Here is a 72,089-nt window from a genome sequence, read left to right on the forward strand (position 1 = left end):
TAGTTTTCCCACCCTTGTTCTAGACTACGGTTTAAGTGTTAAGTGTTTATTTAAGTGTGTGATATTTGTAGCCAAAAGTATTCTTAACTGATATACACACTTGATAAAAAATAAAGGTCTCTCAGACTAACTTCAATATACTCCTCACTTGTGTTAGACAGAGCTACTATTCATATTACATGGGCTCTCTACACTATTCTCTCTTCTGTTTGGTATCATTCAGTCTTCTCCTCAATCTCTGCATCCTACCCGCACTGTGAATAAATGGTCTTGTACTACATACATAAGCTTGGGACCATATAACAAGAACACCCAAATATACTCCCATCTCTTCACCAGCCTGCTAGTATTTGTGTGTGTGTGCGTGTGTGTAAACTGAAAGGCTCACTCTTTGTACAACTAGAAATGTTTACTTTTTCCAGATTACTGAGTTTCCTTTGAGATCACAATTACTTCCTCTTCCATCTCTGCACCCCCTATCTTTGTCCTTATTCCTTTTCACTTCTCTACTATATTTGATGATATCCTTCATATCTCAAAACCTACTCCCCTTCCATTCTTCCCTTTATTCTGGCTCTTCTATCTCCCTGATTCCTTCATATTTTATGCTCCCATCTATGCTTTCTTTGGGTGTGCTTCTCAAGGGTCAGGCCTTGGGCTTGGCAATTCTCTCTACATTCTTCTTGTTTCTGTTATTAGCACTCTTCCCCTAAATAAAGAGCTGACACCTTGATCTCCAGGTATGAATCTCCAGGTACCCATAAACCATACTCAATGCATGCTCCTATTATTTCAAATATACCTTCAAAACAAATTTTACTGCTCGTCCTAAATATGCTCCTTCTTTCTCTGAGCTCCATTTCTCAAGGGTGCCGAGACATTATTTCCAATCTCCACTTTCTTTTACCTCATATATACATTCAGTTGAAACTTTATTCCCAAACATTACATCCATCATGGCCTTTTTCTCTTTTAAAAACTTTCAACTGGCTGTCATCTGTATCCAAGATAAATTACAAATTACCCAGCTGGGCCATTAACGCTTCCTTTGACAATACAGACCATCATGTAATTTGGTCTTGTTTTCTTCTTTTTTCCAGCACAACTCCTTTATTTCTGCTGGTTGAATTTCTCAATGTTCTTCATGTTGGATATTGACTACTCTCATTTCTTAGCCTCTGATTGTATTACTCAGCTTGTTGGAAATACACTTAGTTAAAATTTGGTTCATTTATAATTAACCAAAAACTCAAAATAAGTGACAACTGTGGACCATACAAAAGTGTAGTTAGGTGATGAGGGCTTCTATGGCATTCCAAAGTGTCAGGGACCCAGATTATTCAATCTTGTTGGTCCATATGAGATCATAACCCAAGATGGCTAGACAGGTAAAGAAGGGCACAAATCAGTCATTTCTTAGGGAAGTTTCCCAGTTTTTTACGTATCCCAGAATCAACTGTTTTTTGAACTGTGGAAACCAATCAAAAGCTTAAGCAGCCAGCAGAATGGTTAATCAAGAAAAACCAGTTAGATCTCAGTAAGGACAGAGAGCTTTGTAGTGTTAACTTACCCTGGTCCTATTCCCTGCTCCCCAGATTGATGATGGTCTTGAACATAACATTCCCAGTAGAAAGGCACCGGTAGAGGAGGGAGCAGAATGGGTCTCTTGCAGCTTACAGTGCTATTGGAAGAAGCTGGGACCACAGGGCCTTAAGAGGAAGAGGAAACCTAAACCCTTGCAGACGTTGGCAGTCATCTTCCTCCAGCATGAGGCAACAGACTTCGGTGAAAGACATAACTTATGCTTTATGGCCTGGTAACTATAAGCTTCTACCCCAAATAAGTACCCTTTATAAAAGCCAACAGATTTCTGGTATTTTGCATTAGCACCCCTTTGGCTGACTAATACAGGGCAGTATTACTCTAACACCAAAGTCAGACAAAAGAAATCACACAAAAAAAGAAAATTAAAATCCAATATCCCTTATAAATAGAGATGCAAAAAAAATCTCAATAAATGGTAGCAAATTGAACCCAGCAACATATTAAAAGGATTATACATTGTGACAAGTAGGATTTGACCCAGGAATGCAAGGTAATTCAACATAAAGTCAATAAAGTAATATGCTATATTAATAGAATGAAGAAAAAACACGTGATCATTTTAATAGAAGCTGAAAAAGCATTTGACAAAATACTACACACTTTCATGACAAAATACAACACTCACTAAGCTAGGAAAACAAAAGAACTTCCTCAATTATAAAGGATATCTATGAAAAACCCAAGCTAACATCATACATAATGGTGGAAGACTGAAATCTCTCCCCCAACATCAGGAATAAGACAAGGATGTGCACTCTTGCCACATCTACTTAATATTGTACTAGAAGCTCTAGCCAGGGCAATTTGGCAAGAAAACGGCATTCAAATCAGAGACGGACAAGTAAAAGCATCTCTATTCACAATGGCATGAACTTATATGTAGCAAATGTAGAAAACATTATAGACTCTACAAAAACAACAACAACACAATTAGACCTAATAAACAAGTCAGCAATGTTGCAGGATAAAAGGTAAATATACAAAAACCAATTGTGTGTTTGTACACTAGCAATGAATAAGCTGAAAATGTTAGGAAAACAATTCCACTTGACAAGGGTGCCAACGTCCAATCAATTGGGTAAAGAACAGTCTCTTCAACAAATGATTCTGGGAAACTGAATATCTATATGCAAAAGAATGAAAGTGAACCCCTACCTCATGCTGTATACATAAAAATTAACATAAAGTGGATCAATTACCCAAATAAAGGAGCTAACACTATAAAACTCTTAGAAAACTTAGAGGAACATTTTCAGGACCTTGCATCAGGCAAAGAATTGTTAGAGATGACATCCAAAGTATGAGCAAAAAAAGAAAAAATATATAAGTTGAACATCATCAAAGTAAAAAAAAATGTTTGTACATTAAAAGACATTATTGGATGGAGTGGATGTGGCTCAAGTGATAAGGCCTCTGCCTGCCATATGGGAGGACCTGGGTTCAATCCCTAGGGCCTTCTGGTGAAGAAGAAGAGAAAGCATGCCTGCATGGCAAGCCAGTGCCCACACGGAGACCGAGAGCCCACGAAAGTGTCCATGTGGTGAGCCAGTGCCTGCGCAAGTTAGTCACGCTGCAAGATGATGAGGCAACAAAAGAGAGAAGAAGGGGAGAGTCAAGGTGAAAGGCAGCAGAAACCAGGAACTTCTCTCCACATCAGTGGTTGCCAGGATTGAATCCCAGTGAATCCTCAGAAGAGAAGACAAAAAGAGAAACAGATACAGAATATCACGCAGTAAATGGATACAGAGAGCAAAAACAGCAGGGTGGGGGAGAGGAGAGGAAAAAAAAAAAGACACCATTGGGAGCAGATATGGCTCAAGCAGTTGATCCCCTGCTTCCCACATGAGAGGTCCTGTGGTTCCCTGTGCCTCTTAGGAAAAAAACAGAAAACAGGGGAGCCAATGTGGCTCAGTGGTTGAGTGCCATCTTCCTATATATGAGCTCCCAGGACCTCAAAAACAAACGCAGGGGGAGACATTATTAATGGGAGCTAATGTAGGGGTCAATCCCTGGTTCCTCCTAAAAATAAATAAATAAAAAGACATTATCAAAAAAGTAAAAAGACAACATATAGGAGAAAATATTTGGAAATAATATATCTGATAAGGGTTTAATAACCAAAATATATAAAGTCCTGATACATGCTATACATGATCTTGAGAACATTATGTTAAGTGAACAAAGCCACCCACAAAAGGCACATATATTATGTGGTTCATTTATAAGTAATGTCTAGAACAGCAAATCCACTTAGATAGAAAGTAGAATAGTCTTTGCTGGGGCTGGGAGAAAGGAGGATTTGGGGAGTGAGTGCTCAGAGCATACAGTTTCTTTTTGGGTTGATGAAAATGTTCTGGAATAAAATAGCAGTGATTGTTGCAGACAATTGTGAATGTATTAAAACTACTGAATGAACCCTTTAATAGTTAAAATGGTGAATTTTATGCAATATGAATTTTATTTCAATATAGAGACTTAATCCACACATATACCTGCATACAAATGTTTATGTACATAATTGCCAAAAAAAAAATGTAAGCAGTTGAGATGCACTGTACTTTTGGATACATGACACTACACTTTTCAAAACCCACAGAACTTTACAGCACAAAGAAATAATCTTAATACATGAAAAAAAATTTCAACCAGGAGGTCAGGGGATCCCAGGATAGAATGCATACTGTGAAAAAGGATACATGACATAAGCTCACTAAAGGAGGTGGGGAATAAAGGAGCTGGCCCAAGGAGAAACTCCAGAAATGACTTGAAATGGTTAAAACTAAAGACAAAAGGAACTATATATGAGCACTGTATACTCTAGTTGGAAAATTTATTTCTTATGGGAGTATGGTTAACAATTGTGAAGGGAGAGTTCTTATATACTGGGGCTCAACAAATAAATGGATGGTGGCTTGTGGAAGCTGGGTTTTTCACCATTGGAAAGTGAAGTTACACACAAGCAAAGAGGAAAGCTAGAACAATCCTGTGGTACTGGATTAGTCAGGCATTAGTATGAATCCATGTTTAGCTATATAGATAAATAAGATAAATAATTATGGATATGTGTATATATATGGATTCATATATAAATATATATTCTAGCACTGAGAGGGCCTAGAAGCAATGACAACCAGGAGCAATGAGCACACCGACAGCCCAGATCTTGGTTTTTAATGCCATTCTACAGTAAAATGGCATTAGGAATCAGAGTTAACTTGGAGAAACAGCTGACTTTAGGGCTAGGGCAGAGAAAATACAAAATGAGGCTGGTATATCTGTTTCTACATGGCCTTCTCATAAGGACACCAGACATTGGATTTAGGGCCCACTCTAATCCAGCATGACTCATCTTAAATAATTACATTTGCAAAGACTTTATTTCCAAACAGTCACATTCTGAGGTTCCAGATTGACATGAATTTTAGGGGGTGACACTATTCAACCCAGTACATATAGTAAAAATAATTTAAAATAGTAATATGAATCTGTCTTAGATTCTTCCCCTATGCCTCATATATATTTTATTTAACATGGCCCTAAATATTTTTTAAATTTTTTAATGGTTTATATTATGGTTAAATATTTTCTTCTATACCCACTCCCCTGACTCTAACCCTACAAGAATACAAGGGGAAAAACAAATTTTCTGATTTCCTTAAATAAAATGATAAAATATGATGCACACACAAATACATGATATATGATCTGGAGAACCAAGAGGACTCTGAAGACCTGGATTAGTTCCATCCTGCCTCTATAACTTCAGGTTATCTCTCTGAAATAAAGATGTCTCAATTTCCTTATATATCTACCTCTCAAAACACCTATGAGGACAAAAATATATAACAGCTAATGGCAGAGAGGTGGTGGTTGTTGAAGATGTACCTTAATAGGTGATTGGTGTAAAGTAGCTCACTGTACAAAGCTCCACACTTTTGTGTTTGAAACTTTTCAGAAAAAATAATTTAAATTTAGATGAGTATAATTCCTTCCTCGTGAGAAGACATATTATAAAAAAGAAAAAGAAAGATAATCCTAAAAATTGCATACTACTATTCCCAACTCTCTTCTCATGAACTGTTTTCCTCCTCCCGGTTTGGAGGCTGAATGACACAGAAAAGTAAAAGAGAAATAGGGTGTGATACATTCTTAGTATAACAAGGTGACGTTATCACCGTCCAGAGCGCGGCCGTACCGCAACCTCGCGACCCACAAAGGTCATTTCCCATGGAAAGCTGGCTTTTCCTCAGAGAAACCAGGACTCCGGAGAACACTACACTTCGCGCCCTTTAGCTAAGGCAGGCAGGCTGGACCGACTGCCAGCCCGCGACGGGAAGTGACGCAGCCGCGCCTCCCGGAAGCGTCGCGCGCCTCGCTGGCTGGGAAAGTCTGCGGCGCGAGGCGGGCCGTCTCCATGGCGACAGTCAGCTTCTAAGTTCATCTCCGGGTCGCTTTGCTCTCAGCGGTCTGTGAGTGCGCCCGCCTTCCTCTCGGCGGTGGGATCTGTCCCGCCGAGGATCACTGCCGCGTTAGACCGACTAAGCTCGGATTCCAAGTACGTTGTTTGGAAAAATAATTTGGGCAAACTCACCAAGACACAGATACGAGAAAATTATTTTCAGTAATAATTCTAAAATAACTGGATACTAATAATCAACAGAAATGAAATGCAGACAGTGAAATATTTTTTATTGAATTTCATGTACATACAATTATGCCAATAATTTTTTAAAATGTTTGCTTTGAAAAATTTTTAAAGTTTTAAAAGTGGATTTTATTTTATAATTTAAAATTATTTAAATTATTTTAGTGTATTTTTGGAAAAAGATTTTTAAAAGACCTACATATATGTCTGGCGCAGTAATAAACAGTGACATTATAGTTTGTTTTCGAGTCTTCTACAAATTTTTTAATGACTTTAAGGAAATCAATCCTCTTCACATTTTCATCTTTCTTAGTATGGCTGTATTTATCACTACTCATAGTTGACTGAAGAATGTTTTATTATATTAAGCTTAATTTCAAAATATTTCTTTTACATGAATAAACAGATACACAAATAGAAAATATCTTAGATAATTTTAGCAGAGATACATAAAAATTTCTTTCCACAGATACTGTCTCTGCAGTTCAAAAATTCTAAACAAGTGAAATACCAAGAGGAGAAATAGAATGATGGAGTTTAAGCACCATGTGTGGCATCCTTCCTGCCTTTACATTAAAACAAGCTTTTTCCAATCCCTCTTCTTCCAACCACTAACTCTCCTTTTGAAGCAGGCTAGTAGGAGGGAATCAATAGATGGATCTGGAACCTGGCAGAGAGTCCACGTGGAAATCAGAAACCCCAAGGTGGCTGCTGGAGGACCCCCACTCCCAAGATGCTGCCATTCAGAACAAAGACCTCTGGAAGCCAGGAGAAGCCCCGGATATTCCCCAAGGACTTTATCATTGGGTCCTCATGGGGGATTGATAGGTGGGGTAATCAATCAACACAGCAAACAGCTGGAAACCCTCCCCTGCCATTATCAAGCCAAACAGAATGGCTTCCCTATCGGTCCCCTGAGAGCTAATAGGTGAGGATCAAAGGGCAACCCATCAGAATGGCAAATAGCTGGGGCCCCTCCCCGCGGGAGGAAAGGGGAGGAGGGAAGAAAGGTTTTAATAAAGACAACCCCTGAATCCAGGCGCCAACTCTTTGCCTGGAGGTCACCAGTATCTATGTATAGGGTGTGTACTTTCTTCCTCTCCTTTCTCAATAAACTCTTACTGGCATAATTAAACTGGCATGTTCTTAAATTCATTTAGATAACATAGCCAAGAACCTAGAAGACGCAGTGTGTTCTGACAGCACTACCAGCTATTAAAATGATCTGAAGTCGGGAAAAGGACTTTGGCCCAGCGGTTAGGGCGTCCGTCTACCATATGGGAGGTCCGCGTTTCAAACCCCAGGCCTCCTTGACCCGTGTGGAGCTGGCCATGCGCAGTGCTGATGCGCGCAAGGAGTGCCGTGCCACGCAAGGGTGTCCCCCGCGTGGGGGAGCCCCACGCGCAAGGAGTGCGCCCCTGAGGAAAGCCGCCCAGCGTGAAAAGAAAGAGCAGCCTGCCCAGGAATGGCGTTGCCCACACTTCCCGTGCCGCTGACAACAACAGAAGCGGACAAAGAAACAAGACGCAGCAAAAAGAGACACAGAGAACAGACAACCAGGGGAGGGGGGGAATTAAATAAATAAATAAATCTTTAAAAAATAAAAAGATCTGAAGTGTATTTTTAAAATGTAAATTAGGGTAGGATCCTGATTTTAATCATCTTTATGTCCCACGGAATTTGAGACGGGCCTACCTTAAATTTTATTTATGCACCCAGACTATGGAAAGAAGCCTCTGTTATTCCAGAGATGTTCTGGGGACTCCCTGCATCAGGGATGCCCGTCAAAAACGCAGCGTTCCTGCCTGGAAAACTAATTTAATAAGCTCCCCAGGTGATTTGTTTGTGGAAACTATTTACAATTATAAACCACTGGCCGAGTTGTAGTTTGCAGAGCGGATTAGGGGCTTCAGGCACTCTTGCAGATCCCCTTTCTCAGGCCTCTAGCACCTCTCACTCCAGGAATGGGATTTTGCAAAGCCCTCCAGGAAAGCGAGTCGCAGCCCAGCTGGGAGGCCCTGGCCCTGGGGCGCAGGCGCAGAGCGGCGCCCGTGGTTCCTCGCGCCCTAGTCCCTGTGTTCTGCACCTGGGCAGCAGCGCTGGGAGGACCGGGTGCCGCCGCCCGCTCAGGCATTGGCTAGGAGGGACGCGGAGCCGGGGTGCTCAGGAGCCTGAATAAAACCGGGCCAGGTCCTGGGAAGCCTGGCGGGCGTTAGAGCGCCGCCCGGTCGCCCCTGGGTTTCCCTCTAATCCTTCCGGCCTCCCCACGGCTCACAAACTGTGGTTCCGCCCCCGCCGCGGGTCCGGCCCGGGCTGTGTCTGGGCGCTTGGCCCGAGGTGGCGGGTGAGTGGGGCGCGCCAGGACCCCGAGGTCGGGGCGGGGGGTTGTGCACGCTCTGGGGAGGGTCGTGCAGAGGCACCGGCTCCTCAAGACGGGTCGGGGAAAGGGGCGCGAGAGGGCCGGGCCTCAGGGCCGGCGGGGAAGCTCCTCCTGGCGGGCACGCGGCAGCGGGGACGGGGTCGGCCCGGCCCCTCTGCGGCAGTGACCGCGGGTGGCGTTCCCTGGACGCCCTTGGGAAGTGGAAAAGGAGGTTGCATTCCGCGCCCCTCCAGCTGGGCGCCGGAGGGCTTCTGTACCCGGGGTGCGATGGGCGTTCCCCAGGTGTTCACCGAGTGCCGAGCTTTGCTCCAAGAAATTTTACTACGTCCAGGAACTCACTTAAAGCTCGCAACCACCCCGTGATATAATGTGCTGTTGTTATCCCCATGTTGCTGATAAGGACATTGAGGCATAAGGAGAGGAAGTATCTTGCTTGGAGTTACAGTGCTAGTGAGCGATAGCCTTTATTTTATGGTTATGATGAATATAAGTGTTATTTGTTACGTATTGACAAACTATGCATCCTTGAGCATGCACTTGGTTGTAAGTTCGAGCCAGTTTTCGTGAGCACTGTTGCCTGATAACCACCTTTTGGAAGGACTGGCAACTCTAGGCTTCTCAGTTCTAGGCTGCCAGACACTCCTGCTGATTCCTTTGTGCAAATGTCTCAGGGGCAATCATCCCGAGACCACAAAACAAAGCTTGAGGGAAGTGCTATTCCAGAACCTTTAGAAGCTGCCTCTTTCAGAATGAGATCATTTCTTGAGATTCAAGTGGGTAGAAAATAAGGGAGAATTCTTCTTGGGTCACGAAATTGATTATAAGAGGAAGTAGCACCATCAGAAGAATTTCGGATGACTAGGGTAATAGAAGGTAGCCAAGGCTGTCAACTGGCATCTTAGTGTCACATAAAGGAGCAGATCCGGTCTGCCTGTGCTGCGACGCTCTGCGACCACTTTACTTGACTGGGTAATGATTTGCTGGGGACCAGGTATCCGTAGAGCAGTAAGGAAGTGATGACCCAAATGACCCAAATAACTAAAATAAGAGAAGGAAAGGAGGGTCAATTTTCTACATTGTGGTGGAGGAACCATGGAATCCCTGACCTTGTGGAATAGTGGTATCCTGGTCTCTCTGAAATATATTTGAGGACTCTCCCTGACACTTTTGCCACATCTACCAGACCTCCTTTCCCCATTTCACGTGCACCCTCCAAAGCCAAGAAAAACAACACATCTGCCCAAACTTTAGAGCAGCAGCAGCTGAAGGGAACCTAACAAATCTGCTGAGAGGATCCTTCCTTAAATGTATACCATTAAAATTTTCAAATTAATTTATTTGAGGTGAGCTTAGCCATTGTATAAACTCCTTATGGTGCCTATGATGTTCCTTATTATAAATGCTTTGCCATCTTTTAACTTGTAGCATTCACAAAATCTTTGTAAGAAAAAACAAGCAAGGACAGTAATGCCATTTTACTGAGTGGTCCCACTCTATCTGTTGTTTCACTTAATTGTGCCAAGGAGCTGCTTGCACTGAGGTGACACTTCAGTGGGGCTGGAGAATTTAATCCTTATGTCACATCATTACAGCTTTGAATGTGTTTGGGACTTCCTGCAGCCTCTCAGGGACTACCTTGCGGGGTAGTCATTCTCTGGGCCACCGTGTTCATGCTGGTATCCCTGTGGGATCAGTAGAGTAGTTTCCTGACCATTTAGGGACCACAGAAATGGATAGTGTGACTTAGCTGTGCTTTCCCTTCCTGTTTGAGAGGCAGTAAGTACTGCTGAGTGGAGTGAGTGTGAGTCCAAGATTTATCACTTGGCCTTGGGCCAAATTTTCGTAACCTCTCAAGTCCTTCCTTTATATTGTGAAAATAATAAAAATAGTACCTCTCTCACAGAGTTGTTGTGAGGAATAAACAAGTTACTATTCATAAAATGCTTAGTACAAGCTGGCCAAAAGAGGGATCTTTTCCAGAGACCTCACCTCCAAGTTTCACATTAGATCCTTTTTTTTTTTTTTAAGTGGATGGAAACCTTCCCCAATGGGATTTCTATGTGTCTATATTTTAGACACATATATATATTATATATGTGTGTCACATGTACACACACATAATACATAATACAGCTATACATAGATGAGCTTATTTGAAATGTGAAAACAACTATATTTTGGGACCTGTGCAGTAAGTTGAATAATAGATATATCAAATTGGCCCAGTTTAACAACCATCTAGGCATTAAAAAACATGAACTCTCTAGGTTTCAAATTGGCTACGTCCTTTGAACTCTGCCCTAGTTCTTTCTCTCTTCAGGATATCCTGCCTACTTTCAGTATCCTGTGTTTCAGTGAAATGTGAAACGTTTTAGAGACCTTCAAATTTCAGGTCTCCCTGGCTTCCCTTCGCATGTAAAAACTTAAATACTTTTCTAACAATATCTCTTCTCCAGAATGGAATATAATTTGTTATAATATTCTGCTATATGTAAAATTTCCATCAGTTACAACATGGCCTTTATTATTTTTTTTAAAGATTTTTATTTTTTATTTATTTCTCTCCCCCTCCCCCCCCTCCCCTTTGGAAGCAGCATGGCTCTTCAAACATTTCTGAGGGCTTCTGTTGGGTACAAATACTTTGACTTTAGGGGCTTTGTAATTTACTAGCTAAGAGAGGCACTGTTGATCTATTGCATAACTTTTCAATTGTCACTTCCGTTGCACCAGAGCAGTAGTTCTCCATCCTTCAATCCACTATTCCCCTTACTATCCTGAAAGGAAATTCGTAGATTATATTAGCTACCTATAGACAATTTCCAAAATATCAATATACAGTCAATAATTGTAATATAAAGGAGAAAGAAAAGTAATTTATAAATAGAATAATATGCATTCTGTTGCATATTATGTAACTGTAAATGATTGGATGAAATAAATGTTTGTACCTATATGTAGAATCACTATGAATACAACACCTACAAATGCAGACTAATATATGAAAATTGTATTTATGAATGTAATACCATGTGTGGTTTGGTTTTACTGAAATGAGATACAATTCCTAATACAATTCAAATAAAACAAAGCTATTTCTTTGATTTTCCAGCATATAAAAAAGGTGTAAAAAATACTTTGTATTTACATGTGATGTGGTGTTAGGTTCCAGCTCAGCTTCTCTGAAAGTTGGGCAGGACACGAGATAATTCTTTGTTTTGCTGGAACATCTATTATCCCACCCCCCACTAAATTCCAATAGCATCCTCCAATCATTGGGACAATCACAACCAAAAACCCTCACAAATTTCCAAAATGCTTCCTAGAGGTAGTACTGCTGCCTTGAGAATTACTGTACTAAGAGAAGTAATGGTGAACTGCCAACAAAATAACAATGGAGTAGTTTAAGAAGCTGGGCTATAAGAATTTCAAAGCAGTAATTTAGGAATGTTGACACCATAAAGTATGCAGCTAAGTCTTACTGGAAGATTCTGCAAAAAGTTAGAAATTTGACTCCCAGAGCAACCCAGTGGTAGGGTTTTTCTGTTCCCTGTTTCCAGCTGAAAGGCGTTTGCTTAGCAAAGCTGGGCACGGGCAGCATCATTGCATTGTTCTGAAGGCTCTTTGTGCATGGCTTCTTGGTGGAGATCCTCCAAAGTTCACCTCCACATCTATGAGAGAGGAAAGCCTTGTGAAACTCTATCTACTCCCTAACCCAGTGGATCTCAAATTTTACTGTGCAGCAGAAACACTGGAGAACTGTCTACAAGGTGGATCCTTGCTCCTTGCTCCCTATCATGCATCAGGGTTCCAGGTAAATTCACAAGTGAGTTAAAGAACAAGCTTTAATGGGGAAACTAAAAGTCTAGAGATGGGCAAGAAGAGAAGATACAGGTTTTTAGATCCTCCCGCTTCCCCCCACAGAAAGGCTTGCTGGGCCGGGACGCGCTGCTGAATACTCAGCGTAGGTCTCTGTTCCAGGAGAGGGCCTTGCACCCACCTCCTTCCCTTCTTATAAGGCCAGTGTAAGACCAAAGTGTCGGTGGGTAGATCAGCTGACTGCTTGGTGCCAGGCCGAACACTGAATGTGAGATGCCAGTTTTTAAACAGGTGCTAGCTAGCTGCCAAGCACCTGGAAATTTGGGGTCGTTGGGAAGTTTGGGCCCCTCTGGCAGGGAGAGGAAGCCACCACTCCAGTGGGAGCTGAGTTTGTCTTTAGACCCTCCTCCTGGGAGAAAGGTGGAGAGAAGGTTGGTCCCAGCTAGCACATTTGCCAGATAATAGAGTATTTCTAAGGCTGTTTTTGGACAATTTAACTTGCCAAATCACACCAGCTTATTAAAACTCAAATGCCTGGGCCCCATCAGATTTACCAGGTCTGAGGCCAGGCCCGGGTATCTGGAGTAACAAGTACCATAGATGATTCTGATGTGTGTGTGTGTGTGTTTATTTGTACATGTATAACTTGTCTCGGAACCCAATTTTAGCAGCTTTCAGCTGCCCGTTTTTTCCAGCCCTTTCTCACCTGCTGTGCAAGTTTACTTTACCTTTTTTAAAGATCAGATCTTGGAGACTGAGCTCTGAATAGCTCTGTGTCTCTAGCACCAACGGCCTTGTGTTAAATCTCTTACAATCAGCAGGAATCCCGGCGTGAGAATTGGACATGATCACTCAGTTGGAGGGAGAACAACTGTGGATGCTGGATCTTCAGGGACCTGAGGAGGGACGTGCTCAGACAGGCCTTCCTAGGTGAGTGGTATCAGAAATACCACCAATTTGCTATTTAGGAGACTCGGAGCTTTAGTCTCAGCTCTTGCAATTAGCTGTGTGACCTAAGCAAATTATTCCGTTTTTCCCATCTGTCAGTTGCGAGGGTTGGCCTAGATCAGATGAGCTCTAAGTTCTGTTAATCCTCTAACAGTCGTTGGTTGTAGACTTATTTAGAAGAATACCTAAACTAGTCAGAAGGGTTGGAGGGCACATGGGAATTGCAATGTGGTAATTAGCGTTTCTGAAATTTTGTCTTTTCTCAGCCATGCATTCAAGCTCGATAAAGACATCCTTCCTTTTTGCTCTTTTAGGGGTTATCTTTTCTGTCCTTGGGAGCCTTTACTCTACTTTTCCCTCTTTGCTCTCTCATTTCCCATGACTAATTGGCTACAATAACTATTAGCTCATTTTACCTTCTAGTCCCCTAATTTTGCTCAGCTAGTATATCTGCTTATTTCTATTTTTTGGCTTACCATATTACCCCATCATCTTTTTCATATTTCTTGATTTCTCAGTGCTCACTGTGCCCACTGCAGAAACTCTGCCTCTTATCTCTTCTGGCTTTGTTCACTTTTGTACCACTGTCCCTTTTTTTGGTCTTTCCATAAAGTTGCTAGTGTGCATGAATTGCAAATTCGTTGTCTTTTTTCTGCTAGTTTACTTTCTTTGCTCTCAACACTAGACACAGGTGACATTTGCACTTTAAATGTCTTTCAGATAGGGAGATTTGAACAGAAACCAAAGCTTCAACACCAATCAGGCTATTTCTGAAGAACTAGAATTTTCAGGGTCAGCAATGGAAAGTCTCAGAGAGAATATTGCCCTGGGACCTACGAATGAAGACACTTCTAAAAGTAAGGGCTGGTTATCGAGGCACACAAAATATTCTGCACAGAAGAGATCCTGTTTTGAGAAAAAAGAAATTTAAAAAGTGTCAGTGACTCTCAAGAAAGTTTCTGCTGGGAAGGAAGATCCTGAATCCAGTGAATTTAGTCTGAGCTCAGACCTTCACACTCAACAGAAAATTACAATGGAGGATAGATCTCACACATCTAGGAGAAAGTCCAGAGACAGTTCAGACTTAATTAAACACCGGAATCTCTTCCCACAAAGGAAACACTGTAAATGTAATGAATGTGGGAAAGCCTTTAGTTACCCATCAGAACTGACTGAACACAGTAGAATTCATGGTGGAGAAAAGCCTTTCGGATGCCATGAATGTGGGAAAACTTTTAGCCGAAGCACACATTTTATAGAACATCAAAGAACTCACACTGGAGAGAAACCTTATGAATGCAGTGAATGTGGAAAAGCTTTTAGCCGGAGTACACATCTTAGTCTGCATCAGAGAATCCACACTGGAGAAAAACCATATGAGTGTAGTGAATGTGGAAAAGCCTTCAGCCGAAGCACTAATCTGAGCCAACATCAGCGAACTCACACTCAAGAAAAACCTTACACGTGTAACGAATGTGGCAAAGCCTTCAGCGACCGTTCATCCGTCATTCAGCATCAGAGAATACACACTGGAGAGAACCCCTACGGATGCAGCGAATGCGGAAGGGCTTTCAGCTGGATCTCTTCGCTTGTTGAACACCAGAGAACGCACACGGGGGAGAACCCCTATGAGTGCAGTGACTGCGGGAAAGTGTTCAGTCGAAGCTCATCCCTCATCGAACATCAGAGAATCCACACTGGAGAAAAGCCCCATGAGTGCAGAGTGTGTGGGAAGGGCTTCGCCCGGAGCTCCTCTCTCATCATTCACCAGAGAACTCACACCGGAGAGAAGCCTTACAAATGCAGCGACTGTGGGAAAGCCTTCAGTCAGAGTTCAACCCTCATCAGGCACCAGCAACTTCACACTAAAAAGTAATACGCGAGCTTTTAAAAATTAGACTTGGCACACGAGCACATAGGCATAAACTCCCACAACTGGAAAGAAAACTATGTACATGTTTGAATTTTCTTTCTAGCTATAAGCTAGTTTCAAACTTTTCTCCCTCTCCTATCCTTGCTTCCTCCCTCCCTCCCTACTTGCTTCCTACCTTCTTCCCACAAAATGCTCAAATGAGTGATAAATGCATCGAGGGGACACTTTTAAAAAAAAAAAGATTTATTTCTCTCTCCCCCCCGCCCAGTTGTCTGCTCTCTGTGTCTATTTCCTGCGTGTTCTTCTTTGTCCACTTCTGTTGTCAGCGGCACGGGAATCTGTTTCTTTTTGTTGCGTCATCTCTCCGTGTGTGCGGCGCCATTCCTGGGCAGGCTGCACTTTCTTTGTGCTGGGCGGCTCTCCTTACGGGGTGCACTCCTTGCGCGTGGGGCTCCCCTATGCGGGGGACACCTCTGCATGGCACGGCACTCCTTGCACGCATCAGCACTGCGCATGGGCCAGCTCTACACGTGTCAAGGAGGCCCAGGGTTTGAACCACGGACCTCCCATGTGGTAGACGGATGCCCTATCCGCTGGGCCAAGTCCGCTTCCCAAGGGGACACTTTTTAAAACCTAGAATATTCAGTCCAATATTCTGGGGCTCCAACTTTTGAGTATACGGCTATCCGACAGGTACCTTGCTGTTCCCCACCTTGTCTCTGAATAACCTCTTTTTTTCCAACCACCCCGGCCCCTTCACATAAAGAGGAAATCCCGTGTGTGTGTTCATACTTGCTGGCCCCAGTTCCGGAAGAGAGGCAGCTGGCTTCAAAGCAGGACTAAACATTTCCCACCAGTTGGAGGATAATAGTATCGAGGAAAGTTCAGTCTCTGGACTTGTAAGGACAGATTTTTCTCTTCTTCCCTCCCTCCCTTTCTTTTTTGCTGTAACATATTTTCTTCAAGCATAACTCACAGTTCTGCTATTGTGCTTCACTAATCCTAGTGTTATTTGATCACATCTTCACCAAGAATGTCCTAAAAATCCTGGAGATGTTTAGTTCCTATATTATCTTGAAGAAAAAAAAATGCTTCCAATTCCTGCACTGTTTTTTTAGCCTTTTTTTTGTTTACAGACTTCGTGGAACTCACACGCTCTTGCTTTGACTGTCACCAGCCTTATAAAGTTGACCTCTCAAGGACAAGCCTAGTGCCTATTTCTCAGCTGTCTTTCTGCTTGACATTTGCAGGTTTGGCACGCTTGACCACTCATGCCTTAAAACCTGAGCTTCTGGGATCCATGATTCTGTGCTGATTCATACTTTTCCTACCTCCAGCACTTTTCTGATTAACAGTGATCAGCTTTGTGACTTGGGTTGGGCCAGAATAATATCATTTTATCAGGTATTTAACTAGACTGTAAGCTCCTTAGGCAGAAATCTTGTTTTAGAGTCCTATGAAGCATCACAAAGTATTGAGTAGGCCCTAAATGCCCTATTATTACTGTTTACTGCTTCCTCTTTTATCCCTTATAATGAGTCTGCTTTCCTTTATTTGAAGTGGCTTAATAATCGATTCCTTTTTCTCTCTTCCTGTTGCCACTGCCAAGTCCTCAGTACTGTGGGCCTAGATTACTAGAGTAAATGCATCAGTGCTCTCTTTATCTCCCTATTATCTAGCTGCCTGACTAAACTACCACTTTATTAGAAAAACTAGTCCTTAGATGTCCAGGGCCCTCGGAAAAAGTCCAGACTTGAATCAAGGCCTTCCATGGGTGGATCCATTTACCTTTATTTTTCGTGATTCTGCACATGGACGGCACCTCGTCCCTACTCCACTCTCGCTCACACGTGGCCTCTTTTAAAACTATTCTATCACACCCTTTTATTGAATTACTTTCTTCTTTGTACCTTCATAAATCCTATTCACTCCCTATTTTAAGGCTCTGCTCAAACCCTGCCTCCTCTGTTACTTCCAGTCCCCCACCTTCTTAGAAATCCTTTGCAGTGAGGCTTTGCATATTCTCCTTCCTTAGACATTTTCTTATTGTGTTCTCTGGTTCTTTCACAGGCACTTTTTTCCATAACTTATTTTGAAGGTGGAAATTGTCTTAAATCTCATAAGCCTCATATACACTACAATGCAGACATGGATTCTAGTTTCAGTCTAAACCAGGAGGTTTTAATTTAACTGTGCAGGTTCTTCTGTCTCTTGAATTGTGAAATAATCTCAAATATTTCGAATCCTTTCGTCCTCCTTGAATTATGTACACTACTAACTTGGGACTGACTCTCCTTTTGAATTTCTGGGATGCTGGCTACTTCATAAGGTTGTTGTAAGGAATAAATGAGTTTATTCATGTACAGTGATAAAAATAGTATCCGACATATAGTAAGTGCTTAATAAATATTAGTTGCTATGATTCTACTGCTTCAAACCTACCTATAGCCTTTTATTTCATCCCCTGCAGAGTTTGTAGCTCCATTACCAAAAATGGAAAACTAGGATCATAAATGAGTTAGAAGGTATTTCTTCTAACTGCCGTAACAGGCAACCATTTTCTGTTTTATTTATCAAGAAATCTTTTATGAAAATTATTCAAAACAGCTTATATGATACAATAAAATAGACAACCAAAAACACATGCAAATCAGCATTAAAGAAAGCAGAAAATGCCTAGATGATCAAGATTAGGGTAAGATGTGGTATCTCATGGAGTTATCCAGTTAGGGATATAAAGTGAGCATGCTGGTAACTAAAATGAGATGGTCAATTGTTTATGTAGTATTTGAAAAACAAAAAGTGGTGCATTTCTCAAGGAGAGCAAAGCTTTTTCTGATACTTAGATCTAAGATACCAGAAGACAAGCTCTTTGCACATATTTGGGTCATTTAACTCATTACGTATGGCATGAAGCTTACAGATGTTAAATAACTTATCCACGGGCCGTGACTTGACTCTAATTCTCCTCACTGTACTGGACCTCTTCAACTGGACCCTAGCAGCTGGGCAATGTCCAGAAAAGAAAGAGAGCTATTTGGGTAAAGCCATGGGGGGGGGGGGGGATTCTATGATAGTAAATGAAGCTACTTTTATTTTGCTGTAAATTTGCCAGAATTAGCTAACTTTGATTCTCTCTTCAAAAACTTTGGATCTACAAACTATCTTTGCGGCTGGGATATGCTGTGGAAACAACTGATCATGCTTGAATAAAATTTTTAATTAGGTTTTAATATTTTGAAAAAAATAATGAAGGGACAGTCAAGTTTTTATAATATTAACAAATACTTCTAATAACTATTTTTATAGCCATTTATTTCATCTTTATGATGGAGGTGACTCAAGCCGTTGGGCCCCTCTCTCCCACATGGGAGGTTCCAGGTTTGGGTCTAGTGCCTCCTTAAAAAAGATGAGTACACAAGAGCAGACAGCCAGTGCAAATGGTGGGGAGAGAACTAAATAAGTCTTTTAAAAATGTTTATCTATATTGGGTATGTTTAATAATATTCAGAATATATTCTTTTGCTGAGACTTTTTAAATAAGATTTATTTATTTTATTTATTTATATCTCCCCCCTCATTGCTGGTGCTCACTGTCTACTCTCTGTTCGTTGTGTGCTTGTCTTCTCTTTGGGAGGCACCATAACCGAACCCGGGACCTCCCATGTGAGAGGGAGCCAACCCCACTCCCGCTTGTTGTGTCTTTCGTTGTGTTTCCTTGTTGTGTTTCCTTGTGGCGTCGTCTCATGTAATCTCACTGTGTCAGCCTGTCGTCAGCTTGCTGTCTTGCTCAGCTGCTTTAGGAGCCACCAGGAACTGAACTGAGGCCCTGCCCTGTGGTCGGTGGGTGGCCATCTGCTTGAGCCACATCTGCTTCCCTGAGACATTTTAAATGAAACCAAGATGTCATGTCATTTCATCCTCAGTTATTTCATTATGAATTTCTAAAAACCATGGAAAAGATCTCACATAACCACAATGCTACCGTCATACCTAACAAAATTAACAGTAATTCCTTGGAGACCTTCATTTTATAGATGAAACAAAATCTGAGCCACGTCTTCTGTTTTGGAAAATCCGGGAGAAACTATAGTAGCCCTGGGATGTGAATTCACACTAAGTTTAGGGATTGAGACAGAACCTTTCTTCCATGTGACACTCACCTTTTGTTGCATCCCACCTTCCAGGACCCTGGAGAAGAACATTCACCAAGCGGTGGGGTCCTTCAGAGCACTGGCTTCCTGCTGGAGAGCCAGAGATTTGAGTCCCTGAGAACCAGGTCCAGCTAAAGAAATAACAACTTTTGAGTCAGATGGTAGCTGTTCCATGGAACCCACAGGTCCCAGAGATACAATTAGAACAATCCAGTCTGGTGCTTAAGGATGCTGTTAAGAAGCAGAATTCTCTCCTAGGAGGAGGCACACCTGGCCTGGATACCCAGAAGCTGCTAATCCTGGCAAGGCCCTGAAACAGCTCACAAGCTCTCCCATCAATGGCTGCAGCCAGAGCTTCACACCAAGAAACAGATCCTGGAGCTGCTGGTGCTAGAGCAGCTCCTGACCAGCCTGCCCAGGGAGAGCAGGGCTTGGGCTGCATCCAGAGAATAGTGAGGTTATTGTAGCTGTGGTGAAGAATTTGCCCCAATGTTTGAGGGAAAAGGTGAGGATCATCCACATTTTCCTAGGGGGAGAAGTGAATCCATTTTTCTTACAATGAGGATGGATACAACCTCCCTCAGGGACTCTTAGATAAGGAACAAGGAAAAAAATTTCTTGAAGTTAGGGAATGCTATTCCTTGAGTAGTAATGTCTGGATTTGCCATATTTCTAATATACATACTATGTGACAGATTCTGTAGAAGGTAGACTATGAAGTAGCAGGTAAATACTGTATATCCCATCCCCACTTCAGATTAGACTAAGTTGTTGATTTCTTTAGGCCAGGATACAGAAACTTAGGAAAGGAGACTTTGGGAGAGAGCAGGTGTGAGGAAACATGGCCGGGCAGCACTTCCTCGTACCCCGGCTGGACGGCGTTTCGCGGGAGCACTTTATACAGCACCTTTACCCGCAGAACTTTACCTTTTGACAAATTGGTCCAGAGGGCAGCTGAAGAAAAGCATAAAGAATTCTTTATTTCAGAGGATGTGGCAGATATTAGAAAACAGTTTCCATTATTGGAAGGCGATATTAAGTTTCCAGAATTCTTCAAAGAAGAACAGTTCTTTTCCAGTGTTTTTCGAATTAGCTCACCAGGATTACAGCTTTGGACCCACTATGATGTTATGGATAACTTCTTAATACAAGTGACAGGAAAAAAGCGTGTTGTACTATTCAGTCCTCGAGATGCTGAGTATTTATATTTATCAGGTACTAAATCCGAAGTGCTAGATATAGATAATCCAGACTTCACTAAATATCCACTCTTTTTCAAGGCTAGAAGGTATGAATGCTTCCTTGAAGCTGGAGAAGTGTTATTCATTCCTGCTTTATGGTTCCATAATGTAATTTCTGAAGAGTTTGGAGTGGGAGTGAATGTCTTTTGGAAGCACCTTCCTTCCGAATGCTATGATAAGACAGATACTTATGGAAACAAAGATCCTACAGCAGCATCAAGAGCTGCACAAATTTTGGACAGAGCCCTGAAAACACTGGCTGAATTACCAGAGGAATACAGGGACTTCTATGCACGGCGAATGGTCTTACACATTCAAGACAAAGCCTACAGCAAGAACTTTGAATAAATAATTTAGCACAATGAATATAAATTTTTTAATAAGATTCAGCTCAAATACTGGAAAAATATAAAAATATATAAATCGTTTAAAAATGATCCATTCTTTGTTAAGATAGGGAAGATAAAGCAATCTCAAATTTATAGATTAAAAAAGTAAAAAGGAAAAAAAAAAAAAGAAACTTAGGAAAGTGATGAGAATATACAGAATGAGAATAGATGTTTCACCTCTCCGTGTAGCTTTCCTTGGCCCTCAGAGTTGCAAATAGTGTGTCAACAGCTATCACCCTGTCACCTTCCCGTCCCACCCACCCCTGCCTCTCAAGGTGAAAGCTTTCCAAGTCTGAGAAGCTCACTTCTTGCTATGCCACAGCCTCTTTATACAGCGCTTGTCTCACCGTTCAGGGAGAACTTACACCAGCAGTTAAGTCCTGGGTTCCTCCTGGTTCTCAAACCAAGCTCATCCTTATCTGGGGAGAAAAATAGTTTTGCCAACTGTCCCTAAATAATCTCTGCCAGAAAGCTTCTTATCTGGGTGTGCTGGTGCTGCATTGGTTTGGAGGACCATGGTCACAAATCCTTATCACCAAAGGAGCCAAGAAGGACTGAGGGTAAATGAGGAGGCATGACCTCTGTCTATTAGGTTAGTGCAAAGGTAATTGTGGTTTCAGGCCATGAATTTTAAATCATAACTAGGCCCAAACACATCTTTATTAATCAAAATAGGAACCATTACAATCAACACATTTTTGCCAATGAGAAATAAGTTTATTCCTGTTGCATAAAAATCTGTGCTTCAGGATTTAACGAACCCTTGGAAAGTATTTTCTGCATTCTGCTGGTTGTAGAAGCGTTTTCCCTGCAAAAAGCTGTCAAGGTGCTTGAAGAAGTGGTAGTCAGTTGGTGAGAGATCAGGTGAATATGGCGTATGAGGCAAAACTTCGTAGTTCAATTCGTTCAACTTTTGAAGTGTTGGTTGTGTGACGTGCAGGTGTTGTCGTAGGGAAGAATTGGCCCCTTTCTGTTGACCAATGCTGGCTGCAGGCATTGCAGTTTTCGGTGCCTCTCATCGATTTGCTGAGCATACTTCGCAGATGTAATGGTTTTGCTGGGACTCAAAGCTGTAGTGGATCAGACCGGCAGCAGGCCACCAGTGACCCTGACCTTTTTTTTTTGGTGCCAGTTTGGCTTTGGGAAATGCTTTGGAGCTTCTTCTTGGTCCAACCACTGAGCTGGTCATTGCCGGTTGTTGTAGAAAATCCACTTTTCATCACACATCACAATCCAATCAAGAAATGGTTCATTGTTGTTACATAGACTAAGAGAAGACGACACTTCAAAATGACAATTTTGAAATGCCAAATGACCATAGAATGGTCGACGTTGAGTTCTTGGGCAGCCTCTCGTGTAGTGGTAAAAGGATCAGCTTTGATGATTGCTGTCAATTGGCCATTGTCAACGTCCAGTGGCTGGTCACTATGCTCCTCAACTTCAAGACTCATCTCTATTGCAAAACTTTGTGAACCACCACTGCACTGTACCTTCATTAGCAATTCCTGGCCAAATGCCTTGTTGATGTTGCGAGTTGTCTCCACTGCTTTACAACCCATTTCGAACTCAAATAAGAAAATTGCTCAAATTGCTTTTTGTCTAACATCATTTCCATAGTCTAAAATAAATATAAAATAAATTGCGAGCAATAAGTCATTAGCAAAAAAAAGACAAAGTGAGAAATGCATATAAAAATGATGCATAACATAGCCACATTTATTTAGGAATGTATGCCAACATCAAACAGCAAATTTCAACAACGCAAAAACCGCAGTTACTTTACACCAACCTCATAACAAGGCAGAGGGCAATATAAAGTGCCTGGTGAATGTATCTTTGCTGAGCACATTACAAGTCCAGACGAAAGGTACCTCTCAAAGGTTAAAAGAAGAGTCAGTTCCATGGCAGAGAAAATCAAGCTAGGGCTTGCAAAATTTTAGGCAGGAACCAGATGGGCAGAGATGGGGAGAGGACATTCTAGAATGTGAGCATAGCCATTTATTTTCCAAATACTTATTGAATACCTGCTATGTACCAGACACTGCAGTTATACAAACACAGTGAAACTCTCTGCCTTCATGGCACTTAGCATCTAGAGGGGAGGATATAAACATTACATTCACATTAATTATGTAATTACAGTGGAGATAAATGCTATGCAGGAAAAGTACAGAGTCCAAGAAAAGCATAACAGAATGACGTAATCTAAACTGGAGGGGACGTTGGCCAGAGATCTTCCTAAGTCACTGGAGGAAGACTGTGTTCAGAGAAAAACAAAAGGCCACTTTGGCTGGAGTTTGGGAACAAAGGGGGTAATAGAAAAGAATGATTGTGGTCAGACTGTAGAGGAATTTGAAATGGCTTTATCCCTTAGGCTATGATGGACACAGGATGGCAGGTATACTGCCAGAAGGCTGATCTAACTAGAATGTATCTAATTACATTGAATAAAATTAAAACAAGAAAAGACCAGAGATAGGAAATAGGTTATGATAATATGATACGTACTTGGACGTGAACTTTGGTTGTGGTAGGTGGAAATGGAACTGAATGGAATAACATGGGATTTTATAACATCAGTCAGTAGCCTGGCAGTCCTTTTCTTCCATTTCCACATCAGCAACAACAAATGTTCTAAGAGTTTTCTTGGGCAGCTCCTTGGAAATTTTTTTTTTTTGACAAAGAATTGGAGTGATAGAGCTCAGTAGTCCTACTCTGCCCTTCCCTTCTAGATCAGCTTAGGCAGGTTACCTGTCTTTCAACCTACTTTTCCTTCTGTGAAATGATAAAATTCCATTGTAGGATTGAGAGATATTTGTATTTGAGGTAATAGATTGGCCAGGTCTGTAGCTAACAAATTAAAAGAAAAAAATGAATGTGAACTGACCATTATTTAGTATATGAAGCCTTAGCATTTCTGAGTACTAGGCTGCTTGGATTTCATCCTTTAGGTAATAGGGGAATGGGGTCGCTGTTAGGATCACGGTGGGAGGACCTCTGCCAACTTCCTAAAAGCAACTTCCTGCCCTAGAATTATTTCTGTGTCGTAGGTCATTCTTTCTTCCATGTGACCTTATTCCTCTCTAATTAGCAAGGGGCCATTTTTCTTCATTCCTCACTTACCAAATCGAGCTGGTGGCATGGTGATTCATACAGAAGTCTGGGATTACTATGTGCAGTAAGTCAAAGGTTGTACATGGGAATAATTCCACATGTAAAGCAAATGCTTTTTATTTTTAATTTCCAGGGGGCTTCCTTCCAAAGGCTCAGCCAGAAATTAACCTCTGAGAGGTTTGGGCTCTGGCTTTGCAGAAATACCTTGCATTTGTCCATGTTTAATGCTTTACTTTTTTTTTTTCTTTTCCCAGAAAAGGATTTCACCTTTTCTTTGCAAAATAGGGTAGGAGGCATTCTAATTTTACCTAAGAAGAAAGTAAGGTTCAGAGAGGTTTCCATAATGCTGCACAGCATATAGTTGCAGAGCTGGGCCTCTCTCTAGCTTGCTCCCCTCACACTGAGAGACTGGGGAATAGGAGGTTTTTTTTATTGTCAGGTGAGGAAGCGACCAGAGCACCAAGGCCTTGGCTGAATTTCCTGTTTGGGAGCTGTTAACACTGGGCTCTGATCTATCAATCAGGATCAGGGATCTTCATTTCTAGAACAAGCATCTGCTCTTTAGAAATAGCCGAAGGGCAGAGCCGAGGCCGGGGTGGCTGTGTCCTGGGCACTGTTTTGTGTTCTCGGGAAGGAGAGGGCCTTTTCCTGGGTGCTGCCTGGTCTCTTGCTGGCTTACCCTTGGGTGGGGTGTGAGATTGCTCCAGGTAACTTGATCTTTTCTCCTCCAGCCTTGCCTTTTCAGGACTCTGCTCTTTCCTGGATTGGGAGCACGGAGGAGGAAAGAGCCTCATAGGAATGCATAATCCAAATCTCAGGTGAGTTGGGAGTTCATTGAATTTTCTTAAAAATGTTACATCAGTTTCCTGAGTGAATACATTTCTGTCCTTCATCTTTGAAGTTTCAGGTCGGGTCCTGGAACTTGATGCTGCATCTCAGCAACTGAAGGCTCATCCGGTAATGGGGAGGTGGTGATGTCGGGCTTCACAGGAGATACCTGCTGCCCTCCCTGAGTTTTTTGGGGGGTTTGGGGTTTTTTCTTTGTTTTTTTGTCATTTTGTTTCTTTTTCTCTCCAGCCACCTTGTTCTGTAGTTCATGATCTAGAAATATGGTTTTTTTTTCCATTTAGCCTGAACCTCTATGTTTGTGCCTGGGAGATGGGTGAGTTGATTCCTTTACTGCCTTTTAAACTGGTCGTATATGTGGTCCACAGATGGCACCGATGGCTCAGGTCGCATAGTCAGGCCAGAGGAAGAAGTAGAAATTCCTGAGGATCAGAAAGATGGAGCAGGAATCCCTCACGTTTTGGGAAACACAGGAAAATTTTTTATTCTCCAGATGGGCTGAGATGCCCAGTTTCCCAAAGCAGTTTATCTTCTCTGGCCAGGCTTGGGGCTCTTGGAATCCCTCTAGGAATGTCTGGATTTCAGGGAATTGGAATATCAGAGAACTCCTGGCTAAAATAAAACATAGTTGTTTTATAAACAGTGATCAGTCTTTCTTCCTTATTCACATGCATTCTATCTTCCATGCATTCCCTACCCTTGAACTTGTACCTCTAGGATTAACCTGATTTCTCAGCCTATTTCAGGGACCACAGGAGTAAAATACTGGGGCAGAGGCAGCGACATGTTTGATATTTCAGGACATTCAAATATGTCTGTACATGGACGAGGAAGGAATGGTGTCACTTGGATTCAGCTCTGTGGGGTATCATGCTGGAGAATTATCGGGATTACAGGGACTACAGGGTGAGGAAGACTTTCTCATGGGGCTTAGTATTTGACCAGGGCATTTGACATAGAATTTAGTATTCTGAAACACTTAGCTAAAAAGTAACATTTTGTGGAGCAGTTTTAAAGACATGGCTTTGCTTTGTTTGGTGGAATTTCCCTTGTCCATGAAACTGGCTAATTCAAAGATTATGAATTTCTAATCTACATCAAGCCTACAGTCCACATTTTTTTATTCCTAAAGAGGTTATACTTTTGAAGACTTGGGCTTTATGGCAGAAACTTCTAGAGGGACACGTAGAAGACTATTCTTTGTGTTTAGTTTTTTTTTGCTGCCACCCTTTGCCAAGTATGGTACAGAGGGTTTTTAAAAAAATTTTCAGATCTTGGCATTTTTAGCCTAGTCCTTTTGATACCCATTCTTCTTAATGTGCCATTACAACCACTAAATTTTCTACCAGTTGTAGAGAATGCAGAGTGTACTTTATAGCACCAAGGAAACTCAGGAGAGAAACCAAATGTGGACAGGAAAATAACAGATGCGCAGGTTGTTGACTGAGCCCGGGTGATGTGGTTATAACTTGTCTCACTTTCAGGGCAGCTAGGATCTTGCTCTGTCACCAGGCTAGGCCTTGAGCATCCTCGTCCTTACCTGGCCAGGTTGACATGTTAGCCTAACCATCCCATTTGGGTGCCTCAAATATTCCGTTTCCATACTGAAAGTTTATAACCCTTTGAAACAGCTGCTGAGCTCACACATTTTCTAATATGCTTGCTCACTTCCCATTTTCTCGGATAAGCCTGTTCCCATGGCCGACCATTTCCTTATCACTCTGGTCTAAAAGTACAAATTTAACAATGAATATGTGGAAACTGAAATTAAAGACACATCCCCATTTTAAAAGTGAAAAAAAAAAAAAAAGAAAAAGCACATTGTATATCCATTAGCAAATCCCTTTGGCTCTACTTTAAAATTGTTCCAAAACCAAACCATTTCCCCCCATTTCCAACATGACCCAAGTCACCTTCATCTCTCTGCTGGATTACTGCCTTCCAAGTGGTCTCCCTGTTTTCATCCTCATCCTGCTTGCCACCTTCAACAGTCACACACACACACACGCATGCATGCATGAATGCTCTTCTGAGCACTGCAGTCAGCGGCCCCTTTTATTAGATCATTCCACTCCTGCTCGGGGCCTCCCGGGTCTCTCACCTCACTCATAGTAGAAGTGGAGTGGCCCACGAGAGCCACGTGGTCTGGCCCGTCACGGCCTCTTGGATCTCATCTCCTCCTGCCCTCCCTGCTCCCCAGCAGGCCAGGCCTCTCCACCCGCGGCTCCCTCTGCGCAGATATGCACGTGGCTCTTCCTGACCTCCTGTGCCATCTTCTCAGTGAGGCTGTTTCTCGTCACCACATTTAAAATTCCAACACCTACCCCGCTGGCATTCATTATTCCCCTGTCCTACTTTATTTTCCCCCAGAGCATTATTATGTATTTTACTTCTTAAAAATTTTATTGTCCATTACCCCCACTGGAATGTAAGCTTCATGAGGGGAGAGGGATTTTGTGCTTGTCTTATTGACTGCTGGGTTCTCATTATCTGAAATATACAAAGAAATCCTGGTTTTTAAATTTTTTATTTGTTTCAGATTCAGAGATGAGAATTTAGACTGCTAGTGACTTTAGAGCAGAGCATTCCTGAAGAAGCAGTACCAGAGCATACTGGAGTCATCTCCCTGAGAACCTTCCTCAGTGCCCATTCTGTGAAGAGTCTGTGTATGTGAGAGAAGACTAACAAAGCTTAGAAGAACTTATCTAGGAAAACACCTTTCGGGAAAGGGGTTTCAAGAAAATATTAACCACCTATCCAAAATACTCCCCTGTGAAATGAGGGCATGAATGTAGTAGATTTAGCAGAAGCTAAGGCAGTATTCCCTAAACAACAGAGAGTTCTTATGGGAAGAAGACCCCATAAATGTAATATCTGTAAGGAAGGCTTCAAATGGAATTTAAAGCTAATAGGACATCATTATTTACACTAGAAAACCATTCCGTTGTAATAACCATAGGAAATATTGCATCACCATTCCAATCTTATTCAACATAAAAAATTCATGTGTTATCAGAGACCCCATAAAAGAGAGGCCCTTTAATGCGCAGTGCTGATGCGCGCAAGGAGTGCCGTGCCACGCAGGGGTGTCCCCTGCGTGGGGGAGCCCCACGCGCAAGGAGTGCGCCCCGTAAGGAGAGCCGCCCAGCCTGAAAAGAAAGTGCAGCCTGCCCAGGAATGGCGCCGCCCACACTTCCCGTGCCGCTGACGACAACAGAAGCGGACAAAGAAACAAGATGCAGCAAATAGACACCAAGAGCAGACAACCGGGGGAGGGGGGGAAATTAAATAAATAAATAAATCTTAAAAAAAAAAAAAAAGAGAGGCCCTTTACATGTGATGAACGTGGGAAATCCTTCATGCAGAATGCTCTCCTGGGAAGCGGCTGTGGCTCAATTAGTTGGGCTCCCAACTACCATATGGGAGGCTCTGGGTTCGCGTCCCAGTGCCTCCTTATGAAGGCAAAGCTGGCCCGTGCCCCACGGAGGGCTGACGGCCTGGGTGCCGCTGAGAGCTGGCGCAGGAAGGTGATGCAACAAAAGGGAGACAAGCAGATACAGAAAAAACACGCAGCAAATGGACACAGAGAATAGACAGCAGAAGAAAAGGAGCAAGCTTCAAGGGGGGGAGTAAATAAATAAATCTTTAAAAATAAGAGTGCTATCCTGCATCAGCACTCGAGAACACCTCCAGAACAAGGTCTTAAAAACGTACTGTATGTGCCATGATCATGCAAGGTGTTAGTAACAGGGTGGGCTGTGAACTCTATTTTATACACAATTGTTCTGTAAACCTACAACTTCTCTAATAAAAATAAATAGAAAAAAACATAGTGTGTGTGAGAAGGCATTTCCTCAAAGTACTTCTCTTGTTGTGCAAGGTAAAATTATACATTCAATGAGTGTAGGAGAATCTTGCACAGATGTCATCTCTCTCTCTCCCTCTGCCTCATCGTCTCCCCCTCACTCCGTCTTCCCTCCTCCCCTGCATCAGAAATCCCACTGGGGAGAAAGCCTGTGACTGCAGCAAATGTAGGAACGCCCTTACTCTGTTCTCATCACAGAACTCATTAGGGAAAAACCATTTGAGTGCAGTGAGTGTAGGGAATCTTTCAACCAGAATGCACAGAGTATTCAGCATATAAAATACTCCATACTGGAGAAAAACCAGACAATTATAATGAATATAAGGCTTTCAGTTGTTCCTCACACCTTTATCACATATCAGATCATTGATATTGAGGAAAGTCTGTACAAATGTAAATATGGGGAGACCTTTAATTGTAACTAATCTCTAACTTATTGTTTCAGTTTTCTAAAAGCTCCTGGGAGCAATGTACCAGAAATGTGTTGGCTTCTGTAATGGGAATTTATTGAGTTAAAAGCTTACGGTTCTGAGGCTGTGAAAGTATCCAAGTCAGGGCATCATCAGAGACGCTGTCTCACTGATGGCTGCTGTCGATCCTGGACCTGCCACATGGCATGGCACATGATACATCTGCTTCTGGGTCTTGGCCTTCTCCTCCAGGCTCAGTTTCTTCCTGAGCGCAGCTCTGGGCCATCAGGCCTATGGCTCACCTCTCCCCTCTCTTGTGGGCCTCCTTTCTTTGACCTCTGTGCTCTGCTCATTCCAGCCTCAGGCCCCTGGGACCTCTCTCTCACCTCAGGTTTTTCCGTCTCTGTTGCTTTTTTCTCTGTCTCTATGTCTCCAGTTTGTAAAGGACTCCAGCAGGAGGACCAAGACCCACCCTGAGTCACACCTCACCAAAGTAATTCAATCAAAGGCCCCCCAGCTGAATCCAATCCAATCAAAGGGTCCCACACCCACAGGAATGGATTAGATTTAAGAAAATGATCTGGGATCCACCCAGCTTCAAATGGTGAACTCATATAGGAGAAAAACCTTGTATCTAATCTGTGTCAAAAATCTTTTTGTTTGTTTCATCTCTTTCTCAATATCGAAGACAAAATACTAAATGCAGAGGACATTCACTTAAAGCATCAGAGAATTCTGAAAGAACTCCGAAGCAGTTCTGTTCTTACCAGGCATCAAAACTTCTTCATAATACATGATACATTACCATGGAAAAGTAACTGAAGTGGGAAAAACTCTATCTTAGTAATATTAGTTGTTTTGTAAAGCCCTTAAGAATCAAAATGTATCTGAGTCCCCACTCCCCACCCCTAGAAAAATATTATTAGCTACTCAAAGGGTAACTTGTGTGCATTTAGTTTTCTTAGGTCAGAATCTTATGTCCAAAGACATTTTAATTATTATACTCACCACCTCAATATGTTTATTTCTCTCCTTAGTGTGCCCTTTGGGAGAAGCTGAAGACAATTTTTGAATAGAGATTTCTTCCTATTTTCCTATCCTTAGAAGTACTACTTAGTGAAGCTATTCACAAGCAAAGAGATTTGGAGGACTTTGGAGCAAATAACACCATCCTGCTGTGTAAACCAAGGAGATTGGACCCCACAGTGCTTAAAACAAAAGCAAAAGATGCAATTCAAGAAGGGAATACTGTGAAAGCTGAAGCTGAACTGTTTCCAGCAGAAAAAATGCTTCCTCCTTTATAACCTCTTAGAGAACAGGTTTGTTTCTTGGCCAGCCTAAGAACAAATTCTTGGAAACTGCTAGTAAACATTCCATGTGGCCCTGCACACTGCAATACCTGACGAGATTTCTACTATCCTGTTACTCTGTCCTTCTCTTACATGTGTTTCTTACTCAGGCTGTGTCTATGTGAACTTTCATATCAAACCATTTTACCCTTTCCTACCATTTTTTCCCTCTCCTCCAAGTACTGCCTTAATTTGATTAATTCTTTTCATACATTGCTGTGCTCTCTTTGCTAATATTTTGTTCAGGATTTCTACATCTGTATTTATGAAGGATATTTGTGGTAGTTTTTTTGCTTTATTTTATTCCTGTACTATTCATGTCTGGTTTTGGTATCTGGGTAATTGGTCTCATAAAAAAAAGTTAGGAATGGTACCTCCCTCATCTTTTTTCTGGGAGAGTTTGTATAGAATTGGTGTTAACTCTTCAGTAAGCATTTGGCAGAATTTTCCAGTGAAACTTTTTATCTGGGCCTGGAGATTTTTTTGTAGAGAGTTTTAAAATTATGAGTTCAATTTATTTAATTGTAATAAGGCTATTCAAATTATTTCAAATTGGATGGGTTGTGGTAGTTTGTGCTTTCCTGGAATTGGTCCAATTTTTTTTTTTTGAGGTTTGTTTTATGGCCCAAGAATATATTGTCTATCTTGGCATATGAACAATCTATTCTGTTGTTGGGTAGGGCATTCTATCAATGTTGTTTCCATGGGGTGATGGCATTGTTAAGTTCTATATACTTGTTGATTTTGTCTAATTATTCCATCAGTTGTTAGGTATTAAAGGCCGCAACTTGAATTGTGGAGTGTGACTTGCTTTTTCTCCTTTCTCTGTTTGAGGTGCTTGTTAGCTGTAGCCTACACACTGACATTCCCACCTGTTCCTTCCCCACTTTGTTCTGATGTCAGGGAGTCCCCAAGACAATCCCCAGGTTTGGGATTCGCTAGGATGACTCACAGGACTGAGCATATAGTCGAACTCATGGCTATGATTACAGCAAACGGATACAAAACAAAATCAGCAAAGGGCTTTTTGAAACGGCACACGAGGTGAAGTCTGGGGAAACTGGGCACAAGTCCCCAAGAGTCTTCTGCCAGTGGAGTCATCAAAATGCACTAATCCATACAGCCACAAGCTCTGGAAGCATGTATGAGATGTTTTCTACCAGAGACGCTCCTTAGAGACTCAGTACCCAAGGGTTTTATCGGGGGCAGGTCACTAATGCGCTCTGCACAGCGTGTGCCAAAAGCCCAGATCCCAGAAGGAAAGCAGGTGTTCAGCATAAACCACATTTTACAACCAGTTTAAGCAGGGAGCCACTTTTCATTCTGAGAACGGCGGGAACCCTCCCCAAATCCAAGTTCCCAGATGCTCATAAGGGCCAGCCGTGTAAGCAGGCCTTTCCGAGGAGCGCAGGCTCCGGCCGGCACGGGCGCAAGGCCTGCGTGCTGCCCCACGGGCGTTGGAGCTCTCGCTCTCCACTGCAAGGTGTAATCCCTGTGTGGTCACTTCATTCTACCCCAACTTCCGTCACCGTTCAACGTGGGCAGACGATTGGTTGCTTAGAAGTTCAGTTGGCTGTGTTTGGTCAGTTAGACTCAACAGTCAGTGAGCTCAGTGGCCGCTTGACTAAGCAGTTAAACTGCCAGACTGCGCAGTTTTTCAGTTAATTGGGAATAATGGTTCTTCTAGGGTCAGTTGGGAGGTACGGCTGATAATTCGTTGTGCTTGTCCTGTCAGTTACGGCGGCTCATTGGTTAGAATGTTCGGGCTACCGAGGCCGGCTGTTAGCCAGGTGGCAGATGGAAGCCTCCTCCTGAGACAAGCGTGTTTCTCCCCGAGACAGGGCGAAGATGCTCTGGAGGACAGACTGAACATGTTTCCTCTTCAGAGCCTCCTCTTCCATTTGTGGGAAAAGGCACCCTGTACCTGGTAAGCAGTGGCAGATGTGGAGGCAGGGGATGGGGATGGTCCCATGCCAGGACCAAGTGACCTTGACAGCCGCCCTTTCCTCGAAGCTGCAGGCTGGGGAAGGGAGATGGGGGCAGGGATTTGGACAAGTGGACAAGTGTTGCCTGCTCATCTGGCTGATCCTGGGGATCTGGGACCTACCCATGGTGAAGGCTGTATGGAAATGCCTTCTATAAGGCGCAGGCGAGGAGGCCCAAAGAAGCATCATGCCCCTGCTGGGAAGGGAGCGTGGCTAACGGTGATGTTGATTAAGTGCAGCTTCCAGTGGTCCCTGCTTCCTAGGTCTTCCCCAGATGTGCCCTTAGAAAGGAGCGGGGGTGTAGGGAAAACACCTAAACACATGCGCTCACATTCTAGATCAGGATTAGGAGACCCCACGTAACCCCCCAAGGCTGTCTGCTGAAGTGTGAAGTGTGAAAAGCACCTTCCCTGCCTACGGTGCAGTGACATTTGGGGGTCCCATGAGATGTCAGGGCAAGTCTGCGAAAAGCTCTACCGTTAAAATGGGCTGGTTAAAATCACAGGTTATTGATGAACTCACTATAATTCAGTGGACTGGCAGACTGAGCTGCTTCTCGGGCCAGTTTATGAAGTCCAAAGAGAAAAGGACTCTTACGTAATCCTGAGCTAGACATCATGGGCAATTTTCTGATAGATGCTTAACTACTATGATGGCCTTTCTGTTTTTCACTTCCTTCTCTTGGTTGTCAGCTAGCCATGCTGTTTTTAGTAAAAATTTATCAAAGAAAACAATGTGGAAAATTCTCAGTAATTATATTTCTGTTATTGAAAAAGACTGATACTACAGAGTTTTTTTGGGGCGGGGTAGAAATGCATTTCTCCAGTTTGAGGAACTTCAGTGTTCTTGGAAACAAAAGTCTGAGAATTGCTGGTGTAAGTCTGATATTTGAGAGTAAAGGCTCTTGGATGCAGAATGGAGTGAAGAGATTGACGTTAATACTAAATTAGTCTCGGTTGGTCAGTTGCCAAAATTTACATACTTTATGCATAGTAACATTCTTTTTTTTTTTTTTTAAAGATTTATTTTTATTTATTTAATTTCCCTCCCCTCCCCCGGTTGTCTGTTTTCTGTGTCTTTTTGCTGCGTCTTGTTTCTCTGTCTGCTTCTGTTGTCGTCAGCGGCACGGGAAGTGTGGGCGGCGCCATTCCTGGGCAGGCTGCTCCCTCCTTTGCGCTGGGCGGCTTTCCTTATGGGTGCACTCCTTGCGCGTGGGGCTCCCCTACGCGGGGGACACCCCTGTGTGGCACGGCACTCCTTGCGCACATCAGCACTGCGCATGGGCCAAACCGCGGACCTCCCATGTGGTAGACGGACGCCCTAACCACTGGGTCAAAGTCCCTTTCCCTGCATAGGGACATTTTTTACCTCAAAAATCCCACTACGTCCTTTGAAACAGAGGGACGAAAAGGGCTGTCCCAGGCTCCTGAAGTGGCCCTTCTCATCGTGTAAAATGAGGCAGGATATTGCAGTGATTGAGAAAGTGGGCTTTGGAGATTGAATCCTGACTCCCTCAGATAACGGCAGTGTCATCCCAGGCAAGTTATCTTGGTGTTTTCGTTTCCTCATCTTAAAAGGAGGATGGTGATAGCTCCCTGATAAGAATATTGCGAGAATTTTGAATTAATAAATGACATATGCTTAGAATAATGTCCGGCACATCATCACCGCCAGGAGAACGGAGGGTCAGGGTCAGGTACGCAGCCCTAGGGAAATGAATACGCCCAAACAGAAGTACGGCCGACCTGGCTCTGCTCTCTGTCCAGGGTGGATTCGGCCCATCAGGCTTCCTGGGGCTCACCCCCTTCTCCCTCGCTGTCTCCGTGGAACAAGGTCGCTGCTCGCTCACCTGGTGTCCTGCACACTTGGTAAGAAAGGGCAGTGCCCTTCTGCCGTGAGGAAGACCTACCGTTAGTCCCGGGAACAAGGACAAGTCTGCGTCCCCGGCTAAGCCCCTGGGCACAGCCAGGTTTCCTCACTGCAGAGGCAGGGATGGGTGGGCTGGCTGGTTGGTTTGAGGTGGGGAGGGTCCGTTCTGCCAGAGGAGCCCCTTCTCCCTCAGGCTAAGGCAGGAGGATGAGAGCAGGGGAGCTGTTTGAATTTGGGATGCCCAGAGGGTGGGACCGTGTCCAGGGGCCATCCCGAGGAAGAGGTGCCCCTGCCGAAGGTGCCCACGCAGGCGGCCTCTTTAAATGGGCTCAGTGCTCTTTTCTCCTCTGCTCAAGCCTAAGGGTTTTGTACTGATTTGAACATTTGTTCTAAAATGGTAACAGCTGCCTTCCCTGAAAAGGCACTTTTGCAATATCTAACCAGAGGAAGTGGTGCTGACTATTGCCCTTTGCTGAGAAAGGGCAGAAGGGATTACAGAAGTGCCTGCCGGGGTGCTTTTCTCCTCTTGACAACAGTGAGCCGGTGAGACTCCAGCAAGCCCTGAGCGCTCCTCTCGCAGGAGCAAATCTGCTCTGCATTTGCTCAGCACTCTCTCTGTGCCAGGCAGTGAGCCAGGTAAAGTGTGGAGGGCACGCTTACGTGGAACAGGAGTGGAGACGGGGCTACAGAGGAACCCGAAAGAACTCCCAGAACGTACGGGCAGGGTGGAGGATGAAGAGATGCACTAGAAACAGGGAAGGGGTCGGAGGAAACGAGGAGGTTTTGGGGATCAGCATGGTTAGGAAGGTATAGTCTAAGAGCAAGGAGGCATTTTATGGGATCAAAGCAAGAATCAGAGGCCTAGACTCCATGGCTCTGACTGAAGTTTTTACAGATGAGAAAGTAAAGCCAGCCTCAAGCCGTCCTGGCCTCAGCACGTGGGACTTAAGGAAGGTATTTAATGTCTCTGAGCCTTGCTTTCCCCCTTCTGTATACTAGAAACAAGGCTGGGCATCATGGAGGCCAGTATCTGCAGGACAGGACAGCAACAATAAAATGAAAACTCCCAAAACACCTTGAAAAGTAAGTTCAGTATTTACTAGTCTCCAAGTGGTTCCAAGAGGAAATTGCTGCAGGTGCACAACCAAAGTGTCTTTTCGTTGATTGATTTTACCTGTCTCTGCCCTTGATCCCCACTCTTCTCTCCTCCCCAAATTCTTTCTCAAACCCCCAGCTTGGGCTGGTTTTTCTGTCTCCTCGTTCCTTGCCTCTCAGTCTAGACCCTCCTCTGGCCTAGAGCTTCTAACTCTGGTGTTCACGAGTGACTCCAGTCCCTTTCTAGATATCACTCAGTGAAACCTCTGCAGCTCTTCCAGTTCTCTCTACCTACTATCCAAATCAGAACAATAAGGGCTCAGCCGAGAGGTCAATAAACCCTACTTCCCACTAATATCTTTATCCCTATAACATCCGTGAAATAGTAACAGAACCACTGAGTTTGAAGGAAGCTTGACCTTGGTAAACATCTAGCCCAGCACCCGGTGGGGGGCTAGATCAGTAATTGGTAGCTTTGGGTATTTGGAACATGACATCGTGAAGGGTCTTACAGAGCTCTGAGACCAACACTCGCTTGTATTATTGGGAGACTGAGGCCAAGAGGGGAAGAGCGTGCTAAAGGACACACAGCAAGAATTCTCAGATACAGGACAGCGGCCTGCGACATCAGTGAATCTTGTTGCTGCACGAATTCATCTCAGCCGTGACTCACTGTAGAGATGCTCCCAATCCTTCCAGGCTGCCGGGCTGATGGGCCTTCTCCCCACGTTCCACGGGACTGGCTCGCAGGCTGCTGGTGGGGGGAGGAAGGAGACGGGCTTTCCAACTTCTTCCCTGGACATGGCTCAGACCTTTGAGGAAACCTGGAGAGGGGACCCGGTGAGCCTCTGCCTCACTCTCATCGCGCACATACCCTTTCCTTTCTCGTCCTCAGTGTCCCCGTGTGTAAGTAAAAGGACTGGACTCCATTGCCAGGGGCCCATTCTGGTTCTGAGAGTCTGGGGGGGTGGGGGGTAGGGGGGTGGCAACAAGTTCCCCCAGATGAGCAGGACTTTGGTGGTGAAAGTGAGAATATGCTCGTAAGTATAATGTTAAATAGAAAAAGCTGGATATTAAATTACATATAGTATAATTTCAGCTGTGTAAAAGAAAATAATTGACCAATTCAACGAGTATTTACTGAGCACCTCCCCACCCCCAGTCTAGCACTTTTTCTCCATTTTGTCTCATGTCAGTGTGGGCGATGCCTCGTGAGTTATGTGAAAATAGGCTGGCCAGCCGGACCAGGCTTTGTGGGCTGTGCTGCTCAACTCTGAAGTCTAGAAGCCCAGGATTTTCCAGGGCAATGAAGTTATTAAGCCTTTGGGGGGCAACTCACGAATACAAACCTCACAAAAATGGTACCCAGATATGCTAGGGAAGTGCTAATGGAGCCTGTAACTCTCCAGTGAAATAAAGCAGGGCATCCCTGAGGGATCCCCCAGGTTCTGGTTTTAAGGTGTCTCGGTGACCAAATTAGGAGAAAGAAGGCTGCTTGTTGACCCTGGAGTTGAGCAAAGAGAGTCTAAGTAAAATTTTTTCTCAAAAAAAAAAAAAAAATCCACCCCCTCCTTGTTTGCAATTGCTATGTGTGTTTGTCTTCCTGGTTTCTGTAGGAGGCACCCAGAACCAAACCTGGGACCTCCGATGTGGAAGGGAGGTGCCCAATCCCTTGAGCCACCTCTGTTCCCTGCTTTGTTGTATCTCTCATTGTGTTTTCTCTTCTTGTGTCTCTTGTTGCATTATCTTGTTGAATCAGCTTGCTGCACCTGCCAATCGCATGAGCTTGCTGTCTTGCTTGTCCTTTTTAGGAGACATTGGGAACCTCTGCTCCCTTCTTTGTTGTGTCTCCCATCATGCCCCTCTTCCTGTGTTTCTTGTTGTGTCAGCTTGCCACACCTACCTGACAAGCCAGCTTGCTGTCTTCTCTAGGAAGCACAAGGAACTGAACCAGGGACCTCCCATGTGATAGGCAGGAGCTCAGTTGCTTGAGCCACATCCGTTTCCTAAGCAAAGAGAGTCTTGAGGGCGAACCGTCCAGGCCACAGGGGCATGTTGACATGTCTCTGCACCCCAACAGAGAGTGCACCGCTAGTGACTGATACAGGTCCTGGGAACTTCATATTCTCCAGCCGTAGACAGGGCTAGATAAACCCTGGCACACCCTGCTCCTTGGACTCCTCAGTTTTTGGCTCCATGCAGCCATCTCCATTTGGTTAATAAATGTTCTCCTTGGATTGGCACATTTCAACTTTCCATCTTCATTTTAATGGATTGATTAGGTTAATTTTATTCCACCTGTAATGTATTTGAGTAGCTGTTATCCCACATACTACTCACATTTCATAATGACATTTTAAATTCTAATGGGAAAAATGATATCTCAGTGTATTTTTAATTTGCATATCCCTGATCCTACATATTGCAAATTATTTTATAAGTTCTTTGCAGATTTTCTTTTTTTCTGAATTTTTTAAATTTATATTTTATGCTTATTTTGCCATTAGGCCATTTGCCTTTTTTTTTTTTCTTTTTACTAATGTACTAATTTGTAAATGCTCTCTCTATATTCTGGATATTATTCCTTTACCTGTTGCACATTCTCTTTCCAGTCTGTCATGTATCTTTTAACTTGGCTTATATTATTTTTAATGTAAAAGTTTAACATTTTAATATGATCAGATTTATATTTTTAAATTTTTCGTCTTATGAAATCTTTAACCTAAGTATATAAATATTTTTAAAAATTTGTTTCTTCACATTGAGTCTTTAATCCATCTGGTATTTATCTTGTTCATAGCTAACTTTGCCAACCACCTTTGTTGAAGTGTTCAGTATCTTCCTCAGATTTGAAGCTCTTAGTTCACACCTTGTTTTGTCTTTCTATACAGTCTCCCTGGGGGAGCATCTATCTAGTATTCAGATATATATATATATATATATATATTTTTTTTTTTTAAGATTTATTTATTTATATTTCTCTCCCCTTACCCACCCAGTTGTCTGCTCTCTGTATCCATTCACTGTGTGTTCTTCTGTGTTCACTTGTATTCTTGTCAGCAGCACCGGGAACCTGTGTCTCTTTTGGTTGCGTCATCTTGCTGCATCAGCTCTCCGTGTGTGCGGTACCACTCTTGGGCAGGCTGCACTTTTTTTGCACTGGGCAGCTCTCCTTACGGGGTGCACTCCTTGCGTGTGGGGCTCCCCTAGGCAGGGGACACCCCTACGTGGCATGGCACTCCTTGTGCACATCAGCACTGCGCATGGGCCAGCTCATCACATGGGTCAGGAGGCACTGCGTTTGAACCCTGGACCTCCCATGTAGTAGGCAGATGCACTATCCATTGAGCCAAATTCATTTCCCTTAAATATATTTTGATGGTGCCTAAATATTTCTCAAGATACCTGTATCAGTTATGTCCACACTTTCAGGACTCAGACCAAAATCACTGTTTTACTTTGGACTTCTCTCTTCCTCTTATACCCCACAAAAATCTCACAGCAAATTCTTGAAAATATTTATAAAATCTAACTACTTCTCATCACTTCCTGTGACCATTCTGGTCTCATCTGGCCAGGAGCCAGGACGGCCCTGCTACAAGTGAGTCAGAGTCTGCCACTCTTTTGCCTCACATCCTCCACCGGTGCCACAACTGAGACAGGCCCACTCCTTGGACTGACAATTCTCTTTACCTGGAATTTTCTTCCCTCACGTATCTGCATAGCCAAATTCTTTATCATCTATAAGTCTTTGCTCAAATAGTAATTTTTCATGAGAACTCCACTGGAATTGCAACCCTTGACACTTGGTAAAATCAATCTTGAACCCCTTTACCCTACTCTACATATTTTCCATAGTATTTATCATCTTCTAAATTATTATTTATTAGGTTTATGGTTTTCTATCTACCCCCACTAGATAAAATGTCTGCAAGGAATGGAATTGTATCTATTTTGTCAGTGATACATTCTCAAATTCCTAGGTTCCCAATATTTGTTGAAAGAATGAACAAATGTTTTAACAGCCTACAGAATACTTTCTTGATCTCCCACAGGCATGTTCAAAATTTGTTCATTTTCTGCTAAAACCACGTTATCCACGTCTCCAAGCCAGATGGCTAAGGGCCGGTCTGCCACAGCTCCCCCTTGCCCTCCCCCTGACAATCCGTCTGCATACAGCCATCCAGTCTTGCTCCTCAGTCTCTCCTCTCCCTAAAGGCCCCTAGCCTGGTTGGAACTTAAATCAGTCTGCTGGTGTTTCTGCAGGCTCCGACAGGTCTCCAAGCCTCTAATCTGGCCCTGTATTCGTGGTCCAGGGCTGCTATAACAAATGACCAGAAACTGGGGGCCTAAAACAACAGAAATTTATTCTCTCACAGTTCAGGAGCTTGGAAGTCCAAAGTGGAGGCACTGGCAGGGCCGTGCTCTCTGACGACCCCAGGCAGGCTTCTTCCTTGTCTCTCCCTGGCCTCTGGTGGCGGCCACCATGCTGGGTGTTCTGTGACCCGTAGCTTGCCTAACTCCAGCCTCGGCTTCTGCCTTCACACAGCCTTTTCTTCTGTGTGTCTCTGTGTCTGATCCTCTTCTATCTTCTCTTGAACTAAGGGTCCATCCTGTTCCTGTTACCTGGCACTTACCTGTAAACTCCAGGAAAAGAGATGTCTTTTCAGCTCTGAGTATCTAGCACTCAGCGTAGTTCCTGGCATAGGGCCTGGCATACAGAAGTCAATTAAAAATTCATAAATTAATATACAAAGAGCTGCAGACAATGCCTAATGCTTTCTTCTTTCTCCGCCTAAAAGATGGCAATCTTGGGTTGTGGAATGCCCTAAGAATTGGATTTTGCTGCAACCTGGCATTTTTGAAAAATAGCATGGACTTTTGGAGTCTCACAGACCTGGGTGGCCATTCTAACTGTGTGACTTCCCTCCCTAGAGAGGGGGAATAGTGTGCTGTTACGAGCTCATACCCTTGGTGAGAATTTCAAAGGTCTCTGGAGAGAGAACTGTGACTCTGGAAGTTACTTCCTCTGAGGGTCTGTGCAGTTATTTAGCATCTTTTTAGTTTCAGACTTCTCAATTATAAATATGGGTACAGATATATCCTGGTGGTGGTATAATAAATTAGGATTTTGTTAACAACTTTTGTATTGATTAGTGTTTCAATTAAGACTTCCATTAGTTAGAGAGCAGAGGTCAGCTTGGGCACCTGCTCTACCCCCCTTTCTTTCTTGATTCCCTGGCCCAGGAAGCCTCCTCCTGCTGTGGGAGAGGTGCGAATGCAGAGGGTTGATTTAATAAAAAGAAGAAATGAAGTGTAAGGTTTGGTTCCTTAATTTAGCATTCCTAGCAAGCACAAGAGGGCTCATGGCCTATACTGAAGAGAGAAGGGGCAAGGTTGTGTCACTGTCTTTCCCTCCTCTGGGTTCTACTACTCCCCGAAATGCCACCCTTTCAAGGCAGAACTCCTGAAATTCTGAAGTGAGCACTTGTAGCCTTTAAGTGGTGCTACTTGTCTCATCCAATTTCCCAGGTCCTAGGAGCTTTTAAATGCTAAATAAATCTGGCTCTATCAACATAGCACCACTCCCACAAGTCATTCAAACCACAGTACACATCATACCAGGTTGCAGAGAACAAGTCTTTCCGTATACAAACAGGGAAAGTGGCTAGTAGGGTGGTAGGGGAAGCAAGCATGCCTTCCTGCCTGACTGTTCCCCAGAAAAGGAGGCAGGAGGGGTTTGAGAGCACAGCTCTCCACTCTCCAGCACCGGCAGAAGTGCTCAAGTCCAAAAGGCCAGGCCTCAGCGTGCTGCCTGCCCGTAGGCACCTTGGCTCTCCAGCTTCCCAGAGCCACCACGCAAGGAATCTCCTGTTTTGCATTAGAAAGATGGAGGGAGCAGAGGCTTTCCCAGAGAGCCAAACCCCAGATCTTGCCTGTTAAAGGAATGTGTTTGTAGTTGCCAACAAGAGGTTTGAGGGGGGGTGGGGGGGTGGGGTTGAATGGGACCTCACATATATATTTTTAATGTAATATTATTACAAAGTCAATAAAAAATTAAAAAAAAAAAAAAAAAAAGAGGTTTGAAGGAGGGGTGGAGGTGGGCGGAGGTGGTGGGAGGGCGGGTCTGGGGGCGGGGCAGATCTGTCAGCCTGAGCGCTTCCAGGTGGCTGGGACTGGTCAGCGACTGGTGACGTGGGGGCGGGGGGGGGGGGGGGGGGGGGGGGTGTCGGCAGAATGAACGGAGCTGTAGCTTCTGAATCTGAAGGGACGTCTTGAAGGGGCTCTGACTGAGGCTCAAGTGGGGCCAGCGGGCTAGGTGAGCCCGGTGGAAACGTGCCACCCTGGTTGCCTCTCGGGTAGACTGAGGCAGGGGGCCTGGAGAGCGCTGAGTGCGTCTGTCCCCGCAGCAGGCAGGGTGAGGGCTAGGGAAGGCTAACCGTGCGGCCGGGTGCCGTAACAGGGCTGCGGTGGCCTCGCGGCCCTGGTGGAGTTCTGCCTTCTTCCCCAAGGCCAGGGCCCCAGCGGGGCTCACAGCCCAGCAGGGAGTGGGGCCACTGCCGCCGGGGTCCCGGGGCCTTGGGGAGCGGCGGGGCCTCGTGCTTTCGTTGCCCACACCGCCAGCTGCGCCCGTGGACTCCCTCTGCGAGGACTCCAGCGAGGCCTTGAGACGTTCCTCCTTCCTCTTCTTCCTCTTCACCGGCCCAGCCGATGAAGCGAGACCCTTTCTCTCCCCCGATGCTGAGAAATCTCGGGGAGCGCGGCGGCCGCTCTTTTGCGCTGTCCGGGAAGTCATGAAGACAGGACGCTGTCTCAGCTGGTCGTGTGAGCCGCGCTCCGCTCCGTAAAGGAGGCTGCTCTCCAGGCGCAGGCCCGGGCACGAAGGAAGGCCGGACTCTGTTTTTCATCAGGGGCCTCAGTGCAGATGGCCTCGTGCCTGGGGCCTCGCCTTGCGGCCTGGCTCTCCGAGGGCGCTCGGCACTGTTCCCTTCACGCAGGGGAGAGGCGGCTCCTGCGAGGGGCCTGCAGCGCGGAGGGGCGGCACGCCGGGGGCGGCAGGGGAGAGGCGGCTCCTGCGAGGGGCCTGCAGCGCGGAGGGGCGGCACGCCGGGGGCGGCAGGGGAGAGGCGGCTCCTGCGAGGGGCCTGCAGCGCGGAGGGGCGGCACGCCGGGGGCGGCAGGGGAGAGGCGGCTCCTGCGAGGGGCCTGCAGCGCGGAGGGGTGGCACGCCGGGGGCGGCAGGGGAGAGGCGGCTCCTGCGAGGGGCCTGCAGAGCGGAGGGGCGGCACGCCGGGGGCGGCAGGGGAGAGGCGGCTCCTGCGAGGGGCCTGCAGCGCGGAGGGGCGGCACGCCGGGGGCGGCAGGGGAGAGGCGGCTCCTGCGAGGGGCCTGCAGCGCGGAGGGGTGGCACGCCGGGGGCGGCAGGGGAGAGGCGGCTCCTGCGAGGGGCCTGCAGCGCGGAGGGGCGGCACGCCGGGGGCGGCAGGGGAGAGGCGGCTCCTGCGAGGGGCCTGCAGCGCGGAGGGGCGGCACGCCGGGGGCGGCAGGGGAGAGGCGGCTCCTGCGAGGGGCCTGCAGCGCGGAGGGGTGGCACGCCGGGGGCGGCAGGGGAGAGGCGGCTCCTGCGAGGGGCCTGCAGCGCGGAGGGGTGGCACGCCGGGGGCGGCAGGGGAGAGGCGGCTCCTGCGAGGGGCCTGCAGCGCGGAGGGGCGGCAGGGGAGAGGCAGCTCCTGCGAGGGGCCTGCAGCGCGGAGGGGCGGCACGCCGGGGGCGGCAGGGGAGAGGCGGCTCCTGCGAGGGGCCTGCAGAGCGGAGGGGCGGCACGCCGGGGGCGGCAGGATTCCTGCCTGGCGCGTGCGCGCGCAGACCCAAGCCTCTGTTTAACGTAGCTTTCCAAAAGAAACTTTCTGGAAGCCTCGGCCCCTTGACGGCACTCCAGGCCTCTTTGGAAAAGCGCCTCCAAGCCGATGCGGTGGGACCCGCAGGACCTCACCCCGCCGCCTCCCGGCTACGCTGGGAGACAGGGGGGGCCGGCCCGGGCTTCCTGGGGGCGGGGGCTGCACCCTGCGTGTCCGCGCTGCTGAGGGGCCACAGGCCCGGCTCTCCCAGCACCTGGCGAGGGCCGAGGGAGGGGGCTTTCTGCTCTGGAAGGGGCTGGCGTTTCAAGGGTGTGCTGCTTGCGAATGGTATCTCGATGGGCTTACTGCTAAGGTCCCCTTCTCTCTCCGCCACTTACTGTTATTACAAGTATTCTTCTCGTACTTGCTTAAAACTGAAGTGTTGGGCGCTCCCTGGACGCGGAGCCTGAAGGTTGCAGGCGGGAAGTTTCTGGAGTTCTCCCCGCGGAGGCTCAGAGCTCAGCTGCCCTGAAGGGGTGGGCGTGACTTCATCCGGGACCTCAACGGGCGGGAAGTGAGTCGTGGGCCCCTGGGGGCCCCGAGGGGCTGGAAGAGGAATTCTCCCCCGCTGGCTGGGGAGAGTGGGCTAGGAGGTAGGGATTTTGGAAAGCGGGAGGGGTTGGTGGGGCTGGGCCCGGAAGGGGCCAGGGTACTTGTCCGCTCCACTCACATTGCCAAATGGCTCCTTGTTCATTCTTGGGGGAGACGCTGCCTCCAGGTAGGCTGTGGCTTGCGCAAGGGCAAGGGTCCAGTTACGGCTGGAGGCTGCCTTTCTTCAATTTGCCTCCTGGGGCAATTGAGTCAGGGCCTTGTGACCTGTTAATCATTGCAAACCTTGAAAGGGGTAACTCTAACGATAATTAGCTGGAATTTTCAGGAGAATGAAACTGCCTCAGTTTTACTCTTTATCATAAATGTTTACCCACAAATTAGATTAGACCCTAAAATATTTTTTTAAAATTGATGCTTTGGCTGCATTAAAATATCTGTATATAGATGCAAAGTCTTTTTTTTCCCCATTGCACGTTTTTTTCTCAAATTTAAAGCATATCTGAAATACATTTATTTACTTTTATTATTTAGGGATTATAAACAATTCAACTCTTTTTTAAGATTTTTATTTCATGTGCCCATTATTAGATTTCTTACAAATGTTTTCCTTTGATCTTTTAAATTTTAATCCTACTCATTTGCTTTACTGTATTTAATTTTTTAGTCAGTTTCTGTAGGACCAAATAATGAACTAGATTTCATCTAAATGGCCACATTTCCTTGGAAAATAAATCAATATGAGGAACATGTATAATAACTCATAATCAATAAATGAGAAACCCATCGGCTTGCAGCTGGTTCCCCGGCCATGAGGGCATTTTGGGGATGCCAGATGCCAGTGGCTCCCTTATGATTCTCTTGACCCTCAAATCTGGGGACGAAGAGGATCCTGCCACTTTTTATAGAAACACCACCCTTGGGCACCATTAGGTGGGAGCGGGCAGGAAGGGCTTTCTCCTTCTTTCGCTGCATTCACTGGGCTGGGTCCCAGGCCGGCCAGTCCCAGGTCCCCTATTCTCACCCTGCCCCTCTGAGCATGGCCCCAAGGGCAGAGCCCCTCTGCCCCCCTCCCCCCAGGCTATTATGCTCAGGCGGAAAATTCCCTGGAAGGAGGCCCCACAGGTGGGGCAGGTGAGGGAGGACTTGGCATGCCCAGGTGAGAAAAGGGGAAAGGGAGAGGTGCTGGCCTTCCCAGCGGAGCCTCTTCTGCAGTCTGGAGTCCTCCATGGCTCTTCCTGGGTGACGCCCCTTCTGGGGCGCCCCTGCCTGCCTCCCACGAACTGTGACTTCACCTCGTGCCCCATGGCCCTCACGAAGCAGGAGTTCAACTTTCTGTTCCATAGACACAAAGCAGCAGGTTGTGATGCTTGGGCCTCCCAAGAGTCAAGGTGATGAGCTGTTCTTGTTCCCTCTGCTGGGTGCCCCAAAGGCCTGGGGGGTTCTAAATGTGACTCTGGCAGTGCCCACCCACCCCTGGCCCCAAGCTTGAGCCTCCAGCCTCTCCAGACCCCAGAGGTCTTCTCTCTAATCAAGGAACCACAAGGCCAGCCCCATGGCTCCCTAGCCCCACAGGTATGAAGAGCCCACCACTAAGGTCCAAGCGGGAAGAAATCAGCGTGGTGGAGCCAGGGTGGTGCTGGCAGTAGGGGGAGACCTTGGGGCTGGTACCAGGGAGAGAGTTGCACAAGTGGACTGCCTTGAGGAGTGCCCAGAAAAGGCAGCCAGTACTCAGGCACACGCCCTGGGTGTGTTTGTGGGACACTTCTCTGGGACAAAATGGGGGTGATCTGAGGGTACGACAGAAGCACAGGGCAGTACAGCCATACTGTGGAAAACAGTGGCATTGTGGATCTTCATATTGACGGAAATTAGAAAAAGAAACCAAAACTAGATATGTGAAGAGTAGTGTTCACGTTGACCTAGAGCCAGGGAAGAAGGATTTGGCCAAACTGTGAATGTCATGGTCATCTCTGATGTGGTACCAGAGTGGGCTGGGGGAGGGGCGGGGTTCCTTGGCTCTTCCCACTCTGCTGCTTATTTTCTACAGATTATATTTTACTTAAAAAGGAAAAAAAGCACCACCATTATGCACTTTTTAGAGCGAAGGTGTAGAAAAGATCATGTCAGCAGGGAATGGGGGCTCAGCCCAGGCTTGGAGGCAGGCGATGAGCGAGGAGTCCCTGGGGAGAACTCAGGTCGGGGAAGCCTGAGCAGGGGTGTGGCCTCTAACCCTGGCCCAGACTAGATGAAGTGCAGGAAAAGGGGCAGTGAACAAGGAACGGTGACGCCGAGCACTTTACCATAACGAATAATGTTGGCAACCTTGGAAGAGAAGTCCCTGAGGGCGGGAGGAGGAGAAACACTTAAGCTCCTGGCTTTGAGGGGCCAATTGCCAGAAGGCCCAGCCTCCAGACCCCAAACTACTGATGTGGGCTATGGGTGGAAGGCTCTTTGTCTCTTCAGAGATAACTAAGTTGTTTGACTTGTGAGTGTGAAACGGTAAGAGGCTGCAGTCCTGCTCTTAGGGACCAGCAGGCTCCAGTCCCAGGAAATGTTTAACAAAGCAAGGGCTATAAACTTTAAGTATTTAGGGGAAATGCAAAAACCAAGGCTTATCTAAAATGTCTGGAGTCCTTGCTAAAAGCTTACCTAAGATGTGAAAGAGATATATGCTAATTGAAGCCTATTGAGAACTGAAACAAAGGGACCATTTGGCCTTTCCTCTCTGTATAAAAGACGTTTGAAAATCTTGTTCCGGGCTCGGGATTCAAACAGAAAGCTCCCGAGTCCGGCTGGCCGTCAATAAACCATTTTTCCTTCTCAAAATCATTCCTGAGTCCTGGCCTCTCTATTCTCAAATAATTGAACTTCTCTTAAATTCCACAACACTACCACTTCCGAGCAAGCCACTCACCCTCTAGGCTGCAGACTCCGCAGCTGTAAAATGGAAACGGCAATAACGTGTCTCATGGGGCTGCTGTGGGCAATTACTTAGTTTATAAAGTAAAGCAGGTGGCATGTCACTCTGTGCTCAAGAAGTGGTAACCATTACTGGACTGACTTCCAAGATGAGGAGATGCTGTGGGGAGATGCAGGGTGACTTTTCCACCCCGCCGGCCCTAGCAGCTCTCCCCTGGGAGAAGCTCCTGCTCAGGCCCCGGCCAGGTGGAAAAAAGCAGCCGGCAGATACATTTGAAAGGATCACTGAGAGCCCACTGCTACGGCTGTAAACACCGAAGGAAAAGCTGCAGAGTGTGCAGGGTCTCAGAGTGAGACCTTCCACGCAGGGGTGGGATTGGCGTTATGACTGGCTGATGAGGCCTAAAGCAAGGAGGGGGACGGCCAGTCACAGGGCACCAGCAAGGGATCAGTGCCAACAGCGTGGGAAAATGGGGCCCACTGGGGAGGAGGGTCTGTGGTCATGGGGCCCGGAAGTAGTGGTGTGACTTAAGCTCCTCGCTAATATTTATCTAAATGCCCTTGATATGATTCTTTTTACTTTTAAGCTAAATTCAAATTGGAGTTATTATACCAACCATCCCCTTCCCTCCTGTCTCCCCAGCGGCACCATTTTCATCCATTTGGTGTGTCCTTCCTTTTTTGCATACATGTATTTACCTGTTAGTGATAGGTATCACTGGTTTTTGTAAGTTTAAAAAATACTCATAAATATGATTTCATTAATATTTAAACCTTTTTGCATTAAAAATAAAGTTAAAAGATGAATGGCAGACTGGAAGGAGCCTAGCCCCTTACAGAAAAAAAGTTTGGTGACCTCTTATAGGGGAATGACTCCCCCAGGTGCCCTGGGGACCTTGCACGTATCTACACAGGTATACGGAGATACAGTGGTCTATGACAACTGCTTAGTGCCTGTCTTAATTTTTGTCGGTTCGTTTCTTTAAAAAGCACCTTATAGATTTGGGGTAAAACTTGCAGTGAGAAGAAGCAAAAAATTACAGTAACCTTGTCCATGAGGTTTGGCTGAGTCATCGTATAACCTACTGTAAAAACGTGTAATTGCTATTGAAATGTGTTGCATGTTTGAACTGCATGTTCATAAAGTTCAAAAATTCCTCTGCTGTCCAAAGTTTTCACTGTACAAATGATGTCTTATTGGTCGCAAGTTAAACGTCTTAGCCTCAATGGCCAGCAGGACCAACTGATAAACCACAACAAAATGCAGGGCCTATTGGCAAAGTAAAGTTTCTTGGAAACAGTGTAAGTGGATTCAGGACACTGAATTCTTTTGGCAGCAGAAGTAAAACTGCTCTTTCACAAAGTAAAAATGTTCCTGATACAAAAGTTGTTAACTCCTCTGGCTTGTGGTGAGGAATCCACACCACACAGGGCTTTGGCCCCATCTGCAGATGACAGGTTGATTACAATAGACTTTTAACCTCTTTCTCCCAGAAACTGGTAAGATCACAGGGTCCTTTTAGAAAAAAGATAGATGAGACCCCATGGACCACCTAGCAGGGATGCAACAAGACCCTAATGGGCTGTGGTGGACCTGGTTAGATGACAAAGAGTCAAGTACTTTTTGGCCTTTGTCCCTGAGACCTCTGATGAGTTGTGTTGGTGGTTATCATTAGAGATAACAGAAGAAAAATCTCATAGAGCTAATAAAAAAGCATCCATGGTTGTTGCTCTCTCTTCTGCACCACAAGGAAAGTAAAAATCACTTTCATCCAATTCGTAGCCATAACTACAGACAAAATAGTTCCTAGTGATCAAAGGCAGTTAGTGACTCAAAGATGTACTGAGGTCCACTCTTAAAACAAGCAGGACAGGAGACTTCCGGCAAGATGGTGGCTGAGTGAGCTTGCCTTGCCGTCTCTCCTGGGAAGAGGCAGCTGGGCACCGCTGGAGGTTCTCCGGGACCAGGCTTTTTCAGGATTTTTTCAGGGCAGGAAGTGTCTGGACATCGATTTGGTGGGAAGGTAACGGAAAAGACTAGTCTATAAGATATAAATTGGGACTTTTCAGGAGGGGGAGGCAAGATGGCGGCTGAGTGAACTTCCCGGTTACTAGCTCCTGGGGGGAATTGGTTGGGAGGCGTCGGAGACTCTTTGGGACTGGCTGTTTCGGGATTTTTCCTGGTCCGGAGGTGTCTGGACATCGATTTGGAGGGAAGGTAACAGAGAGGATCCATCTGTGAAATATACACGGAGATCCCAGCTACGTGTGGAGGATTCCCTCCTTGGGTAGGCGGAGCCGAGGCAGCTAGCACCGCGCGGAGCCCCGGCGGGCGGCGGCCAGGGTAGCCGAGTCCGGCCGAGCCCGGCTGAGCCGCGGCGGGCGGGGGGGGGCGGAGCCCGGCTGAGCTCGGCCGAGCCCAGCCGCGCCACGCCGGGCGGCGAGCGGGAGAGCCGCGCCGCGAGCGGGAGAGCCGAGCCGCGCTGCGCCGCGCCGGGCGGCGGGCGGGAAAGCCGAGCCCGGCCGAGCCCAGCCAAGCCCAGCCGAGCCGCGGCGGGCGGGGGACCGGAGCCCAGCTGAGCCCAGCCGAGCCTGGCGGCGGGGTTTCTGTTCTTTGGGTTTTTTTTTATTTTTTATTTTTTGTTGTTGTTGTTGTTGTTGTTGTTCTTTTTTTTTTTTTTTCAATCCTCTCTTTCTTGTCCCCAATATTCTTCTTATACTATTTTACCTTAACAATACAATAGGTCCTACAGGAAATACCTCACATTTGCTGGGTTTCCTCACCCTCCACTGCCGCATTGCTCTGTGAATAGATTTAGCCTATCTACACTATCCCCTTTCCCCTACAACTTGATATCCTCCACCATCTGCTATCTCTCCTATATTCCATCTCCCTTTCTTTGATCGACAAAGTGTCTAACTCTTAATTTCTAATACCTTTGTTTAGTTTTCCATCTGGTATTCGTCCCTGAAACTATTACCTTTCTTTTCTCTTTCCCTCTCTCATGAAAACAATAGCCTCTTAGTACGTACCACATTCCTCCCATATTCAGTCGTCTACCTCATTATAGGTACTTTCCTACTACTATAACTCTACACAATTTACAAGATCTAACCTCCATCCTCCCAGAACTCATATTGTTGCTTTGTAAACATATATCACCAATACTACTTCACACTTTTTCCTTCCTTACACAATTGACTTTCCCCAGCACTAATACTTTCCTTTAAAGTGAGCTTAACTAGCAATAAGAAATTGGAATAAGAAGAACAAAGTGACAAAGAGAAGATATAACACTTACGCAAAAACAACAGCTAATTAATCTCCAAGACTAGACAAAGAAGCTAAGGAACTGATTAAACCCTTCAAGAAAAAATGTTGACAAGACAGCAACAAAAATCTACAAACCAAACCAGTAATCAGGAAAACATGGCTGAATCCAATCAACAAACTGAAAATCAGGAAGGGGGGCAGGACTTTGCACAAGCAATGAAAGATCTCAGAACATTTATCACCGACAAATTTGATGAAGTAATGAAAGAGGTTAACAGCGTGAAGACAACACTCGGAGGGGAAATTGCAGACATGCGCAAAAAAATAACAGATATGATGGAAATGAACACCACAATTCAAGAAATCAAAAATACACTTGCAGCAAATATCAGCAGACTAGAAGAGGCAGAGCAGAGAATTAGTGATGTGGAAGACAGTGCATTGGAAATCAAACAGATAGTAGAAGTGGTCAATAAAAAGGTAGAAAAAATCCAGATAGGACTTAGGGACCTGAATGATAATGCAAAACGCTCAAACATACGTATTATAGGCATTCCAGAAGGAGAAGAGAAGGGAAAGGGGTCAGAAGGAGTGTTGCAGGAAATAATGACTGAAAACTTCCCAAATCTACTGAAAGAGACAGATGTACATATCCAAGAAGTACAGCGCACTCCACTGGTCATAAACCCCAACAGGCCCACCCCAAGACATATACTTGTCAAATTATCCAATGCTCAAGACAAAGAAAAAATTCTAAAAGCAGCAAGAGAAAAGAAAACCATCACATACAAGGGAAACTCCATAAGATTAAGTGCTGATTTCTCATCTGAAACGATGGAGGCAAGAAGGCAGTGGTATGATATAGTCAAGGTACTAAAGGAAAAAAATTTCCAACCAAGAATACTCTATCCAGCTAAACTAGCATTCAAAAATGATGGAGAGTTCAAAATATTCACAGATAAACAGAAACTGAAAGAGTATATCAACAAGAAACCTCCCCTTCAAGAAATTCTTAAGGGAATTCTGCAGGAAGAAAGGAAAAAACAGGACAGTCAGAGATGGAGGAGAGTGTAAAAGCAACAAGAAAGACAAAAATAGAAGGGGAAAATAAAATAATACAAACAAAATATAACAAACACAAATCCAACCAAAATATGGCTACCATAAATAACTCTAAACGTAATAACACTGAATGTCAATGGATTAAACTCACCTATCAAAAGATTCAGACTGGGACACTGGATAAGGAAATACGACCCATCTATATGCTGCCTACAAGAGACACATCTTAGACCCAGAGACTCATGGAGGTTGAAAGTGAATGGCTGGAAAACAATCATACAAGCAAACAACAACCAAAAAAAGGCAGGAGTAGCTATATTAATATCAGACAAAATAGACTTTAAATGCGAAACAATTGTGAGAGACAAAGAAGGATACTATATTTTAGTGAAAGGGACAATTTGTCAAGAAGATCGAACAATCATAAATATTTATGCTCCTAACAAGGGCGCCTCTAAATATGTGAGGCAAACGCTGGAAAAACTAAGTGAAAGAATAGATGCATCTACAATTATAGTGGGGGATTTTAATACACCACTATCAACTCTGGACAGAACATCTCAAAAGAGAATCACTAAAGAAACAAAACATTTGAACAGTATATTAGAAGAGCTGGATCTAATAGACATATATAGATCATTACACCCAAACTCAGCAGGATATACATTTTTCTCAAGCGCACATGGAACATTCTCCAAGATTGACCATATGCTAGGCCACAAAGAAAGGCTTAATGAATTCAGAAAGATCGAAATCATACAAAACAATATCTCTGACCACAGTGGAGTCAAGCTGGAAATTTGCAAGGGACAGAGACCCAGACTTCACACGACAATTTGGAAATTAAACAGCACACTCTTAGAAAAACAGTGGGTCAAAGAGGAAATCTCAAAAGAAATCAATGACTACCTTGAAACAAATGATAATGATAACACAACATACCAAAATTTATGGGATGCAGCAAAAGCGGTACTGAGAGGGAAATTTATAGCCATAAATTCATATATCAAAAAAGAAGAAAGAGCAGAAATTGAAGAATTAACTGCACATTTGAAGGAATTAGAAAAACAACAACAAAGTAACCCAACAGGAAGAAGAAGGAAGGAAATAACAAAGATAAGAGCAGAACTAAATGAAATAGAAAATAAGAAAGCACTTGAAAAAATAAACAAGACCAAGAGCTGGTTTTTTGAGAAGATCAACAAAATTGACAAACCTTTAGCGAGACTAACAAAGAAAAAAAGAGAAAAGATGCAAATACACAAAATAAGAAATGAGAAAGGTGAAATCACCACTGACCCCACAGAAATAAAGACTATCATAAAAGGATACTTTGAAAAACTATATTCCAACAAAAATGACAATTTAGAGGAAATGGACAAATTCCTAGAAATACATAAGCAGCCCATACTGACAAAAGAAGAAATTGATGATCTTAACAAACCAATCACAAGCAAAGAGATAGAATCAGTCATTAAAAATCTCCCAACTAAGAAGAGCCCAGGGCCAGACGGCTTCACAGGTGAATTCTACAAAACATTCCGGAAAGAACTAACACCAATCCTGTTGAAACTATTCCAAAAAATCGAAACAGAAGGAACACTGCCTAATTCCTTCTATGATGCCAACATTACCCTAGTACCAAAGCCAAACAAAGACACCACAAGAAAGGAAAATTACAGACCAATTTCTCTAATGAACCTAGACGCAAAAATACTTAACAAAATACTTGCTAATCGTATTCAACAACACATTAAACGAATTATACACCATGACCAAGTGGGATTTATTCCAGGTATGCAAGGATGGTTCAACATAAGAAAATCAATCAATGTAATACACCATATAAACAGATTGAGAGAAAAAAACCACATGATTATATCTATAGATGCAGAAAAGGCATTTGACAAAATACAGCACCCCTTCCTGATAAAAACACTCCAAAAGATCGGAATACAAGGAAACTTTTTGAACATGATAAAGAGTATATATGAAAAACCTAAAGCCAACATTGTTTACAATGGCGAAATCCTGAAATCCTTCCCTCTAAAATCAGGAACAAGACAAGGATGCCCATTGTCTCCGCTCCTATTTAACATTGTCTTGGAAGTACTGGCTCGAGCACTGAGACAAGAACCAGATATAAAAGGCATTCAAATTGGAAGGGAAGAAGTCAAAATTTCATTATTTGCAGATGACATGATCCTATATATAGAAAACCCTGAGAGATCTACAACAAAGCTCCTAGAACTCATAAATGAGTTTAGCAAAGTCGCAGGTTATAAGATCAATGCGCAAAAATCAGTAGCATTTCTATACACCAATAATGAGCAAGATCAGGAGGAAATCAAGAAACAAATACCATTCACAATAGTAAATAAAAAAATCAAATACTTAGGAATAAATTTAACTAAAGATGTAAAAAACTTATACATCGAGAACTATACAAGATTGTTCAAGGAAATCAAAGAAGACCTAAATAAATGGAAGAATATTCCCTGTTCATGGATAGGAAGACTGAATATTATTAAGATGTCTATCCTACCAAAACTGATCTACACATTCAATGCAATCCCAATAAAAATCAACACAGCCTTCTTTAAGGAACTAGAAAAACTAACTATGAAATTTATTTGGAATAAAAAGAGCCAATAGCCAAAGACATATTGAAAAAGAAAAACGAAATAGGAGGAATCACACTTCCTGACTTCAAAACATACTACAAAGCTACAGTAGTGAAAACAGCATGGTACTGGCATAAGGAGAGACACACAGACCAATGGAATTGAATTGAAAGTTCAGATATAGAACCTCATGTATATAGCCATATAATATTCTATAAAGCCACCAAACCCTCTCAACTGGGAGAGAATGGCCTATTCAACAAATGGTGCCTGGAGAACTGGATAGCTATATGTAGAAGAATGAAAGAGGATTACCATCTCACACCTTATACAAAGATCAACTCAAGATGGATCAAAGACCTAAATATAAGAGCCAAGACCATAAAGACCTTGGAAAGCAGTGTAGGGAAACATCTACAGGACCTTGTAATAGGAAATGGCTTCATGAATATCACACCAAAAGCAGGAGCAGCAAAAGAACAAATAGATAAATGGGACTACCTCAAAATTAAAGCCTTCTGCACCTCAAAGGTGTTTGTCAAGAAAGTAAAAAGGGAACCCACACAATGGGAGAAAATATTTGGCAACCATATATCTGATAAGAGACTTATAACTTGCATATATAAAGAACTCATAGATCTCGAAAACAAAAAGATAAACAACCCATTTAAAAAATGGGAAAAAGATTTAAACAGACACTTCTCCAAAGAAGAAATACAAATGGCTAAAAAGCACATGAAAAAATGCTCCAAATCCCTAGCTATCAGGGAAATGCAAATCAAAACTACAATGAGATACCATCTTACTCCCATAAGACTGGCAGCCATGAAAAAAACAGTAGAATACAAATGCTGGAGAGGATGTGAAGAAAGGGGAACACTCATCCATTGCTGGTGGGAATGCAGAAGGATCCAACCATTCTGGAGGACAGTTTGGCAGTTTCTCAAAAAATTATCCATAGATTTGCCATATGACCCAGCAATACCACTGCTGGGTATATACCCATCAGATCTGAAAACAAGGACACAAACCGATATATGTACACCAATGTTCATAGCAGCATTGTTCACCATCGCCAAAAGTTGGAATCAATCCAAAAGTCCATCAACAGATGAGTGGATCAATAAAATGTGGTATATACACACAATGGAATACTACTCAGCTGTAAGAACCAATACACTACAATCGCACGTGATAACATGGATGAACCTTGAGAATCTTATGTTGAGTGAAGCAACCCAGGCATTGAAGGACAAATACTATATGACCTCAATGATATGAAATAAGTTAACTGCCTCAGAGAGCTAGAGTCTGGAAAAGTGGCTTACTGGAAATCGGGGGGTGGAGGAAGGATGTGAGTTAATGTCTGTAGGGGTGGAATCTGTGATGAGCTGGGGGTAAGTATGAGCACAAAGAAGGGACAAAATGGGGGCAAGGGGTTACCTTCGGGTGGGGTTTTCTGGGTTTGAGGGGGGCTGGGGATGGGAAGAGGGGTAATATGGTCCAAGAAATAGGTGGGAGGGAGGGGCAACATACAAACATGGGAGAGTGCCAGAAGTTCATTGAGAACTAAATGTTGAGTAAAACGTATCAAAGTATAAGTAGGAGGGTTACCTGGTTAGGACGCTCAGGGGGTATGGTCTGATGTGGGAGGACTCCGGAGGGAATAGCTGAAGGCTCATTTTGCCAAGGTGGGTTCTACCATTGGGTGGGGTGGACCCATATCCTGGGGAAGACTAATGCCATCGAATAGAGAGAACTGTATCTCTCGTGAGAAAGGACGGCTCCCAGGGCATTAGATTGGCAGGCGTTGTGGGCCCTAAGGGGAGGGGAAAATGGACGTGCAATGGATGGAACAAAGGTAAATAAGGGGGCAAAAGAGGAGTTATGTGAGAGTACACGAGGATGAATATAAAACAGCTAATATTACACCAAAAACATATAGGGGATGACAGACTAATAATGAAAACCATAAGACAAAACATAGGATAACTAAAAAATTTAGAAAACTGTACAACCTAAAGTATGGACCACATAGTAAGCACAAATGTTACCTTGTTTGAAAACTATAGTTTCGGAATCTGTACATCAGTTTCAGGAAATATGATATGAATAAGTTAAAAGATTATTGCTGTGGAAGGGAAAAGGTTTTATGGTGGATCTGGGGAAATACTGTATATTGTATATATGAATTTTGGTGATCTAAGACTCTTCTGAAGCTGACATTATGTTGGGATTCACTTTACGGGAAGTTTTGGATCACAGAGTGGTTCAACAATGGCAGCGGAGGAATACTGATATGGGATGTTATTGACAGGATATATATGGTTGACAGGGAGTTATACAGGGCATATGCCCAGGGTATATGGTAATATCTATATATACTCATAGTGGAAACAATTAAAAACAACAGCTGGGGGGGTACTGGGCTCCTGGCCGGGGGGTCACTGTTGTGGGCCCTGGGAGAGCAGCGGCAATCCTCCAGGTGCAACGGCAAGAACCAGGAAGGAAGGAGGGCCCAACAGTGGGCTCTTGATACTAATGGCTACACTTTTGAGCCTATGCATCTGCAATAAGAACAAGGCCTAGAGTAGCATTGTGCCTGGGGGTTTCCTCCTGACAGCCTTCATGTTACTCAAATGTGGCCACTCTCACAGCCAAACTCAGCGTGTAGATGTGATGCATTCCCCCCAGCGTGGGACACGACACCCGGGGATGAGCCTCCCTGGCACCGAGGGATCACTACCACATACCAGCTGAAGAAGCAACTAGAAAATGACCTTGAATTAAAGATTCAATGCGGAACAGCAGAATATACCTGTCTACATATAATAACATGACTTCGGGAAGCGGTTTGACCTAATGTAAGGGGGAAATGGAAAAGAGAAATGAGATTATAAGGCTGTGAGTCTCTAAAAAAGAGTCTGGAGGTTGTCAGAAGGAAGACCCCTATGTACAACTGAACAGAGTCTAAGAGACAGATAAGGTAGATACAACCCCAGGTATTGGTTCTTTTGAGGGATAAAGAGACCCACGGGTTCTATGGTCATGGCAGAAGGGGTTCACTGCCATGACAGATGGCCCTTCTTTGGAGCTGGTGTTTCTGCATGATGGAAATGGACTCAGAGGGGATCTCTTTTCACAAGACTTGCATGCTACTTTATTGGAATTGTAGTTGGTGCTGGGTTTAAGATATATGTAGGGGATTTGAATCTCTGGACTGATAATATGACACCCAGGCCCAGAGCCTCAACAGACTTCAGCTCCTACACTTTGACTTATTGGACTTACTCCACTCAGCTAACATGGAGTTGAAGAAGGTCAACCACCACAACATGGAGCCTAGAGTGTCTACAACTAGAAGCGGGAAGAGTGCATCCAGTACCCATGTGGAATCTAAGCCCTCACTTGACATAGGTGTGCAATGGACACAACCAATCCAATGTCCACAGAGAAAATGTGGAATGGGTGTGGGAACGGTAGCCATGGGGGCTGCTGGGTGTGGGGAACGGGAGGAAGAGATGAGATGTGGAGGCGTTTTCGGGACGTGGAGTTGTCCTGGATAGTGCTTCACGGACAATTACGGGACACTGTAGATCCCCCCAGGGCCCACTGGATGGAACGTGAGAGAGTCTGGGCTATGATGTGGACCATTGACTATGGGGTGCAGTGATGTTCAGAGATGAACTTACCAGGTGCAATGGATGTATCACGATGATGGGAGAGAGTGTTGCTGTGGGGGGAGTGGGGGGTGCTGAATGTATTGTGGGATTAGATGTATTAAGTATGTCTAATACTTCTCTTGATTGTAAGGGATGTTCCCAATGGGGAAATGCCATGATTAGAACAGTGCAGTGGGACAAGTATGTAACTGGAAGCCCACCAAGCTTCCCAGCCTAGTCACAGAGTTACTATGAAACAGTATAAGTTACCAAGGATGGGTGTGGGGTGGAGGATGGGGGAGGGGTCACTATACTGGTCAGGAGCCAATGAAGCAGAGGGGTATCGCCTTGTGTGAAAGAAGCCCAGTGTGGCCAGTGAAAAAAGTTAATGGTATTTGGCGCCTCACTGTGGACAGCTGCAAGTGCAACGTGGCAGTAGCCCCCCTTGTGTCTGTAGTTCCAGATACCCTAACAATCGAATGGAGTCCAGTGCACCGACGGAAGGCGCCCGGTGTAAATGCTGGGCGTTGCTCATGCCTCTTCAGGATTCCACTGCATCCAGATGATCAAAGGCACGTTGCCTTCACATGGTTTGGATACAAGCTGTATAAACTCTCCCACAGTTTGTCACCAGTGGATATAGGCTGAGATCTAGAAAAGGCTGCAATCTTGCCAGAGGTGCCCTGGTACCACCACATTAATAACTAACGTAATTGGAAGGTTTGAGGACACATAGACTGCTTTAGATAAGACGGCTCAATATCTGAGTGACCACAGCTAGAAGATTAAGCCAGACAAGATACAGGAGCTGGCCACTCAAGTAAACTTCTTGGGAATCCTTGAGCAGATGCCCAAAGAATAATCCTTGAGCCTGTTAGAGAAAAACTGTTGGTCTAAAAACCTACAGCAAACAAAAGGGAGAGACAACATCTAATAGGCTTGTTTGGATATTGGAGGAATCCTGCTCAACCCATTACACAAGACTCTGATGAACAACAGGCCATAAAAATATCCAACAAGCTGCACACACTGCCCTTCCTTCAGGCCAGACAGTCCTAACAAAGCTTTTGAAATACAAGTGTCAATGACTGATGTTTATGCAGGACTAGAACCTGTGGCAAAAAGATGTGGCCACCAGGCAATAGCACCTTCTGGGGTTTGGACCTGGGGCTTGCCTGACAACACATTTGAAAGATAAAATGGCTGGTTAATAGATGCTGGTAGACAGGAAAGACTAACAAAGTGACAGCAGGTGTTCTTACCTCCCGACCTACTATTCATGGAATAGGTCAGAAATGAAAACAACAAAGTGGGTATTACCTAACAAGCACCCATTATTAAATGGAGGTAGTATATCCAGAAAAGAACTAAACTGGGCATTAATAGATGGACAAAGTTAAAGGCCAGTGGCTTCCTTGTGATCTATTAACTTTAATTTGGAAAAAAAAAAAAAGGCCAGTGGGGCACCCTGGGGTGCTGCTGCTGTGCAACCCTAAAGAAAATGGTTCAAAACTGTACATGGAACAGAACTGTGCCCAATGGGTGGAGGTGCTGGCTTTAGTGCTTGCCCTGAAAAACAGCTCTCAAAATATCTTGTTACATTTTCGCCAACTCATGGGCTCTGGCAGTGAGGTCTGGTTCTGGCAGTGGGATGACTGGAGATCAAGCCTCAGGCCTCTGTGGGATAAATGGTATAGCAGCAGACTGCACAAGATATACACCCCTATTTGGGACCCAGACAAATGTCCATGGAAAAGAACTCTTTGAGGATGAACATCACTGGAATCAGAGGCTGATGAGACCTGTGTGGCCCATGTAAGGATCATTGTTTCTTGAGTCCACCACTGCACCGGCCAAAACAAGGCCTGGTGATTCCAGCACGAGGCCAACAGAGCTTGACAAATATGCCTCAACTGCCAGCTACACAGTTGAGCCACAAAGGGAACTCGGGGGGGCGCACAGAAGTACCAGTCCTGGCAAGTAGACTAAATATAGATCTTCCCTAGTTACCTCTTCAAGGTACTGCCAGGCAATGACTGCAGTAGGTACCTTCTCAGGGTATGGAAGTGCCATCCTCGTCCACACAGCAATGGAGAACATACTATTCAAGAACTCCTTGATAAACTGTTCTGGATTTTGAATCCTCTGAATATATCTATTCAGGCAAAGGTCCTACCTTCACAGCAATAAATACCCAGAAATGGGTAGCTACCTGGGACATTATCTGGTTTTTTTCATTTTCCATATCATCCCCAGGCAACAGGTGCCATTAAAAGATGGAATGGGCTCAAAGAAAAAAAAACTGAAATAACTACACAACCAAGGCTTAGCTCCCAGTGGAGTGCACACTTAAGACAAACAGTTTGGGCCTAAATGTGGCAATTCCCCAAAGGGTACTTCCTATTTAAATAAAATGCTTAATTATGAGGTTTAAGATGGAGAATAAAAGAGGACCCAGACTGACTGTAAGAGACCCAAACCATTTAATCCTTCTCACTTTATTTTTTTTCTCCTCCCTACCTTTCCCTGGGAAACCAGGCTACCTAGAATTTGCAAGTAGTAAAGAAAATCTGGGGGCTGGGCAACTCTAGCCTGGTGCTTTTGTGCTCCTGGCTGTGCTTGCTGGATTTGGACATGGATATTGGTGATAATGATCATGAATATGAGGTGACAAACCCTAAGGTGCTCCTGGTGTGGCCCACATATTAGGGGGTGGGAGATGTTCTGAAATGATACAAGGTAGACGATGAAGAAACTGCTGAGGCACCTAGGGACGAGACTGGGCTTGTGGTATAGGTAAGACATGGGGAGAACTGGAGAAGGGTGAAGTGATGGCTTGAGCGACTGCAGCTCTGGGAGGGGAGAAATACCCTGGCTGGTGGGAGGTCAAGGGTGGAGGGAGGGACCATTAATCTCTCTCAGCTCTTGTGTTCAGGGCATCTGGCCAAGTTTACCCAAACTGCTGCCACCACCCTCAGCCTGACTGATGCCCAACATACTATCTTAACCTAAAAACTCTCAGAAACCTCCCAGCAGACACTAACTCCAGGAAAGAACATCCTCCATTTGAGATGACAGAACAAGACAAACTTTCTGGACACTGAAGATTTCTTTTAGCTTCATCCTATTAGTGTTGTTTCCCTATCGTCACCCTCTAGTACTTAAGGCAAAACAAAACTCCCTTGTTTGCTTTTCACAGACAATAGTTTTTCTAAACTCTCTAGCATGAGTGTAATGGACAGTCATATTGCCCTGGGCAGTCAAGGCAGAGAATGTGCTATTGCCAATCCCTCTGCTGCACCTGGGTTAATGAAAGGGTTAACTGGCTTGGCTCCAATGGGGCTGCAGTCTATCCTCCACCTAGACCTGATCGCCCCACTGGAATCATAGCAATGGTCACTCTCAGCTGTTCCCTAAAGCAAATAGAATGGAATTGGTTCAAACCCCTATCAGTTCAAGTAATTAAGGTACCTGCTGGGAAGCCTGTGTTTCTCCAAAGATTTCTTGGCTGAATACATGAAAGGTCAAGAGGTGTAGCTGTAGGGGGAACAGGTCCACCATGGAACCCAGGTGGCCTTGCATGTATCCGCACAGGCCCCAGGGCCACAGGCTTGAACCTTGGCAGATGCCCCCTGAACACAGCTTGTGAGGAGCTGCCTCGAGGCCACCTCCCGCTCGCCTGCTTAAATCCCGGGGAGGCTGTCATGCTGCTTGGATGAGGGCTCAGGTTGCTGCCCCGCCCTCTGGAGGGCAAAGCACGGCTATGAAACCACTTAGCTGGAGTCTAGAATTGACTTCTCAGCAACAGATACCCCACGACTCGGTGCAGTCATTTAGCCCCTCGTTTTGGTATTGTCCTTTCCAGTGTCCTTCAGGGAGCTGGCCCCTTGGTTACTCTTCCTGTCTATGTAAGTAATAAACTGTCAGAATCTGAAAGTGGCTCATTGTATCTTTACTGGCCAACTGAGTCAGGCCCTGCCCTTGCTTGTCTTACATGCTTGACAGGCAGACAACTGCAAAGAACGACATTTCTAGTTCATCCTCTAAAATTCCTGTGCCTTTTTTTTTCTGTCTTATTGCACAGAATAGAATCCAGACTATGTTAAATCTAGTGGGTATCCTAGTCTCCCTAAATTTTCACTATTAAGCATATTATTTTGACTAAGATTTTGCCATCCTTTTTTCAGGTTAAGGAAGTTCCTTTTTATTGCTACTTTGCTAAGGATTTTTTCATGAGTGGGAATATTAAAATGTATTGAAGGCCTTTTCGGCCTCTACTAAGAATATGAATATGTTTTTTCCTCCTTAATCTGTTAATATAGTGAATTAAAATAATAGATCCCCTAAGATTAACTAACTTTGCATTCCAGGTCAAACTCAATTTAGTCTTTTTGGATTTTTTGCTTTGCTGGTTTACTGACTGATAGTTTAAGATTTCTGAATCCATGATTCTGAATAAAAATGGCCTATAATTTTCCTTTCCGTTTTCTTTGATTTTTTTTTTGGACCCATGAGTTATTTGGAAATTGAACATTTTGTCAACATGTAGTGACCATATTTCTAGTATTCTTTTCTTGCATTAAAATTTATTTTTACCTGATATTTATATAGCTGCACTAACTTTTGGAGGGATAGAAGGTGGTTTGGTGATTGCCTAGTATTTTTTTTGTATTTTTTTCATGTTTTATAAGTGAATTTTGACACTTTTCCTTTCTGACACTATTTTTTTTTCTAGTAGAGTATTATTTTATTGATGTCTATTTTTTTTTAATTTAAAAAAAAATATTTTACATTTTTCCAAACCTGACATTTCTAATGGGCAAGCTGGGCTCACTGGGCTCACTCACTTTTCATAATTACTACTGATAAATTTAGCATTATTTCTACTACCTTATTTTGTACTTTTGATCAACATTTTTATATGATGCTTGATTCCTACCTCCTTCTGGACTTTTATAAAAACTATTACAGGACTTCCCCTTTTGCCTTTAGAAATAGGTTTTCCTTCTTTTAATAATCACTCTCCCAATGTTAACATATACACTTAAAATATAAAGTTAATAAAAAGATAGAGGAGAACACAGAATATTTTTAAGCCTTTTTTTTTTAAATTCAAAGCCTGTTTTGAGGTTACCACACTCTTTTGACAATTTAATAAAAAAATATGGACACTCACTAAGAAAAATGAACATATACTCAGAAATCTTGTGTATAATTTTGTAAGTTCTCTGGGCTCTCTGAAGCACATCCATTTTCCCCCCAATTTAAGAATTCCTTAACTGCATGGATGCAGAAACATCCTAGGATGACAGCACATGTGGAGGTAGAATGAAAGACTTAGAACAGAGCTCTAGTCTTAAAAGAATGAGGAAAGGGTGCAAAATGACAGTGACAAGGAGCTGAAGATAACACGAATAGAATTCAGGACGGGGGCTAGGATGAGGTGAAGCAGGAGGGTGTAAATAAGTGTCAACTCTTGCACAACCCTGCGAGTGCCTCCTGAAGTTCTGTGCCACAGGCACCTCACTTGCCCCTTTGTCCTGGCCCTGGAAGGAGGGCATTTCTTTCTTGGAAGGGGAGTCACGGTTTAGAACGAGAGCTACAGTTCCAAATGAGAGCACATTAATGACAGCTACAGTTCCAAATGTCTTTGTAACCCAGCCAGGGATATGAATTCCGTAGATAAAAAACTAGAATACTCAAATTTTAAGCCGATTTTTAGAAAGGGGAGAAATTATGATCAGAGTCTAGAATAGATCATCATGCTGATCTTTGATCTTCTGCCTAACACAAATAATAGCTTCCCTCTTACAAAGAGTAACCTTGCCTGTCAAGACCAGAGTATTTGATGAATCTCCTCATGAAGGGCTTTTTCTCAGCTTATCTGACGATGTTCATCATCTTGTGATTTAGACTCTCTCCAGAGGGCACTCAGTTCATTCCTATCCTCTTGGACCATCTCTCCCTCCAGGTTCTCATCTCTTTAAAGAGGCTAGCTACATGTCTGTGTGAGTTCTCTCAAGCAATGGTTAGATTTACATATGGAAATACATGTGGAAATAAGGAAGGTTGAGATCTTGATCATACTACCCAGCCTCAGGGAGGTATTTTCAGAGCAAAGTGATAGCTCTGTCTTGACCATAACTTACGTGACTTTATGAGAACTCTAGTGGTTGTCCTTTCAGAAACAAAGTTTAATCACTATTCTAGTGCTCTCCTATAAAATGCTTTATTTAATCTTTCCTCTGCTTAGCTCATCTTCTATTCCCATTATCAACTGTTTTGACTCTCTCCCTGTAAACATTTAAGTCAAATTCCTATAAGAATTTAATCTAGAACTTTTGCAACAGATTATCATATTCAATCAGTTAGCTTCAAATATTGGCTGCCCTTACTCTTTCCTGGCCCAATCAACTGTGGCCTAGGAATGAGGAATAGCATTGCCATCTATGTGTATACTGAACATGGGGAGAAACATGGCAGCATATGTGCCCTGATCCACCTAGGACTGATTCCTCAGTAGGAAGGCTATGGGTGTAAAAGTAGGAGGTTCAACAGGAGCTTCAAGAGGCGGCTATGGACATACAAGTACTCAGAGCACTAGAGACTCCGCTCTAGTACACAATGGAAGACATAAGAGCACTATTGTGACATGGGCCAATAATGACAGAAAACTAGTCCCAAGATTCAGATTCTGTATTTCTTTCCAGATAGAAGCATACCTTGGAGATATTTTAGGTTCAGTTCCAGACCACTGAAAAAAAAAAAGAATAACACCATAAAGCAAGTCACACAAATTTTTCAGTTTCCCAGTACATATGCAATAAAAATACAATGTACATACCTTAATTTAAAAACACTTTATTGCTAAAATAAGTTAACCATCACCTGAGCCTTCAGTACGTTATAATCTTTTTGATGCTGGAGGATTTGCCTCAGTGTTGATGGCCGCTGACTGATCAGTGTAGTGTTTGCTGAAGGTTGGGGTGCCTGTGGCAACTGCTTAAAATAAAACAATCAGGTTTATTCCATCAACTGACTCTTTCTTTCATGAAATATTTCTCTGTAGCATGTAACACTGTTTGATAGCATTTTACCCAGAGTAGATCTTCTTTCAGAATTAGAGTCAATTCTTTCAAATCCTCTTGCTAATTTATCAACTAGAAGTTTATGTAATTTTCTAAATCTTTTGTTGTCACTTCAACAATGTTCACAGCATCCTCACCAGGAGTAGATCCCATCTCAAGAAACCACTTTCCAGAGACTTCTGGGGAAGATGGCAGAATCGGGAACTGGAAGACTCAGTTCTCCTATCAAAACTATGAAACAGGAAGAAACTGTCTGAACCAACTACTTTGAAATTCCAGAGGCAAGAACACCATGGAAGAGGTGGAGGAAGAGGCAGATAAACCACAGTAAAGAAATGTAAATTGCTCTCTCCAGGGAATGGCTACCAGCACCCATCTCCCACACTTGTAGCAGGCCACCATGGGGACAGGAAGAGACATAAAAATCCTCTTCTCCAAGGATGGGGGTGGGCACAGCCAATTGTTGATCACAGCTTTTGATTAGTGAATTTGGATCCCTGGTTCCTGGCTCTGAGGGCAGCTATTGTTTCAACTTTCCCCAGACAGGGGCAGAGTGGTAGAGGTTTAAAGACACAGCCTTTCCTCAGGGATATGGGAGACAGTTAGCTAAAGGGCTGCATTTGCTGGAAAGGCCAGGGAAAGCTCAGCTTCAGGAAGCCACTGGAGAAGTTTCTGGAGCCCTTCCTGATCCCCTTTCCAAGGCACTTTGGAGCAGGTCTGCGCCCCCTTCATGGGTCCTTGGCCCTGTTTTGGCTTGGAAAGACTGACTTGGGAATGTATTTCTGAGGTGACCCTCCTCCCAGAGTTGCCCTCCAGGGAAAAGCAGTGTAAGATAATGAAAAAAGTATTAAGAACTATAGAGGTGGACTGCCTGCAACAAAAGCCTGCTGGCATCAAATAACTAGAAGAGAGAATTGTCTCTTTGGAAACAGAGGACAACCAAACGCCTTTAAGTATGGGAACTCTAAAACAACTAACAAGCAAAAGCCCAGAACAAGACAGAGACCCAGAAAGACCAGGAAAATAATGTACTGTACATTTGCCTAGGGCAAACCTTACTGATAAGAAGGCTGGTGCTCAAGAAAATCTGTCTTATCACCAACTGGTTTCAAAACCAAAAAACAAACATCCCAGGTAGTATATCCAAGAGTTACTATTTTGAAATATGAAAATGTACAGCATGCAACAAGAGTACTAGACAAACAGGAAATTATGGCCCATCCAAAGAAAGAGGAACAAAATACCAAAAATACCAAGGAAGAAGACAAGAAAGTGGACATACTGAACAATGCCTTTTAACACATTATCTTAAAAATGTTGCTGGATTTTTTTCTAGGTTCTTGGCTAAGCTATAAGAAATTAATTTCAAGAGTTAGCTGGTTAGTTAGGGCAGTAATTTATTAAGGTAGGGAGAGAGGAGAAATGGGAGAAAATAACAGATCATGGGTCCCAGGTAGAAAGGAAGGGGCTGAAGGGTGATAAAGGGGACTGATTTACAGACTATAATTCCCCATTACAGATTATAAATCCCCAGGTTAACTTGCATATTGATCCAGGCGGGGGTTAAGAAGGCCAGAAGAGGGGGTTTTTGCTTTTGTGCCTACTTTTTAAGCATTAATTATTCCACCCCTTTACTAATGACAGGGGAGGAGTACCAGCAGTTTACTTTTTTTATTGATTACCCCGCCCCCCCATCAATCCCCAGAGCACCCAATGATAAGGCCCCTGGAGAATATCCAGGGCTTCTCCTGGCTTCTGGGGAAATTTCATTCTGAATGGGAGTTCTCATGAAGGTTTTTCAGCAGCCATCTTGGGGGTACCAAAAAACATATGTTTAATGGCATCCATTTTTCTGCCAGGTTCCAGATTTGTCTATTGATTCCCTATCTAGCCTGCTTCAAAAAGGTTCAAGGAAATGAAGGAAAATGCAGTGAAAGAACTACAGGATATCAGGAAAACAAAGAATAAACAATATGAGAGTCTAAGTAAAGAGATAGAAATTTTTAAAAAGAACCAAACTGCGCTACTGGAGTTGAAGGCCACCATAACTAAAAGGAAAATTACCCACGAGGGTTTCAAGAACAGATTGGAGCTGGAAGAGGAAACAATCAATGAACCTGAAGACAAGACACTTGAGATGAGTCAGGCTGAAGAGTAGAAAGAAAAAAGAAACCTTAAAAGCAAAAATAGCCAAAAGATTACTACCAAGCACCAGCTGGTGATGTAACTAGAAAAAGACATTGAATAAAAGGGTCAACACAGACCAGCAGAATATCTCAGCCTACATGTAGGATTATGTGTTAGAAACTGCTCTTTTACCTTGAATAAAAGGGGGAAATGGCAAAGACAAATGAGTTGATATGGCTAAGAGTCTTCTAAAAAGAGACAGGAGGTCATCAGTGGGTCGTGCTTACATACACCTCAGCAGGAGCCCAGAAAAAGCCAAAGTAGATACAACCCTAGGTACCTGTTCTCCTGAAGGCTACGGAGATCCACAGGGTATATGATCATGGCAGATAGATTTGGAGTTCTGTACCATGTCAGATGGCCCTACTTTGGAATTTGTTCTCCTGAGTGTGATAGAGCTGGACTCAGATGTAACCTTTCCTCACATACCTCTTCTGTCACTTTTACTGAACCTGTGGTTGTTGCTGGGGTTGGTGTATACTCAAGAGACTTGAATCTCTGGACTGTTCATGTGCCATCTGGGCTCTGAGCCTCAGCAGACTTGCAACTCCTACCCTCTTGTTCATTGGACTTACCCAGGCCAGCTAACGGGGAGGTGAATATGGTCAACCACCACACCAGGGAACCAAGAGTGCCTACAACTCCAAGTAGAATTGCATCCATCATCCATGTGGAATCTAAGCCCCCTCTTGATAAAGAGGTGGAGTGGACATCACCATCCCAGGGTCCACAAGATGGCAGAATAAAATATGGATTAGAGTGGACTTACAGATATTCTACTATGGAACTATTATGACTAGTAATGGAAGAAATTGTAGCATTGATATGGAGAAAGTGGCCATGGTAGTTGCTGAGGGCAGGGAAAGGGAAGATGAGATGTGATGTGGGGGCATTTTCAGGACTTGGAGTTGTCCTAAATGATACTGCAGGGACAGATGCTGGACATTATATATCCTGCCATAACCTACTGAATGGACTGGGGGAGAGTATAAACTATTATCCATGTGGTGCAGCAATGTTCCAAAATGTATTCACCAAATGCAGTGAATATGCCACAATGATGAAAGAGGTTGTTGATGTGGGAGGAGTGGGGTGAGGGGGGTGGGGAGTATATGGGAACTTCTTATATTTTTTGAATGTAACATTTAAAAAAGAGATCATAGAAGGAAAAAACAGAAAAACAAAAATAGCCTTAACAGCCTTAGGACACCATCAAACACATCAATACATGCACTATGGGAATCCCAGAAGGAAAAGACAGAAAGGGGCAGAAAGAACAGTCAAAGAAATAATGACAGAGAACTTCCCAAACAGAGAAAAAGACATGAATCTGCACATCTAGGAAGGTGAACATCAAACGAGATAAACATAAAAGAAAGTACACCATATATTAATTATGCTACCAAATGCACAAGACAAGGAGAGTTCTGAAGCTGCAAGAAGAAAGTAACCTGTTATATAGAAGGGAGTCCCAATTGAAGTGAGTATTAATTTCACATCAGAAACCACGAAGGCAAGAAGGCATTGGGTTGAAATACTTAAAAGTGCTGAAGGAAAACAACAGCCACCCAAGAATTTTATATCTGGAAAGAGTCTCTTTCAAAAATGAAGGCTGGATTAAGATATTCTCAGAAAAGCAAAAGCTGAGGGAGTTCACCACCACTAGACCAGTCCTACAAGCAATGCTAAAGGCAGTTCTTCAGACTGAAAGGAAAGAACACCAGACAGTGGTTCAAAGCAGCATAAAGAAATAAGGACATGCAGTAAAGGTAACCATTTGGGTAAGTATAAATGCCAGTATTACTGTATTGTATTGTTTGGTATGTAATTCCACTTCTTACTTCCTACAGGTGCTAAAATGCAAATGCATAAAAAATTAAAGAAAAATCTGGATTTTAGAACATACAATGTACAAAGATGCAAGTGGTAACAAATATTTTAAAAATGATGGGTGACAGAGGAGTACAGGAAAAGTGTATGTGCGCTTTTGAGGCTAAGTTGCTATGTATGATGTCCTAGGTTTGACCCCTGGTACCTCCTAAAACAAAGAAAGAAATGGAAAAAAGCAACTCTCTTTGGGGAGTGGATGTAGCTCAGTGGTTTAGTGCCTCCTACCCATGCATGAAGTCCTGGGTTCAATCTCTGGTACCTCCTGAAAAAAATAAATTATACACCATGATCAAGTGGTATTTATCCCTGGTATGAAAGGTTGTTTCAACATAAGGAAATCAATTAATGTAATATACCACGTTAACAGAAAGAAAGGGGGAAAAACCACAATCATCTCAATTGACAGAGAAAAGGCATTTGATAAAATATAGCACCCTTTCTTACTAAAAACACTTAGAACACTAGGAACACAAGGAAACTTCCTCAACATAATTAAGGGCATATATGAAAAGCCAACATCTAACATCTTACTTAATAGTGAAAGACTGAAAGCTTTCCAACTGAGATCAGGAACAAGACAAAGATGCCCACTGTCACCACAGTTTTTCAACTTATACTGGAAGATCTTGCCAAGAAATGAGGCAAGGAATAGAATAAAAGGCATCCAGATTGAAAAGGAAGAAGTAAAACTTTCCCTATTTGCAGATGATATGATCCTATATACAGAAACCGCTGAAAAATCAACAACAATGTTCCTAAGGCTAATAAATGAATTCAGCAAAGTAGTGAGATAGAAGATCAACACCTAAAAATCAGTAATGTTTGTACACACAATGAAAAATTGGAAAAGAAATCAAGAAAAAAATTTCATTCACTATAGCAACTAAATGAATCAAATATTAAGAAGTAAATCTAATCGGGTTTTAAAGGACTTTACATAACATTGCTAAAAGAAATAGAAGAAAATTTAAATGGAAAAACATTTCTTGCTCATGGATTGGAAGACTAAATATCATTAAGATGTCAATACTACCCCCAAGCAATTTATAGATTCCATGCAATCTCAATCAAAATTCCAACAACCTTCTTTGCAAAAATGGAAAAGTCAATCATCAAATCTATATGGAAGGGTAAGGGGCCCAAATACCTAAAGCCATCTTGAAAAAGAAGAATGAAGTTGGAGAGCTCACACTTTCCAATCTTAAAACTTATTACAAAGCCATAGTAATCAAACCAACATGCTACTGATACAAAGACACAATAGACTTGAGATCTCAGAAATCAATCCTCACCTCACATTTATAGCCAACTGATTTTTGACAAGGTAGCAAAGACCACTAAATTGGGAATGAACAGTCTTCAACAAATGGTGCTGGGAAACCTGGATCTCCATTTAAAAAAAAAAAAAGATAACTCCTACCTCACACATACACAATAATCAACTCAAAATGGATCAAAGACCTTAATATAAGAGCCAGAACTATCGAACTCCTAGAAGAAAATGTAGGGAAGCATCTTCAGGACCTTCTGTTTGGCAATCATTTCTTAAGACTTTACACCAAAGACACAAGCAGCAAAAGAAATAATAGATAAATGGGACTTCATCAAATTAAAAACGTTTGTGCCTCAAAGGACTTTATCATGAAAGTGAAAAGACAATGTATGCAAGAGCAGAAAATATTTGGAAACCACATAATTGATAAAGGATTGATATACAGTATATATAACAAAATCCTTTTAATTCAACAACAAAAAAATCCAATTAAAAAATGGAAAGGCTTGAACAAATCTCTCTCCAAAGATGTATAATTGACCAAAAAGCACAGGAAAAGATGAAATACAAGCCAAAATCACAATGAGATATGATTTCACACACATTTAGAAGGGCTGCTATTTTAAAAAGATGGAAAATAAGTATTGGAGAGGATGCAGAGGAATAAGAACAACTCATTCATGCTGGTGGCAATGTAAAATGGTGCAGCTACTGGGGAAGACATTTTAGCAGTTCCTCAAGAAACTAAATATAGAATTACCATATGTCCTGACCATCCCACTAGTAGGTGTATACATTCCCCAAAGGTACTCAAACATATTTTCACACCAATGTTCACAGAGGCATTATTCACTATTGCCAAAAGATGGAAGCAACCCAAGTGTCCATCAACTGATGAATGGATAAACAAAATGTGGTATATACATATGTTCATATACATGGAATATTATTCAGCTGTAAAAAGGAATGAAGTTCTGATACATGTGACAACATGAACTTTGAAGACATCTATGTTGAGTGAAATAATCCAGAAACGAAAGGACAAATACTGTCTGATCTGTTTTGAAACAATTAGAATAAGCAAACTCAGAGAGTCAAAATCTAGAATATACGTTACCAGAGGATGGGGTGGAGATAGGGCATGGGAAGTTAAAGCTTAAAATGTACTAGGGTTCTTGTTTGGAATGGTGGAAGTGTTTTGGAAATGGACGGTGGTGATGGTGGCACAACACTTTGAAAGCAATTAACAACACTGAAATACATATGTGAACATGATTAAAAGGGGAAATGTTCGATTGTATATATGGTAACAATAATCTTTTAAAAATCCACGGTATTACACTATACAGTGAACCCTAAGTTAAACTATGGACTTTAATTAGTAGTACAATTATAAAAATGTGCTATCATCAATTCTAACCAACATTCCACACCAATGTAAGTATTGGGGGGAAGGAGGTAGTATATGGGAATCCTGTATTTTATTCATGATTATTCTATAAACCCACATCTTCTTTAATTAAAACAAAAACATTTTCTTTGCTTGGCCATAAGAGGCAACTCCTCATCCATTCAAATTTTATTATGAGATTGCAGCAATTCAGTCACCACTTCCAAATCTAGTGCTCTTGCTCTTTCTTCCACATCTGCAGTTATTTCCTCCACTGAAGCCTTGAAATCCTCAAAGTCGTCCACGAGGATTGGAATCAACCTCTTACAAACTCCTGATAATGCTGATATTTTTACCTCCTCTCATAAATCATGACTGTTTCTAATGGCATTTAGAATGGTGACTCCTTTCCAAAGGTTTTCAATTTTGTTTGCCCAGATCAATCTGAGGAATCACAATCTATGGCAGCTATAGCCTTTTGAAATGTGTCTTAAATAATAAGACTTGAAAGTCAAAATTACTCCTTGATCCATGGTCTGCACAATGGATGTTATGTTAGCAGGCATGAAAACAACACGTATCTGGTTGTACATCTCCATCAAACTCTTGGGTGACCAGGTGCATTGTCAGTAAGCAGTAATATTTTGAAAGGAATCTTTTTTTTCTGAGCAGTAGATCTCAACAGT

At 43.7% G+C, this 72,089-nt stretch overlaps 1 protein-coding gene across 12 annotated transcripts; it reads left to right on the forward strand.

Annotated features, from left to right (window-relative positions):
* Nucleotides 1–8,298: 8,298 nt before the first annotated feature.
* ZNF391 (zinc finger protein 391) lies at nt 8,299–31,428 on the forward strand. 12 transcript variants are annotated; one of them, XR_002794468.3, is made up of 7 exons: nt 8,299–8,594; nt 13,265–13,376; nt 14,115–15,266; nt 24,897–24,983; nt 25,067–25,122; nt 25,380–25,917; nt 27,551–28,841. XR_002794468.3 is itself a non-coding variant. In XM_023584990.2 (6 exons), exons 3-5 carry the CDS (start codon nt 14,428–14,430, stop codon nt 25,089–25,091), a joined length of 951 nt encoding a protein of 316 aa, XP_023440758.1. In that variant the 5' UTR covers nt 8,299–8,594; nt 13,265–13,376; nt 14,115–14,427; the 3' UTR covers nt 25,092–25,122; nt 30,324–31,428. The 12 variants fall into 12 exon arrangements, 5 of the variants coding, with proteins under 5 accessions (XP_023440758.1, XP_023440757.1, XP_023440759.1 ...); XR_002794466.2 differs by lacking the exons at nt 25,067–25,122; nt 25,380–25,917 and adding an exon at nt 30,324–31,428 and having other exon boundaries at nt 27,551–27,677; XR_002794467.3 differs by having other exon boundaries at nt 25,067–25,917.
* The last annotated feature ends 40,661 nt before the right edge of the window (nt 31,429–72,089 follow it).

Source organism: Dasypus novemcinctus, chromosome 22 (assembly GCF_030445035.2).
Source record: "Dasypus novemcinctus isolate mDasNov1 chromosome 22, mDasNov1.1.hap2, whole genome shotgun sequence".
In the NCBI taxonomy this organism is placed as follows: Eukaryota; Metazoa; Chordata; class Mammalia; order Cingulata; family Dasypodidae; genus Dasypus; species Dasypus novemcinctus.

Coding starts and splice junctions, on each gene's coding strand:
- ZNF391 (XM_004479725.5), top strand. CDS start 14,428: ATGGAGGATAGATCTCACACATCTAGGAGAAAGTCCAGAGACAGTTCA. Junction 15,267..24,896: donor CAGCAACTTCACACTAAAAA/GTAATACGCGAG, acceptor TTTCTCCTCCAG/CCTTGCCTTTTCAGGACTCT. Junction 24,984..27,550: donor ATGCATAATCCAAATCTCAG/GTGAGTTGGGAG, acceptor TATTTGTTTCAG/ATTCAGAGATGAGAATTTAG.